General features: G+C 34.7%; 7 protein-coding genes across 12 annotated transcripts in view; 3 read left to right on the forward strand and 4 right to left on the reverse strand.

Annotated features, from left to right (window-relative positions):
- Positions 1-450: 450 nt before the first annotated feature.
- On the forward strand, positions 451-3,669 carry LOC132163207 (serine carboxypeptidase-like). 2 transcript variants are annotated; one of them, XM_059573411.1, is made up of 9 exons: positions 451-931; positions 1,579-1,747; positions 1,925-2,044; positions 2,195-2,338; positions 2,429-2,576; positions 2,657-2,745; positions 2,852-3,110; positions 3,238-3,371; positions 3,455-3,669. In XM_059573411.1, the coding sequence occupies exons 1-9, from the start codon at positions 573-575 to the stop codon at positions 3,575-3,577; spliced, it is 1,545 nt and encodes a 514-aa protein (XP_059429394.1). In that variant the 5' UTR covers positions 451-572; the 3' UTR covers positions 3,578-3,669. The 2 variants fall into 2 exon arrangements, with proteins under 2 accessions (XP_059429394.1, XP_059429392.1); XM_059573409.1 differs by having other exon boundaries at positions 453-931; positions 2,429-2,579.
- An 86-nt stretch (positions 3,670-3,755) lies between these two features.
- On the reverse strand, positions 3,756-6,759 carry LOC132163209 (uncharacterized). The gene is made up of 3 exons (XM_059573414.1): positions 6,558-6,759; positions 6,248-6,368; positions 3,756-4,229 (listed from the first exon to the last, which is right to left on the reverse strand). The coding sequence occupies exons 1-3, from the start codon at positions 6,744-6,746 to the stop codon at positions 4,057-4,059; spliced, it is 483 nt and encodes a 160-aa protein (XP_059429397.1). The 5' UTR covers positions 6,747-6,759; the 3' UTR covers positions 3,756-4,056.
- A 43-nt stretch (positions 6,760-6,802) lies between these two features.
- LOC132163208 (uncharacterized) lies at positions 6,803-20,312 on the forward strand. 2 transcript variants are annotated; one of them, XM_059573413.1, is made up of 11 exons: positions 6,803-6,878; positions 7,041-7,092; positions 8,343-8,456; positions 11,023-11,089; positions 15,762-15,827; positions 16,864-16,957; positions 17,101-17,217; positions 17,503-17,603; positions 19,031-19,105; positions 19,196-19,288; positions 19,624-20,312. In XM_059573413.1, the coding sequence occupies exons 3-11, from the start codon at positions 8,443-8,445 to the stop codon at positions 19,921-19,923; spliced, it is 927 nt and encodes a 308-aa protein (XP_059429396.1). In that variant the 5' UTR covers positions 6,803-6,878; positions 7,041-7,092; positions 8,343-8,442; the 3' UTR covers positions 19,924-20,312. The 2 variants fall into 2 exon arrangements, with proteins under 2 accessions (XP_059429396.1, XP_059429395.1); XM_059573412.1 differs by lacking the exon at positions 6,803-6,878 and having other exon boundaries at positions 6,987-7,092.
- A 3,373-nt stretch (positions 20,313-23,685) lies between these two features.
- On the reverse strand, positions 23,686-27,201 carry LOC132164756 (alpha-L-fucosidase 1). Its single transcript, XM_059575311.1, has 3 exons — positions 26,489-27,201; positions 25,608-25,844; positions 23,686-24,644 (listed from the first exon to the last, which is right to left on the reverse strand). Exons 1-3 carry the CDS (start codon positions 27,106-27,108, stop codon positions 23,879-23,881), a joined length of 1,623 nt encoding a protein of 540 aa, XP_059431294.1. The 5' UTR covers positions 27,109-27,201; the 3' UTR covers positions 23,686-23,878.
- A 13,139-nt stretch (positions 27,202-40,340) lies between these two features.
- LOC132164494 (transcription factor RAX2-like) lies at positions 40,341-41,786 on the forward strand. The gene is made up of 3 exons (XM_059575017.1): positions 40,341-40,484; positions 40,580-40,709; positions 41,016-41,786. Exons 1-3 carry the CDS (start codon positions 40,349-40,351, stop codon positions 41,695-41,697), a joined length of 948 nt encoding a protein of 315 aa, XP_059431000.1. The 5' UTR covers positions 40,341-40,348; the 3' UTR covers positions 41,698-41,786.
- A 4,464-nt stretch (positions 41,787-46,250) lies between these two features.
- LOC132162933 (uncharacterized mitochondrial protein AtMg00810-like) lies at positions 46,251-47,006 on the reverse strand. Its single transcript, XM_059573143.1, has one exon. The coding sequence runs from the start codon at positions 47,004-47,006 to the stop codon at positions 46,251-46,253; it is 756 nt and encodes a 251-aa protein (XP_059429126.1).
- A 17,665-nt stretch (positions 47,007-64,671) lies between these two features.
- Positions 64,672-70,848, reverse strand: part of LOC132164529 (lactoylglutathione lyase) — a 10,193-nt gene continuing 4,016 nt past the window's right edge. For 2 of the 4 annotated variants that reach the window (XM_059575054.1, XM_059575051.1), the window contains exons 8-9: positions 70,071-70,193; positions 65,449-65,726 (exon numbers count right to left, since the gene is read on the reverse strand). In XM_059575054.1, coding sequence (XP_059431037.1) covers positions 70,093-70,193 — 101 coding nt within the window. In that variant the 3' untranslated portion in view covers positions 65,449-65,726; positions 70,071-70,092. Of the gene's footprint in view, positions 64,897-65,448; positions 65,727-70,070; positions 70,214-70,848 lie in introns of those variants that run through there. The other 2 variants (XR_009438390.1, XM_059575053.1) reach the window with 2 other exon arrangements.

The raw sequence follows: 70,848 nt of genomic DNA on the forward strand, positions 1-70,848 counted from the left end.
GTCAATAAAATTGTAGTTTCTAGCATTGCTCTAAATATATTGATATGATATTCAAATGTGATAAATTCATATATATATATATATATATATATAGTTCAAGAATTTTTATTTTAAATGGTGTAAATTTCATTATAAATATGAGTAGATTGTATTGTCCCATCATTCCAGTAACTACTTAGATTAGGTGTTTGATAAAGTGCAAAGATCGGCTTGAAAAACTAACCTTCCTTTTTGTATTCTCCTTTCAGTGTCTTTTCTTCATCTTGAGACTTTAATTCAAATTTTAACACAAACGGACAAGAGACAGAGAGAAAGGTAACGGTCGTTTCTTGCTCAAATTCAACTTCCCATTGCCGTAAACTTTTTAATCCCACTTAAACCTTTTCTTTTCTCTTTCCTAATCTCTCTCTCACAGTCTCTCTCTCTCTCTCTCTCTCTGCATTAGACAGTTTCTACTCCACCTTTCTTCCAGCCTTATCAGCCAAGTCTGTTGGCAGCAATCACCATAAATTTATTCATCCAAAAAGAAAAGCAAAAAAAAAAAAAAAAAAGTCAGTATAAATCCCCGGCCAATGGAGACTAATTTTGGATACAGAGCAATGGCATTATCATCATCATCATTCTCTCCCTCTATTTTCTTGCTTCTTCTCAGCAGTTTGCCATTAATCTTCTCTGCAACATATCCCAACAACCACCTTCACCTATCTTCAACTGCCTCTTTCCCCAAGCTGCAAGCAGAAAAGCTTATCAGAGACCTCAACTTGTTCCCCAAGGAACCCTTCAACTCTGCGGCCCCTGACCCTTCATTTCTGGCCCCCAAGATTGTTGAGAAGCGTTTTAATTTCCCTCATCTCGATTACTCTGGCCCTTCATCTGAAGAACTTGGCCACCATGCTGGTTACTATCGTCTTCCTCATTCTAAAGCCGCAAGGTATGCCTGTAATTGTTCACCATATTCCATATGTACTATTTAGATGATGGTTCCTTGGAAGAGCTTCTTAATTAAAGAAGTTCATCTGTTTTTTTTTTTTTTTTTTAATGGAAAAATATATTTTACCCTCAAACTAGCATAATGGAGGGGAACCGATTAGGTTACCCACTTTTTATAATAATGAGGACAATTTTGTCCCACTTTTAAAATTATTGGCCTAACTAGATCCGTGAGAGGATCCTATTCACATTTTCATTTACACCTTAAATTGTTGACCATGCATCAAATTAGAATAATTTTCTCCCGAAATTACCCTTGAAGTTATTAAAAAAGCCATTTTCTAAAAATAAAAATAAAAAAATCGAAGAGGCGAATATGAAAAGGGTCACCTTATTATAGGATTTTCAGTTTTTTATTTTATTTTATTTTATTTTTTTTAATAACTTTAAGGCTATTTTGGAGAGAAAAATTTAAAAGTATCTAATTTGACATGCCCGATGTCGGTTTTTAAAGTTTGGAAGAATAAAATATGAAATGTGATAGTAGTTTTTTGGGACTAAACTATATATATATATATATATATATGGTTTTAAGCTATTGTTTTTGGGAAAAGTTGTAAAATTATCTCCCTCGATGATTATTTGCAGAATGTTCTACTTGTTCTTTGAATCAAGGAACAGAAAGAACGACCCAGTTGTGATATGGCTGACTGGAGGGCCAGGGTGTAGCAGCGAGCTGGCGGTGTTCTATGAAAATGGTCCTTTTCAAATTGCAAAAAACTTGTCTCTTGTATGGAACAACTATGGCTGGGACAAGGTAGTAATAATAATAAATAGTAATTATTTAATTCATAAATACTCTCCTTTGCTTGTGACAAGAACCTCGTACCATGAAATTAATGTTTCATTGATAGATTTACTGAAGTAAACTGCTACCTTTTTAATGCAAACTCTAATAGATTATTTATTCTACTATTTTACCGTGGTTTGGCAGACATCGAACCTTATCTTTGTTGATCAGCCTGTTGGAACCGGTTTTAGCTATACTAGTGATGACGAAGATCTTCGGCATGATGAAGGGGGCGTGAGCAATGACTTGTATGACTTTTTGCAGGTCTCTTTGCTTCTGCAGCTAATCTTCTTCAAATTTCTATACACAAGAAAAAAAAAAAAAAAACAAAACAGAACAAAAAACCAAAATCATGCTTAATATGATTGAGAGGATTCTGACTTCTGAGCTTAATTTTGTTCATAATTCTGTCAGGCATTTTTCGCAGAGCATCCTCAGTTTGCCAAAAATGATTTCTACATAACTGGAGAATCATACGCTGGACACTACATTCCAGCATTTGCTTCTCGGGTTCATCAGGGAAACAAAGCAAAGGAAGGAATTCATATCAATCTAAAGGTATCCATATCCATCTCTCAGATTTAACCTGACCCGAATAAATTTGTTGGTTTGTTCTTGATTTTTGCCTTATAATTGGATGTTTAACAGGGATTTGCCATTGGTAATGGGCTGACGAATCCTGAAATCCAGTACCAAGCATACACTGATTATGCATTGGATATGGGGATAATTAAGAAATCTGATTACGATAAGATTAACAAGTTGCTTCCACAGTGTGCTCAGGCGATTAAAAAATGTGGTAATTCTTCTAATTCGTATATTCTTTGTATATTATTTGTATATTCAAACATCATATGACTCTGCTAGCATTGTCAGGTAGTGAAGGTGGAGGTGATTGTGTGGATTCGTACGTTGTTTGCAATAACATATTCAACCAGATCATGAACATCGCGGGTGATATAAATGTAAGAGAGCACAAAACACCAAATGTCATTTCATAATTCATGAGAGAGCAAAAACGCAATTTCAACTTTGATGAGAAATTTTGTTTAATCTTTGATCTGCCTGCAGTACTATGATATTAGAAAGAAATGCGAGGGAGATTTGTGTTATGACTTCTCCAACATGGAGACATTCCTGAACCAGAAGACGGTGAGGGACTCTCTAGGAGTTGGGGACATAGAATTTGTTTCATGCAGTAGCCAGGTATATGAAGCCATGCTTGTGGATTGGATGAAGAATCTTGAAGTGGGTATTCCTGCTCTTCTGGAGGATGGAATCAAGCTTCTTGTGTATGCTGGGGAGTATGATCTCATTTGCAACTGGCTCGGTAAGCCTCTACATAACTTATTTACTTGACGATATAACTTTTCTGTAAACTGGGTAGTAGAAATTCCTCCGACCCCGTCTCTAAAAATGATGAGCTTGTACTCTTGGTTTGTCTCTCTTTTTGGCAGGGAATTCAAGGTGGGTTCATGCCATGGAATGGTCTGGACAGAAACAGTTCGGGGCATCTGCAACCGTTCCATTTTTAGTTGACGGTGCAGAAGCAGGATTGCTAAACAGCCATGGTCCTCTCAGTTTCCTCAAGGTCTCTCTCTCTCACTCTCTCTCTCTCTCTTTCTGTCTCTATTGTATTCTAACGTAAGCAACTCTGGTCCTAACAATATGCAGGTCCATGATGCTGGTCATATGGTTCCAATGGATCAGCCGAAAGCTTCATTAGAGATGCTCATGAGCTGGATGCAAGGGAAACTTGCCATGACTGAGACAAAAGAAAGGGTTGCTCCACAGTGATGGCCTCTGTGAAGCCAACATCCTCTTCTTTAGCAAATGTCTAAATTATTTCAAATTTATGGATTTCAGAAATAATTACAATATGTTTGTCCTCCAGTGATCTCAAAGGGCTTGTTTTCAAATACTCCTGAAAGATTTTCTCCCTCAAATGGAGTCCAATGAACGATGGTTCCACAAATATAAATATACAGTGAATACATGTTTACCATCATATGATATTCAATTCTTCTACCATAACCATCATACACTGTAATATGACAAACTGCATAATAGGCCTGGATATAAAATGAGAGCTTGGAAATTCCAGCATCATTAGAAAATTTTAGTAATAATTGATCTAATTATTAGGAAACAGTGGATGATGTTAGGAGATGGAACCTGAATTTGGAAGATCTGCTTCCACAAACTATTCCATTGGGAAATTACAGGAGCCTTCTGGGTAGAGTACTGAAAGTTGGATACATAACTGAAGAGAACTGTTAAGAACCAACTCGTTCACCATACAATTCCCTTAAAGACTGAATTGCAGGGAGAAATCCAGATCTCAAAGGAACCACCGATGCAACTCGCAGATGTTGTGCATTGCCACCCTTTGATTTGGACAGTGTCATTCTGAACATCTCTCCCTCCAGAACTCTATTAGCAGAAACCGCTGCACAAAAGTCCAAAAGATCAGGACATTGGGTCATATACAGAGCACCCCAATTACCAAATTTTCTGAGACACAAGAATTAATATTTCACAACTAAAACTTTAGTTGCCATATTCTAAGCATTAAGTAGGTTAAGATGTAAGGAAAAACACTCTCCCCCAAAACAGACTCCTCCCTTTGAAACCCCCATCAAGAAGATGGGAGGGAGGGAGAGAGAGGCTTCTCTCTCCCTCCCTCCCTGCCCCTCTCTTCCTCTTCTACCTTCTCTTCTCTCTTTTCTTCTTTTCATGTGGACTATGAGATTACTCCGCTTATTGGCTTATTATTTAAGTCACATCCCCACCTTCTTTCTCAATAAAGCGGGAACAGTTCTCTCTTTTGTCTGAAGTTGCCGCAAAGAATGCTCTTTTGTCCAAAGATGCGAAAAAAGTGATCTTCATGAACCATTTCATCACAATCATTGTCAGTACACCCTGTTTTTGGTGGTCCATTCATTGGACTACATTACATACCACCGCCATCAAGGTGACCCGAATCTGTTTGGATCCCTTAGTTTTATTTGTACTCTTAATTTCATGCATTATAATGACTGTTTTTGAGGTGTTTGTTGGGGTTCCCTCCCCATTCTTTTGTAGTGTTATTTTGTTTTAATGTAATGGTTATATCGCTAAAAAAAAAAATCTTCTAAGACAGGAATATGCTAACGAGGTTAAAGTCATTGGAACTATCATGCAAGACTTCTGCGACTGATGCCTCACGGAGCAATTTGCTTGAATATGAATGTAAACTATGATGAATGGGGAAACAACAAAATTGTCCCAGACATCACAACTAAGTAGAATAGTGATATATCTAAGCACTAAGCTTCAAAAGCATAAATATCTTTTCTTTCACCGCATCTCCTCACCAGTCAAACAGAGGGTAAAAAGTTCCATTAGATTGACAAAAAACAAAAAAAGAAGGAAACGGAATACCGAATATGGAAAGCTCAAACAAGAAAACAGAATAAAGGACTTATGTTTCAGCATGATTTCCTATCATCAAATCAACCATATATCAGACAAAACCATTCAAGCGGCTACTTGTTAGTATGACTGTAAAGACGGGCAGTTATTAACCATTAATCATCCGTAACCGCTAACCGCTTAGAGCAATGCAGTGCAGTTAGCACTTAGCAATGGTAGGGTAGGCGGAACCACCTATCCTTATATATATAATCACAAAATGACGTCATTTTGGTATAGGGTTTCATACCAAAATATTAAAACAGGCCCAAAACAATCGAAAAACAGTGCCCCAAACACCCATACTTGACAAGCAGTTACCATGTTGCCGCTAACCGTTTAGGCGGTGTGGTTAATGGTTACTCAAAACGGCTAATTGCCTAAGAGCATTTTCAATGGAAGAGCCAAATGTTACTTTTATCTAAAATGACTCTTCAAATGTTTAAAAAACCTCTTACATTAGATTAGCCAAAAGAAAATATAAAATAGATATTTGATTGCAAGAGCTAAAAAAAAAGCTAAATGTAGCAGCATTATTAAAGGGAGCCATTTTATTTTTTATTGTTTCTTTCACCTGTTTTCTCTTTTTTTCAAATATTTTCCTACTTTTTCTCTGCATATTCTCTTTTTCCCGAAACTTTTCCTATTTTTTCTCTTACATGTCCTCTTTTTTCCAAAATTTTTCTCACTTTTAATAATATTTAAATGATATAATAAAAATATAGCTAATCGGATGTGAATGCATTTAAAAATTCATTAGCTAAACTAGATAAAAGTGAGTTTTAAAAAGTCATTTTGCATAAAAATTTGGCTCCTCTATTGAGAATGCTCTAAGGCGGGGCAATTAGCGGTTAAAGACAAGAACAGCTAACCTCCGCCGCCTGTACAGCCCTACTTCCTAGAGAAATTATTTCACTTCACCTTAAAAATGCTTCCTTACACACAATAACCCAAAATCTTAATCAAAATGATTAATGCGTTGATGATAAAAGTTTCATTAGGAATGGAGGTTACCAGCAAAAGGATGAAGCTTGGCGAAGTCAAAGAACTCATCAGCAGAGCACCCAAAGAGAACTTTAGCTGCCCTATCAAAGCATATCACCGTGAATACCTTTGTATCTGATGCTATTGATATCTACCAAACCAAACCAACAAAACCCAGATATTAAAAAAGGCAAAATAGGAAGCCCATTTCCCCATTTCCAGTTCCAGAGGCCCCCATTCCTACTAACTGAAATCTTCCCCCAAATTTTCTCTGGAAAATACTTTCTCTGGAACAAACTGGAATTTCTTTCGGTGGGAGGGGAGGGGCGGGGTTACTTACCAAGACGCGGAAGAGGCGTTTGGAACCGGTGGAGGCTGAGTTGAAAGCGTTGAAATTGCAGAATTTGCAGAAAGAAGTGGGATTGTCAGGGAGAGTCCTCTCGCAGACCGAGCAGACCCTGTAGCAGAAGCTGGTGTGGTCTATCGCTAGCACTGTACACATTAGTGCTGTGGGTTTGTCACCTTCCATTGCTTCTTTAAGTGTTTCTTGACCAGCGCCCCAGGCGTTTGTCAAAGTTCTCAGTCTCACTCAACAGCGTGCAAGCAGTCCCTCCGTCTCTATAAATGCTGCATGGAAACCCGAAAAAGGCCCGGCGAAAAAGTGTCTTTTTATTTTATTTATTTTTATTTATTTAAAAAAAATTATAAAAATGTTTTCGAAAAGTTTAAGAAACATATCCTATATTTTTTCCTTTCACAAAAAAAAAAAAAAAAAAAAAATCTATATTTTCGAGAGTTTTGACCATTCAAAGCTTATTTGCAGATTAGCTCAAAAAAATGGAGTTCAGAGGGTTTGCCCATAAGCAGATTAGCTGGTAAAGCTGTTCGTCGTCAATCGTATTCCCTTTATGTGCATCTCTTTTTTCTTGTACATTATGTTTTCGTTGTTAATTTGGTTTCTAAAAGTTTGTTTTTACCGTATGGGTAATATTTCTGGAGGAGACGGGGTATGATGCACTGGTGCGAGCCTTGGGTTGGATCATGAATAAAAATTGCAGCATATTCTGTGATCCCTAACACTGTGTGTGCCGCACTTGTTTTTTTTCTAAATGATCGACGAATGCAATTTTTTACTTTTATGTGGTTTTATAGTATTCTTAGATGTTTGAATTTAATAAATTATAGAACAAGAATGATGCAAAGCGATCCCTTGCCTTATTTTCACTGTAAGGATAAGGATCGGTTCTTTAAATTTTTTCTTGAAGATAGAAGTAGAGGCTCTGTAGAATGTGAAAGGAAAAAATCACTGTTGTTGGAAATTGATGTGTTGGGCTGTGTTAGTTTAGTAATTAGCTCAAGGGTCAAAAAAGAATCGCGCAAGTAAAGTACAACTTGTAATGCGAGTAAAGTGCCTGCTTCTTCTTTACTCTGAAAAAGCTGTAGAGAATGTTGTATGCCAGATTCTTTTAGCTCCTGTAAGCTTCTCTTTATGTGGGTATGCATCTTTTTGTGTGATTGTGCATGCATGATCATGTGTATGGGATGTTAGCGAAAATGGTGCAAATCTCGAGTGCTAAATATCGTGCCAAGCTGGAAGTGATTTTGCAATGCATTGAATTTTCAAGTTTCTACTCCATTTTGTGGTATCTGTGGAGCAGTAGCTTTTTATTCTCATGTTATGTTTAGTCTTCTATGTTAAGGTTGTAGCATTCTTTATTGTTTTGACATGAGTATTTGTGTTGTACACACTTGCACATGCATATACATTTGTTTTGAGGGTTAGTTTTCTTAGGAAAACAAATTTATCGCTAGCAAATAGAGGCCTAGAAGGCTAAAGCCAAAGGTTAGCATAACATATATACTCAAAGCAAAAATCCTGACAACAATTGAAATAAGATGAGCACAAAATCTTAATATTGCATCTCTATACTCCATGCATGAGCACTATCACTGAGTACAGAACTTCTACTCACAACATTATAACTTGCAACTTTAATCTAACACCTCTACTTACGCAATAGATGTACATTTGAAATAATAATTTGTCAGCGGTCTGCATTTCTCTACCTTAATTAACCTGCCCCCAACCTCTCTCTCTGTCTCTCTCTCTGTCCTCATATTGCAGTAAATGAGCTCAAATCAAGCTGTTACTTTAGCTGGGATTTAAGGCTTCTTGAATCAAGTCCGATATAAAGCTTTCACTTCGCTTCAGGAACTGCAATCAAATGGAGCCTGACAGGTGCTTTACATCCTTAGTTTTTAGAATATTTTCAACTTTCTCATGGTCAAGGTTTAACTAATTCTATTATTACATTGCAATTAGTAATTTATGTGCTTTAGAAGATGATCTACTTTGTCATTGCCCCCCCCCCCCACAAAAAAAAAAAAAAAAAAAGTGGGGCAGCAGTCCTTTAGATATAAATTAAAGTCTTATCCAACCATTTCCTCCAATTTTCTGCCTCAGATTAAACTTTATATATTCCAGAGAAGTCTTAAATCTGATTTTGTTAAGAATAGAGTGTTGTTTAAAGTTCTTCAGCAATTGAACTGTTAGATTCTTACTTTGTCTTTGTGTTAAATATTTATGTTAAAAATTACATGTACTAGAGCTTTTTGGTTCTAACATGTAGGACGTATGATGAAAAACTGCTTCTCAAATTTGAAGGATGAATTACTTGGACATTTTCTCCTATATTGCTTTCTCTAAAACCATTAATCATACATTTAAGGCTGACCTGTGAGTAATCGTTGGTATTGGTTGGGCAGGGTGGGGGGGCAATTTTTTAACCTTCAACTTTGGCTTGGTTTATATTTGGTCCTTAAGGAATTATGAGCCTTTAACATTGCAATAGTTTGTAAACCAACCTCGCTTTGAACATTTAGTGTGACCTTTTTCATTTAAATGGATGTGGAAAATGCTTTATTTCTCAGTATCAATATGTCCGGTCAAGATCCTATATATACACTTACTAGAGGCTCTTGAATTTTTTTCCTTCACGGTTGAGATGATTCATTAAACTTTGACTTTTTTCTAATTTTGACATGTCAGATGTATTTCCATGACTTATATTCTAAAAAGAGATGTATTTGCATGAGTTAACTTGGTTCTTTAATAATTTATTACTAAAAGGATCTGTTGTACTTAGAAAATCAAATTCAACATGTATTGTTCTGCATCTTTTGTCTATATTATGGGTGAGTGGCTCACCTCCAATTTAAATATGTTTTAATGGAGTGCCAAGTCCAAAAAATTTGTTAAGCAATGCTGTCAGTGTAAGTAGCATCTTCTTCCATCTCTCATTGATGCAAAAACTTCATATAGCTATCTAGATTTACACAAATCAATAATCTGAATAGGAGAAAATAATCTAATTTATGCTCAAAACAATGGGACAAAACTCGATGAATTTTAAGAGAGTATAACTGTATAACAGAACAAATGGGTAGATAATGCAGTCCTGCTGCCTCAAGTAATAAAGTGAAGAAAATAATTGAAAGAACAAAGAACAGTTTCTTGGCTATTTTTTTGGCTTCCAAACACAAATGTAAAACCCAAAAGTATACAGATGAGTAGTTTCCATTTTATTTCATATTTTAATGTTCAACAGAGGAAAGTTATCCATGGAGAGAGGAAACAGAGGAAAAAATTTATGATGCCTAGAAGGAAAAATATGCAAATCAAGATCACATGACAATTGATTTGACTGATTATGGTGTATTGGATAAACAACCGAGCAAAGCAAAACTAATAGTACCTTGTTCTTCCAGAAAGCGTAAATTAGTAAGCAAATAGGAGTTTCGAGGTTTCTCATAAGCATCATTTGGTGCTCGTGAGAAAATAGAGGAAATTTGAAAGGGAACTAGAGAGTGAGAGAGAGAAAGAGACTGAGCACCAAAGAAACATTTTAACAAACATCTTATACACAACATTTCTAAAAATTATTTAATTTCTTTTCTACCACAAACTGGCAAACATCACTTGGATTGAGTGGATCCAATCTTTCACATACAAACTCAAATTAGAAAATCTCAGAAAAGAAGAAAAAAAAAAGTACAGGTTAGTAGATCCAGCTTCTTCTTGGCCTTTATCATCTCCATCATAGCATGTTTGGCCAAGATCTGCATTTTGCTCAAAACATTTCTCAAAATCTCTTTTACAAACTAAACAAAGAGTGTTTGAGAAATATTTTGAGAAAAACCCAGTATAAACGGGAAGGACGGCCAGCCTCTGCTTTGCTGTCAAGGATTTGGAAGTGGTTTTTGTTTGATTGAAGGAGGTGAGCATGGGAGGAAGGAGATGGTGTCATAGGAGAAGATGCTACATAGCGTTAACAGGCATTGTTTAATAGAATTTGATGGTTATTAATATATTATAAATGTCCTTTTATGTATCGTTAGATTTCGCATGTGTTGAGGTGTCTTAAATCCATGGTCAAATGGGAGCAAATGGGAGATATTTAGATTGGCAGTGAGCTGCTCCCTTATTATAGGGCCTTCTTGGGTTTGAATCCCATTCTCCATGTTGGATCGCAACAATTCTTTCCATATCTTTAGACCATATTTTAGTTAATTTTGGATTGAATTTTATATTGCACTTTTAACATGATGAGATACTGCAACATGTACTACTTCTAAGTGATAGTCTAGTGATAATTGATACTATGTTTACACACGTAACTTTTCTTGTGGATTGTTATGAACTCATGTGACAATACGAGGTTGATGTTGTATTCCTTATTTTTGTTTAATGTCTCATCAAAAAATGGTTTTTTTTTTTTTATATATTATACCATTTTCTTTATCAGGTTAAATTCTCCAACTACTTTCTCAATGAATCTCGAGATTTTAGGCCATGAATTGCAATTTTATCAGGTATGCCTTGTTTTATGCAGTTATTTGATGTGTAGACTTTTTTCATTTTCTTTTCATTTTTTATTTTTTTAATTACTGCAATTGTTTGCCTGTTGAAAATTGAATAATACATCTTTAAAGAAATGGTACCAATTCACCACATGATGGATGACTTGTCTTGGTAGAGAGAATAATCCACCTTTGTTAATTTGCCTTGCAAGGGAAGATTCTAACGTAGTGATGTAATCCAAATTACACGTGGCTTCATGGAGGACCTTGAGCGAAGAGGAGAGTGGTTAAGTATGAACATGTGATTATGCATGTGGTAGAAACCGCATGTGCCTCTCGCTTGATGATCGCTCGAGCGAGATAGCAGTAGGAATTTTGCACGATCTTTGCCCGAAGGTTGCTTGAGCGAGATGTTATAGATGACAGAAAGTTTGCGCAATTTTTGCCCGATCCTGGGTTGAGTGAGAATGCGACTAATCGTGGGACAAAAATCTTGCGTGACACTCGTGGCTCAAGCAAGATGCATTTACTTTTAATAAAGGATAATTTGGCCAACTATTAATCTTGTTACTCCGTTTTTATCAATAAAAATACTCTTGAAAGAGTTTTCTCTATTTTCCTATAATCCTAGAAGATATCTAGGCTTTTATAGAAAAGTTGTAAGTCTAGTGTTCGTAGATTCAGCTTCCCACACACTATGTTGCATCAGTTTGTAACAAAGCCTAGCTATTTTCCTAACATGGCGCTAAAAGAAGGACGTGGAGGAAGGCCTGCAACTATTGGCAATGTGTATGAACGCAATGTGGTGGCACGTGATGAGAAACTAGAGGCACTTTTGGTGCGAATGAATTGGCGATTTGAGCAGTTTGGTGATCAATTTAATGCATTGGCTGATCAGCTTGCCACCTTAGCCATTGCTAACGGACATCACTGTCAACCATTTGCAGAGGAGCATGACAAGGATAGCGTCGGTAGTGAGCCCATCAATCATTTGTGCAGCGTGGAGCGAGGAGGGAGCATCCCTTGATGCCAAACAACGCTAGCAGGTGGGAGGCGGGTTTCAAGCTTGACATACTGGAGTTCCAAGGTTGTTTACAGGCCAAAGATTTCCTAGATAGGGTTGCCACTGTGGAGATCTTGGATTTGAAGGAGATACCTGATGATAGGCGAGTGCTGGTAGCTACCAAGTTTAGAGGGCAAGAAACTGGGTGGTGGAAGTAGTTGAAGCAAAGCAGAGTCAATCAAGGCAAGTCGAAGATCAAAAGTTGGGAGAAACTGTTGAAGCACGTGAGAGCAGCATTCTTGCCCCATAACTACATGAGGACAATGTACTAGTAATTCCAGAAACTTTGACAGGGGACACACTTTGTGGATGACTACACTGGAGTTCTATAGGCTAGTGGCACAGGTTGATCTTGCTAAATCAGATGATGATTTGGTTTCAAGGTACATTGGAGGTATGAGACAACAGTTTCAAGATTTTTTTAATTTCTTTAATCCTGTTAACGTATCTGAAGCCCATCAAAGGGCTTTGCACTTAGAGAAGACCTTAGCCAAGAAGTCGTTGGGTATAGTATGAGACAACAGTTTCAAGATTTTTTTAATTTCTTTAATCCTGTTAATGTATCTGAAGCCCATCAAAGGGCTTTGCACTTAGAGAAGACCTTAGCCAAGAAGTCGTTGGGTATAGTAGGAGGAAACAATGGGGGTAGTAGTCACACAAACCCCATACCCCCAATCATGATGTGGTTCTGCCACCTGCACAAATTAGAGGGCAAATGTGTAGCCTAGTAAGGCTGATTCAACAAGCGCTTCACCACGGTGTTTCAAATGTGGTGAAGTGGGTCATAAGATGGCTAGTTGTAGGAAGGGTGACAACTATGGTAAGGAGTTATTTATTGACTCCGCAGAACTTGTAGATGATAATCTGGTTGACATTCAACAAGGGCTTACATATGATGTTGGGAAAGAATGTGAGGAGTATGTCCAGGGTAATGTGTGTCCTTTGTTAGTAGTGAGGGCAGTGTGCTTTACACCCCGTATATCTGAGGGGGAGGACTGGTGTCGCAATAATACTTTTTAGTCCAATTGTATTATAAGGGGTAAGGTATGTAGACTTTGTGTTGGATTTAGGGAGTTGTGAGAATATAATTGCTGAATAGATTCAAAAATTGGGGTTGGAGACAGAGAAATACCCTAGTCCCTACAAGTTGGCTAGGATCACGAAAGGAAACCAAGTAACTGTTTCTAAACATTGCTCGGTGTCCTTTCTTGGGTCTAAATATAGGGATAACATGTGTGATGTGCTCACTATGGATGCTTGTCACCTTCTATTGAGTAGGCCATGACAGTATGATAGAGCTACTCAACATGATGGGAAGAATAACACTTAACAGTTTTTATTTGATAAGGTTAATATAGTACTCCTACCGAAGGAGGTTGAGCCCAATCCCTCTAAAAGTGAAGGAAAAAATATCTTAGCAAGAAGAGAGTTCATCAATGAGATGTTGAAGTCAGTAGAGAAGCTGGAGAGGGAGCAGCATGAAGCAAATGAATTAAATGACCATACATGGAATCAAATTTCCATTGGAAAGGATTTTCTAGTACAGAGGATATAGAGCTTTTAGAAACAAACATTAGCTTGAGAACACAGAGAACTTGAGTGTTGAATTGTGCAAACTCTTGATGAATTGAAGATGGAATGTAAAGAATCAAAACTGATCAGAGACAATTCTGAGAAGGGAAAGGAAAGGCAGAGGGTCTAGTTATTTCAGATTCAGATGTCACATAAAGCTACAAGAGATCTGATCCCTTTCCATGGCGATTCATCAAATGACAATGCGAATTCAAGGGTGAACTCTCTCCAACCGAGAGAGGATGTAGTCCAAATTACATGTGGCTTCATGGAGGACCTTGAGCGAAGAGGATAGCTTTTGATGTGTGGACATGCGATTATGCAGAAGGCAAAAACCACGCGTGACTCTCACTTGAATGAGGTGGCCACAAGACTTTTCCGTGATCTTCGCTCGAGAGTTGCTCGAGCAAGATGTTACAAATGGCAAACATAAAGTTAGCGTGATGTTCGCTCGATCCTAGCTGGAGCGAGAATGTGACTAATGACTAGACAGAAATCTTGCACAACACTCGTGCAACATTGGCTCGAGCAAGATGCCTTTATTTTTAAGAAAGGATAATTTGGCAATTTACTTTTAGGGTTGAAATCCTAAACCTATTTAAGCATAACAAGGCTGGTTTGGCTGACCATTAGTGTTGTTATTCAGTTTTTATCAATGAATACTCTTGATAAGAGTTTCCTCTATATTCCTAGTGTTAAATCACTAGTTATCTCAAAAGCTTAAGCTAATAGGAAGATGTAATTTTAATCATTTAATCAATACTTTAACACTCCCCCTCACGTGTGGCTTAAACTTTCTTTTAATAAGTGAGGCCCAACACGTCGAATATTTAATTTAAATGGGGGTGATTTGACGAAGTCAAGGTTCGATTCTAGGACTTTTGACTCTGATACCATGAAGAAATTTGTAGGCCAAACTCATCTCATAAAACTAGTTCTATAGGGGAGGGGCTGCCTATTCCTTATAAACATGCCCAAAGTGTTGTTCACATGAAATGTGAGATTATTCCTCAACTCCTTCCTCACGTGCATGCAGTACTTTTCTTGGTCCTTATCATGGGGTAAGTAGTGTGGGCCTTATTCGTTCTATGGTAGGCTTTGATACTAGTGTTAGGTGGTTTTGGGTCTCTCTCAACCCCAAAAGTTAGCTCAAGATATGAGGCTTTCTCTCACACTTATAAACTGACCACCAGCCACCTTCCACAACTGATGTGAGATAACTCCAACAATCTCTCACTCACACATTGGGCCCTGAGTCGGAACAGAGACAACACGTTTCTCCCGTAGACTGTTGGGCCAAGACTTGTTGGTTGAACCTAGTCGTTGATTCCATATTAAACCACCACTTGTTCTAAAAGCTTAAGCTGATAGGAAGAGGTAAATTTCATCACTTAATCAATACTTTAACACTCCCCCTCACATGTGGGCTCAAACTCCCTTTTAATAGGTGAGATCCAGCACGTGGAATATTTAATTTAAATGGGGAGTAATTTAACGGAGTCAAAGTTCAATTCCAAGATCTTTGGCTCTGATACCATGTTAAATCACCAGTTGTCCCAAAAGCTTAAGCTAATAGAAAGATGCAATTTTAATCATTTAATCAATATTTTAACACCTATAATCCCAGAAGATTTCTAAGCTTTTGTAGCAGAGTTGTTAGTTTAATGTTCGCAGATTCTACTTCCCCCATGCTATGCTGCATCAAGTAGGCATTTTCCTTCTATTTGCAAGCATGGAGAACTAGTCAATTCAGTATATGTGAACAATAGTGAAGAATTTTCATTTTGCTGAATCCATTTTTGCTAGAGAGAAAAACTGTTACTTATTTGGAATTCTGGTTGAAAGCATGTTTTACCTGCATGTTTATCAATAATAATTACTACAGGCCTTTTCCAATTTTTGTTGCTTCAGTTACTAAATATAAAAGTCAAGGTCACTTTAGGAATATCAATTTTTGTACACGCATGTTAGTATTTCTTTATGTTGACTCTCTTGTATATCTCTTAATAACTTCTGTAACACTGACATAGCTTGTTATCATTGTGGTAGGATCCCAATTCCAAGCATTTAGGAACTACAGTTTGGGATGCATCACTTGTGTTTGTCAAATATCTGGTACAGTTTATTATCCCTTTTCATGATCTTGAAAAGTTGCTGCTACTTTTTTTTTCACATGTTTCTAGCTCTTTATAAGTTCATATATGATCTCTTTCTTAAATTTATATGAGCTACTTTACATGGGTGGGATTAAACTTTGCCAAGTTAATCAAGTTGTATGCAGTATAGGAAACTTCAATCATTCATCATCTTTAATTTTTTATTTTCATTTTTCCTTAATCTAGGGAAAAGACAAGGAGACAAGGTCGCTGAAAGATTAGAAAGCCTTAAAGTGATTATTACATGAGCTCCTGCTTAATGATTTCAAGCAAATTGCTATAGAATCTGATGACAATTGTACTGATCTGTCTAATGGAACATACTTTTGTGGTGGTTACTTCATTAAAAAGTTTTCAATAGTGTTTGGTCCTTGATACTGTACTCCATCCAGTCATATTCTTTGCTTCCTAAGGATTAACTACAATTAAATATTATATTTATTTAAAAGGGAAAGCCCATTCCCCCTGAAGCAGCCTCGTGTGGCTGATAGAGCAAACTCTTTTTATGTGGAGATGTGGTTCTATGGTAGAGTATTCTCATCTGGTTCTCCAAACTAGGGGTCTACTTTTACTCTTCCATTTAAATATATTTTTTTAAGGATTTATTTATTCTTTTGAGGAGAGAGAGCCAAACTTGTGAGGAGAGAGAATGTCAAACTTTTAATATTTTTGTATGATTTGAGTGGAGAGTGCACTCTACTAGTGGGAAGTACTATTCATGCTCCCTAAATTTTTTCCCAAAATAGGGAGCCCGTTGGAGAGTTAAAAATGAACATTTTAGCATTTTGGCTCCCTAAAGTAAGGATTTCCTCAAAATGGGGCGCCGAATGAGAATGCTCTTAGGCCTCTTTTCAAGCTGAGTGGGAGTTGGGATTTAATTTTTAGTTTTTCTGTTGGATTCAGTTTCTTCAAAGACATGCATTATAATCCTACTTTTCGTTTGTATGCGCATTTGTATGTTTGAATCTCTAAAGACCTTTTTTTTGTTTTTTCAGGAGAAAAATTGTAGAAAGGGAAGATTTTGCCCATCTAAACTTAAAGGAAAACGTGTTATTGAACTTGGAGCAGGTTGTGGAGTAGCTGGTTTTGGTGAGTTTCTATTTTTCTCTTGATTTTTATGTAGAATTAATCTATACAGTGGTTGTGCACTTTTTTCTGCTTGGACAGGATCTAGGTCATCCTGCTTTATAATGTAGGGTGCTGCTTTGCCTGATCTGGACTGGTCTTTTCAGGCATGGCTTTGCTGGGATGTGATGTAGTGGCAACGGACCAAGTTGAAGTTTTGCCATTGTTGATGAGGAATGTTGAACGTAATACTTCAAGGATCTTGCAGATGAATCCTGGTTCTGGTGTGCTCTGCAACATTTAAGCAAATAAATTGCTTATGCATATTGCAGTTTCAGTATAATGTCCTTTTGATGCTCATTGGAAGTGCCAACTTCTGTGCTAAGCTTTTACATTGAGTTTGACTATATTTTGCACTATGAATGGAGCAGTGATAACTATAACCACTTTTAGAATTGTTTGGCTGTCAATAGAGGATTAGAGGACTTCACTTAGAGCTACCTATGATTATCTTAGAGAGTTCTAATCGTACTACTTGTAACATAACTGAAACTTTATGTTCTTTGCAGATTCATTTGGTTCGATTCAGGTTGCAGAGTTAGACTGGGGAAACAAGGATCATATTAAGGCTGTTGATCCACCGTTTGACTATATCATTGGCACTGATGTTGTAAGTTTATGAAATGTTAGACATTTTTTGCATGGATAAAAAAGGAAGAACCATGTCATCTCCCTTATCCGTGGTCCCATATTAGGAAATGAATAAATTTTTAATTATTGTTTCATGTGTTTCATAACGATATGTTGGTAACACAAACATGTCTGTGAAATTGGGACTTTTCATGATCAAACTTGGTGTTGCGAGTGCTGTTTAATCCTTGTAATTCTTCGAGTGGAATGAACTGCGTGCTTTCTTCTGTACTTGAGTCCATTACCAAGTTTTAGTCCTACAAAAGTAAAATTCTGAGAGCAGGGATCAGATTACGCTCTTAACCTTTAACCTTTTTGCATGAACAGACAACTCCTGGATTAGACCCATGCACTTGTGTTATGACAGTTGGAGACCTTAGCTTTGCACCGCACTGTTGCCTCTTTTACCGGCCAAAAAAAAAAAAAAGAAAAAAAACAAAGTGCTGCTAGCTTGTGTAGTGGCTCTCTGTCCTCCTGCATCAAATGCAATAGTACTCTGATCTTTTGGGAAAAGCTCAATGTTAGATGAGACATTACCGAGGGATGACAATAATGTTTGTGGCCTCTAGGATGCAAGTTCTTTTCATCTAGATTAAGTTTTCTGGTGCCTCGATCATTCCCTTAGAAAATTGGAGGTCTCAGAGAATGAGGAGGGTAAAATATTCCACTCTTTTTTTCTTTTTTTTTCTCTTCTTTTGGCCAAAGAGACATAGTTAGTAGGGTTGGAAAATCAGTTTTATGTACAATTTTGTTTGCAGTTTGGGATGTGAAGCATTTTAATTAGTATAACAGAAATTAAGCAATATGATATTCACAAGTTTAAAGGATGTTTTCCGACAAGAAAAATATAATATTCACAAGTTTATCCAGCTTGACAGTTGGAGTAACTTTTCTGTCATATTTATGTAAGGTTGAACTAGACAAGAGATATGGAAAGGTTTTGAAGAGAAAGGATTTATTTACACATTTGACCAAATGCTTCTGTTTTACAGTTCTATGAGCTGTGGACATATATATTTTCGTGGAGAAGGATCTCTCCAGCATAGCACCCTGCTGCCATTTAAAATATTCCTTCGTTGCAGTCCGAATTTTGAGGCATACTAGTTATTTGTGTTAACTTTGCAATTTAGGTAACTTTAAAAGAATCAATTGTCACCCAAACTAAATTGATTTGTTACTTCTTCTAAGTTTTACTTGGTATGGGCCATGTAAGGCTTCCAACCTGCTACACTAAAGCAATTAAATCTTGGATGTGCTTGCTAATTGATCGAATTGCCTGTTTCTTAGCATTTCCTTTTTGTTGAATTGGACTCATTCATATACCATCTCTCTTATTGTTTTATGATGTGACTCTAATTAAAATTATTTCATTTGAGACAGTAAATTTCTAACTTCTTTGGATTTAAGGTTTACGCAGAGCACCTATTGGAACCGCTATTGCAAACAATATCTGCATTATCAGGACCTAAAACTACACTAATGGTATTGTATTTGGTAGTTATTTTAATTTGTTCCTCAAAAACATTATCAAAATTGATGCACTTATTTTAATTTCTAATTATTTTCATGAAGCTGGGTTATGAGATCCGTTCTATGAGCGTCCATGAGCAAATGCTTCAGATGTGGAAAAGAAACTTTAATGTAAAAGTTGTTCCACAATCTAAGGTATGTGTGATGTTTTGTGCAAACTTCTACTGTAAATGGTTTGGTCCATAGTCTATAGTTTATACCTTTTACATTTAATTTACAAGTGCCGGACATGATATCGGTCTCATACCTTAATAGATTTGGACCGCATAATGTTAGCCGTTACTTTTTGCTGTAGGAAATATTTTGAGAACATGCTATATCAGATGGTCATCATCTGATTATGGATTTTACTTCTTGCATTATCTGACCATGCACCATACGTCAGATATGATGCTTCAAAAACCATGCATCCGGTTTGAGTCCTGCGATAAGAAATGCTACCACTTCACTCATTGACTCATTTCTTGCAGATGGACCAGACATTCCAACATCCAAGTATTCAAATCTACATTATGGGATCAAAGCCTCCGGAAGGGAATATAGAGAACGCGGATCAGGGGAGTGGTCAGAAAATCGACAAGACCGAAATAAGTGAGAAGGGTGAGAACGTTGGGACAAGTAATGAGGAAAAGGTGGCTGATTCTGTTGCTGTGGCCAGCGAAGACTCCGAGCTATTGACAAAATCCCAGAACGAGAAACTCGATGATTTTGAAGTTCGACGATGTGGCTCGATGGCTGCTCGACTTCTGCGAGATGTCAAGATAGCCTAAATTTGCAGGGCCAGCCTTTTGTGATTTGTCTTTGGTACTGTCAAGAGAGCCTATATGGGGTGGGACATATGTGCAACAAGGATTTTTAGACATTTTTGTTGTGTCTTATTCTCAATGGCTTCCATGGAAGTTGGATGCGTCTTTCTGAAAATGCAGAATAGGCTGGATATACATGCCTCATCTCTCATCAATGAGGTGGCATCCCATGAAGAGACCTTCATTGATTTGCATTGATGAAGTTGTCCTGGTTACAGTTTTAGGCAAAGGTATGGAGTCTAAGGTTCCAGTTGATTAATGGAGGAAGAGATTGTGAAATGTTTTGGAGGTATTTTCAGTATGAGTTGCATGTGATGTGAATAGTATGGGGAATATGGTGAATCCTTTTTTTCTTTCTGAGCAACAACCTAATCTTTATCTGAGAATGCCACCTAGATTAAGGTTGTTTCCTTTCCAAAGAAATGCCCTAAAAACTTGATCAGCATGTTTAATCACTCAAACCTTTGGATAGAATTCAGCAGTTTCAATTTGCCTGCATGGGACTAACTTTTGGTTGCCCACTTCGAGTTCTGGCAACATCAATCTTTTGCATCGAGATCTTACAATCCAACTTCTTAAGCCAAGAAGCAATCGGAGAACACCCACGTAATAGGGAGGGACCCTATATTGAAACTAGAGATTTTCAAAAGCTCATCCTTAAAAATATGAAAAATGTTAAATAAACTTCAAGTTTACACTTTTTGACATGACAGTAAAAATTACTGTTAAATTTTTTTTATCACATCACACCAAGGTGAAAAAGTTACTATTAGCGCTTCCTGACTGGACGTTGTAGAGCGGTGCGGGTTTTAGTTTTGGAGTTCCTCATTATTTTCTTGTTTTCCTAACGTGGTAGTTTGGAGTGTACAAATGGAGTGATTCGCCAATAACCACAAATAATTGTTAACCGGATAACCACATAATCAGAAATATCAGCAATCGGATAACTACCTAGGATGGTTACGGTTATGAATTATAGACATTTAAAAATTTAGCAAATAACTGAGTAACGGGGGTAACTGGTTTTTTTAATATATATAATCATTTAAGTTCTTTAATGGTTTTTTTAATATATATAATCATTTAAGTTCTTTAATTATTTTTCCTTATCAACGATCAAAAACACTTTTAAAGACTATCATCAATGGATGCAAGTCTGCATTCTTGGTAGAAGAAAACTGGTTCAAGACCGATTACCACACTATTCTTCCGATTTACTTTCCTATGATGTTGGAACGGTGGATTCCATCTGCATCATTCATCACAAGGTGGAACGCAACTTTTACATGTTCTTGCAATACCGGCTTTGGAGGAAATCCCTATGTTCTTGGAGAATGTCATGGTAAGTTTTCGTAGCACTACTCTATTTATCTTTAATTCATCTTTTCTATTTCGTTTGTGTTAATTAAATAGTTCTATGAATTAACACAATTTTGATAAATTTGATGACATAATAAAATGTCATTTTGGTAGATCTCATTTTGAAATTTAGTTTGACAAAGGGATGCTTTGTATACTTAATTTCTCTTTTGTATTTGTTTTTCTTTTCTATTTTATATTTATCAAGTGTCTTACAAGTATTTTCTTCTTTTGGAATAAACAAATTTGAAGTTTTAGGGGTAATTACATTTTCCCCCATAAACTACAACGTTCTGTCAATTATACCTCCCCCATGAACTACCAAACTTACCTTCCGTCAGTCAACCTCATTAAATCGGATGGAATATTCTCTTTTAAACGTTAAATCTCATTAAAAGATAGAAATACCCTTAAATTAAAAAAAAAAAATTAAAACACAAAAAATATAAAACTCATAAATTAAAAAAAAAATTAAAAAAAAAAAGTTGGGGGCCACCACCCTTGGGGGAGGGGGTGCCCAACGAGCCACCCCTCAATTTTTTTTTTTAATTTATATATTTATATATTTAATATGTTTATTTATTTTTAATTAAGAATGACACGTATCATCATTCTATTGGTGATAACGTGATATACTAATGGAATCCGTCAATTATTTTAACGGAATTTGATTACATGGACTAAATTGTTATTTTGGTCTATCCCGATAATCTCTAAATTATTATTATTATTTGTTTGTATATATCACATAGATGGATTTTTAATTTAAAACAACTACATGGACAGATTTTGTATTTATATTTTTTTTTTTTAGTTTAAGTCTTTTTTAACTGTTTTTTAGTTTTTTATATTGACTTTTTTATTTTTATAAATTAATTTATAAATGTTTTTTTAATTTTAATATATTTCTATTTTTTGTTTAATTTTGATTTTTGATTTTTTTTTTATTGAAAATGGTATATATATATATATATATATATATATATATATATATATTTGTTAAAATTCAAGGGTATTATATGTAATTTTTGTTTATAAACTTACGGAATTTTGGTCATTTCAAATTTTTTAACGAGGTTGACAGACATAAGGGGTTTTTGAGAAGTAAATGATAGTCTAATGTGGTCGGACGGTAAGTTTGGCAGTTCATGGGGGTATATTGATTCATAGGGAAAAATGTAATTATCCCGAAATTTTATATTAAAGAAAGAAATAATAAAATTATTCATAAAAACCGATTAATAACCTATATATAACCAGTTTTCATTAACCACATAACTGCCAGTTTCAGTTAACTACAACCAACCTAATAATTAGGATTATTTAAAACTGAATAACCACCTAAATTGATTGCAATTGTAGTTACGAGGAAATAATCGCAACAGGTATACAACCCCTAGTGGCAGCATGTTGTGGGAGTAGTTGAGAGTACCCTAGCATGTCTTGTCCTAGTAACATTTTCTGCGTCTAGGCTCTGGCGATATTCTTGAGGTTTTTGTTTAATTCCATTTCTCTTCCTAAGCATTCGTGATAGAAATATATATATATATATCGGAAAACCAGCCCTCACTCTCTGTGTCTAAAGGGCTACATCCTAGTAGCAAGGCTTTAACAAAAAAAAAACAAAGACAAAGAAGAAAGTTTATGGTGATGGTCATTAAAGTCAATAATTTATCACATTTTAGCTCCAAAAATTGAAAAATTACGTATATATTCAAACATGAAACATTCTGCACCTACTCCAAGTCTGAAGTCTCCATATCTCTGATTCTGTGATTGGATTTAAACCTTCTCAACTGGGATCCAAATCATTCTCTTCCCTCAACCCAAATCCCATCATACATTTTTCTTAATGTTGGTTTATCTATTTGTCCACTCAATTTGCATGAGAGAGAGAGAGAGAGCCAAGCAGGTGCTTTTCAAAGAAGTGTGACATAACTCTATCAAACTTTATTCAACATCCCTCTAGGTACTAAAAAGTTTCATTAGTTAACCACATGGAATGCGAGAGAATTAGAAAAGCACAAGTTATTTTTTGCTTTGACTTGGACAGACCAAAGCCCGGTTGGATGCAGTCGGACATGCCAAATGCAGATGGAGTTGAATCAAACATATTAGAAGCATCGAGGTAGATTTACTAGTGAGGTGCATGGGGCACATTAGCTGTTGAGGTGAAGCAAATGAGATACACAAGTAAAAAATGGACATATAAAATTGATGGGAGCAATTAATCTGAAGCAAGCCTGTCTTACTGACTTCCCTCCTTAAACAACGCTAAGGTCTGATTGAAAGGAACAAAAGAAGAAACAAGGAAAACTGCACAACAGAGACCACAATACACAAGTGACATGGGGTTGCTATGAAAAATGGAAATTGAACCACATAAGCTATAATTTCAGATTCAAGCGCGCACCTTTTCACATTTGAATATATATGTGCTTTAAAAGAATCCTCAGTAACCACAGCTTGTAATTTTGCTTATTAACAAATCTTTCAAGAATCAATATTCGAATAATTGGACAATCACATGTACACGGCTGAGCCCAGAAATTTTCAAACTCTATAAGCTGACAATCTGGGAATGGTTGTATGTGATTTGCTGAAGAACCTGTGTGCCATTGAAATATGTTCTTGAGCTTGTATCAGATATGTTACTCAGAATAGAAAAGTGATCCATATAAATTCCAAAATAAGAGATAAGAGGATCTGCACGCGACTTGTTGACGACAAACCTCAAGTACTGAGATTTTATTGTCGGGAATTGCAGCAGCCTCTGATATCCCACAGTACTGCCATTGGTCACTTTCTTCCATTGCCCATCTTCATTCAAGATCTCAAGGTGAAACTCAATAATCCGCTGTCCCATGTGAATTGGTTCTTGAACTTGCAGAACATTGAAAGATAATATTTGTTGAAGGTTCAAATATAACACCCAATGAGTTTGATTCTCCTTTGGGGCCCAATAGGTGTAAATACATTCTTTGAAGACATTCTTGGGGTTGAAACGAGAATTGCTAATGCCTCCTCGTGTACTGCTGGCACTAACAAGAGCATTAATAGCCAGATTATCTGAGAATATCGACCTCCGGAGCTCACTGAATTCTTGAAGCACTTGTATGTCTTCAGCTGATATAAGACCTGAAGAGTTTGGAGGCACATTTAGTAACAAGAGACAGTTTCGGCCAATTGATTTGTAGTATATGTCAAGAAGCGTTCTCGCAGATTTCGGAACTTCTGATGCATGCCAAAACCAACCAGGCCTGATTGAGACATCACACTCAGCAGGTACCCACTCAACACCGTGTCGGTCTCCTTCCCTTGAGTATCTGTTAGATGTATAAAAAGATAGTGCTTAATAAAAACAGCCGTTCTCAATCTATCCAGAAAGCCAATGTTTCATATATCAATGTGATAATGAATAGATCAAAACAACATAAATCAAAGGCTGCAACAATTGTGCTTTGGGAACCAGGACTTTCCTAAATGAGACCAATATCTCAAAGGGATATGACCTCTAGCCAATCAACAATACAATGTACAGTTCCCACTACATTATATCAAGCAATTGACTCTAACGGTACATTTGCCCACCAGAATCACCTCCATGTGCTGTTCTGTAGTATTATATCAAGATTTTCACTTAAGCAGGAAAAAAAGAATTATGATTAAGGATTGGAAATTCCGTTAAAGAGCCTTTATCTGCCAAGTGCATCAATACATACCATACGTTCTATAAACAACATGGAAAATGATGGCAAAGCAATTACGATTGAATGGTAATGGTGTTTTAACTTAATAAGGTAACTTGAACAAACAGAAACTTGAAAGACTTGAGCGAATACATTGGGCTCAGTAAATGTTTAGCTAAAATTTAGCTAAAGAATACTTTTTTTATATTTTACCTACCAGTACATCCAAGTTAGCATTTTAGCCATCGACTTTCACTATTCCATTCCATTGTTTCTTTATATCTATTTTCACTATTCCCAAAGTGTAGAGAGAATCATGTTGACTTTTTTATTAATTTGCATTGTAGCAACAAGTCAAATCTTTAGCCAAAGTGACTAGCCGGATGGAGAACTTTTTCGGTATTTTTTGCCACAGGGCTAACCAAAATAACCTTTTGGCTATTTTAGCTAGCCCAATGTGAATGCTCAAGCTATATGCAACTTAAGAAGTTGCACAACTTTCCATTCCAAATGCTAGAAAACCTCAACCTATACTGTCTTTAAGCAATCAATGTTACCAAATGGAAGTGAAGGTAGGAAGCTAAGGAAAGTGAAACTCACTGAGGGTCAGTGTCACCAATCTTGGCAGCACTCCGATTGAAAAGCGACCAGCAAGTAGACCCAGCAACACCAGCCTCATCCCCAATCCACCTGGTATCTGGACCAGCATCAGAAAAAATGACAGCCCCGGGCTGGAGTTGATGAATGAGACTAAACCAACTATCAAAGAAATACTCCATGTTCTTCTCTCCCTCCCCTTTCGCCCCATCCAACCATACCTCCTTGATGTCACCATACCTGTTTCAATTATGAAAGATCACCTGCTATAATTCTCTGATTCTCTAACCATGGAACTCAACAAAAAGTAGCAAATTACTTAAAAAGTTCAATTTTCCAAAAAGAAACAGAATCCGTCTTTTGAACCAATAGAATCGAACTAAAACCAATCTTCAACAACTTATTAAACTTAAACAAGTAGAAAGCAAACATAAAGCCGATAATGCTAAAATGCAACTCAACTAAACTCCACAAGGCATGCAAACGATTCATAAGAACAAGAATTTTATATAATCAATTGGGCAGAACCCCGAAGCTCAATAACTGCCTAAATCAAACAATCAAAGTCAACAAAAATTTTAGATTTTTTTTTCCTTCTTTCCTCATGGGTCAGAAGTAGTAAGTAATTCAAAAGTAAAAGAAAATAACAATGCATAGAATTCTCCGATAACAGAAGAGATCAAATGCAACAAGAAAGAAAGAACCACAAACGGCTCAAAATGACAATCCGATTAACAAAATTTCACAGAGCATAAAAGACCCAATTCAAAGTCAACACAATTTGATCAGACATCAACCCAGAACTCTGGAAAATAAATCAAGAGACCCCAATTCACAAAAAAAAAAAAAATCACATGCAAGCTAAAAAAATCAGTGTCAATCACCTCGTGAGCAACTCAGTCATCTGCCCAATGTAGAACTCATTATACTCTAAAGTCTTCCCATATGACACTTCGTGCCGATCCCACGGCGAAAGATAAAGACCGAATCCAATGCCTGCGTCCCTAGCAGCCTCAGCCAGCTCCGCAACAACATCACCACTCCCATTTCTCCAGGGGCTCGAGCGCACCGAGTAGTTGGTGTACTCGGAGGGCCATAGGCAGAACCCATCGTGGTGCTTGGCGGTGAGAATCACGCGAGAAAATCCCGATTCCTTGGCCACGCGTACCCATTGCGTTGCGTCGAAGTTGGAGGGGTTGAACAGGTGGGGGTCGGCGTGGCCGGTGCCCCACTCGGAGTCCGTGAAGGTGTTTGGGCCGAAGTGGAGGAAGAGGGCCATGTGGCCGAGCTGCCATTGGAGCTGGGAAGCAGAAGGGATGGGCAAAATGAGAAGAGGTGGAGGTTTGACTAATGTGTTTGAAGAAGAAGAAGAAGATGCAGATGAAGACGAAGAAAGGAGTGAGAGGAGGATTAGAAGGGTGATCTGGGACATGTGTTTTGCGGGCTTCTGGGTTTGGCGAGTTCGAGGGATGGTTGTGGTGGTCTGCTTCTTCTTCTCCTCCATGTTGGAGAATGGAGGGGGGCCTTGGGAGAGATATGGGACCAAGTCGGATGGAGTGAAAGTGAGGGGCTTTTTACAAAGGATGTTGGTGTTGACTGTTTTGATTGATCAATATGCATATGGAACTACTTGTTAATTCGAAAAATTACATATATCCTCTCAAAATATTTATTTTATTGTCAATTTTTTAAAAAAAAAAATTACCAAATTCTAATTATCAAAATATCCTTAATTGTTCTCTTCTCTCTACGAAGAAAATACTGTTGTCCATGCCTGAGAAGGGTCTCCTCCCCCCTTCTTTACTGCTTGCTTTCTGTTGTTTCCTTTACTCGGTTTTTAACTCCCCCTTCTCTCTAGGGTTTTCTTTATATATGCTAGTCTCTTACAAGGCTCTATCTATTGTCTTTGACGATCTATCCTCGATCCTCATAAAACTACAACCTAAGTCCCCTCATTGACAGTCACATCATGCTCCTTAACATTCATCTTCCCCACCACATTGTTAGTTGGATTTGTGAAGTTTTGAAGATTGATTTTGTTAAAGTCAAATCTTCCTTTTTCCGCTAGCTTTAGCCTGCAACACGTCGCACCACTGCTCTCTCCAACGTCCTAGCTTCCTAGCACCATCAACCGCTTCTCCCCTTGACGGACTTTACGCACTGACGCGTGGACATCAAGCACCGGACAACTTCCTCATGTCACCCTCCTTTGCCTCGTCCTCCCCAAAGATGATGTTTTATGGGGTTTTTTTTTTATATATGTTATTTATTATGTTTTTATGTTCTTTACAACTTAACCCAAATTATTTGGGCTTTAGACTCTTTGTTTGTATTGTAGATCCATTTTTTGTTGTTCTTTCTCTTTTAGTCTGTTCGGTTTCCTTGGATGCCGGACTAGATCTAAGTTATAATTTCTTATTATATTTATTTTCTTTCGAATTTGGACTTAGATCTAAGTTTATAAGGATTATTTTACTCCGAATGGTTTTATCCATCTTAGTGGGCTACAATTTTCACAAGCTGCATTCCCAAGTGAGTTTTAGCTTCCTGGATTTCTTTTCGGGCTCTGAGGTGCTTGGATGCCGAACTAGATCTAAGTTATCATTTCTCTTAGTATGTTTAGTTTCTTTCGAAGCTGGACTTAGATCTAAGTTTATAGGGGTTATTTTACTCTTGATGGTTTTATCCATCTTAGTGGGCCGCAGTTTTCACAGGCTGCATTCCCAAGTGAGTTCTAGCTTTTTGGATTTCTTATCGGGGGCTCTGAGGTGCTTGTAGTCTATCTTGGTTGGGTTATTGAGTTGTTCTTTTATTTTCATTTTGTCTTTCCCTGTATCTTGTTTCTGTGATTAGTTTATGAAATATTTATAAAAAAATATAAATATATCCTTAATAATTTTAAAAAAAAAATCATAAAAATCCTATTAATTGTTTTACTTTTTATTTAAAAAAAAAAATTATATGGACATTTTTTCTTATTAAAAAAATATTATTATTATTATTATTATTATTATTAGTTTGCTAGTCTTATTAGAGACATTGACACAAATAATAATTTGGGAAGATATTGAGAATAAAGTGGTAGTTTGAGGAGATATGTACAATTTTCCTTAGTTCTTAAGTGGTAAGCAAAATGTAACAACACATCTTCTGTTAAACTAACGAATAATGATCCAAATTTAACAAAAACAACATGGTACTGCTACTTCTTAAGCAAATAAAAAATGTGCAAGATCTGTTATGGATAAGTGATTATTACATGAAAAATTACTGAAGAATAAGTGATTATAGGAAGTTTAATTACAATTTAATTTAATTAATCTTTTCGAAATGATAAGGTAAAAAAAAAAAAAAAAATTAACGCTTTTTTTTTTTTTGAATAGTTACAATAGGTCATCAACCAACATACAAGCTAGCAAAATCATCATTTTTTTGCCCCTTGTTTCCTTAAAAATGGTCCCTATTATAACTTTTAAGTTATTTAAAACTGCCAAATACACTTGAGTTTGTTCTAGCTTTTGGGTACACCAGAAATTATTTGGGTTGTCTCTCTGGACTTTGGAGGCCAAGAAACTGTACAGCATTATATTGCTTGTTCATTTCGCGCATACAACATAATCCATAACAAAATGGTAGTGATAATATAGAATATCACTACAAAATAATAATAATTTATGAAGAAGAAGGATTTTCTTTTGGATTACTTAGCTTATACACAAACATTCTTCTTCATCATTATTTGACACCACTTGTTTGATAGTGAAGAACGCAGAGAGCAAGATTTTTTTTTTTTTGGATTTGGATGGTTTGGGATAGAAAAAAATGATATTTAGTAGACTCTCATACGAATGTCGTACAATTATGATGATATAGCAGGGAATATCAATAATTGATTTTTACTGCAAAATCATAATAATTGTATAACAGTCGTATGAGAGTTTACTAAATAACATTAATCGTAGGATAAAGTTTACTTTCATGTTGCTTTCATCAATGGAATAGATTTGGAAAAAGTTTACATACTTGCTCAAACTATCACCTAATCGATAATGTCCTCCCTTCCAAACTTTCAATTGCGATAATGTCTCTCTTAAACTATTGAAAATTTGACAACGTTCATTCCAAGCCTAGCAAAAAGACAAAAATGACCCAAATATTTTTCTAATAAGACAAAAATACTCTAATAAATTGGAAAAAAAAAATTAAGGAAAAAACGATTTTTTTTTTTTTCAAATTTCCATGCCCTAGTTTTTGTTTTTAAATAATTTAGTTTTAGTTTTTTTTTTTTTTTTGTTCTATAATTTAGTTTTAGTGGAGTCAAATGATGAAGAAGAAGAATGTTTGTGTATACGCTAAGTAATCCAAAGGAAAACTGTGAAGTTACAGAATATAGAATCATAGAAAAGGAGCAGCACTTGAAATTGGGTTGATTACATTACAATAATTTTGAAGCACTTGACTCAAAATTCACGCAACTAAGGAATGATTATTGATACACCAAACAGCACATCCGACAACTCATGCAAACCTCAATTATCATTATATTTTTGTATTGGTTTGCGATTCAAAAAAGTGTGATTTTAAAATGTATGATTTGGAAATGTGATTTTTAAAAATGCAGTTAAGTATTGTCAAAATTGCTGTTTGACCTTTAAAATTATACTTTAGCCTTTAAAATTGTGTGTTTTTTTTTTTTTTTTAAAAAAAAAAAAAAAATGTAATTCCAAACTATCAATTTTCTACAATTTGGTTTAAAATCGAACTTTTTGTCTATAAAATCACAATACCAAACACACATTTACTAAAATTTCCTGTACTGAAAATGAATGATTGTCATTAAACCAAAAACCCTTCATCCGACAATATAGATCCCAACTATGCCATAAAAATTCAATATCTAAGAGCATGTTTGAGATTGCATTGAAAGTAGAACTTTTAAAGTCAAAAAGAGCTTTTTAGAAAAAACTTCAAGTTTAAGCTTTTTCCAAGTGCGTTTTGGCCATTTTTAAAACCTGTTTGAGATTGTGTTTGAAAATAGAGCTTTTAAAGTCAAAACGAGGTTTAGGAAAAGCTTCATTTTTAAGCTTTTGCCAAAAGTACGTTTTGATTATTTTTAGAGTAAAAAGTCAAATAAGTACTCTTGAAATTTTTTACAAAACATGCCATCTTTTTGTTTGCCACAACCTTTTAGGTACTAAAAATACTTTTTGAGCTCTCTAACGGCATTTCAAACATGCGCTCCTCCAAAAAGTTATTTAATTTCAGAAAAATGGGTTTCTTGTACAGAAGGCTTTGTTCAATGGCCCAAATCTGCGTAGACTGGAGCCCATAGAATGTGTCCATGGCCCAAGCCTGGTTAGTAAAATTGAAACTTTTTAGGGCCCAAAAGCCTTCACAACAACAGAGTGTTGGAAGTTGGTCCCAAAATCAACACTTTTTGAGAGCCCATTCACAATTTCAATGTTGTGAATTGAATAATGACTGTGAACAGAAATTTTATTCAAATCGGTTTGGATGAAATATTTAGTAACCCATGTAAAATAATACCAAGTGTCTATAAATATTTAAAAATGACATTAAATTTGGTCTGAGTTTGTAAATTGCTATTAATGAGGTTAAAAATTTAATGTGTATTGTAAATGTTTATAAACATTTGACACTATTTTACATGGGTTTGAGGATATTTCCTCTAGGTTTTGAGGAAATTTCTGTCTAATGTTTATATAACAAATGATATCATGGACTAATTGTTACCTTTTAATTTTTCTACGAAAGAACAATTTTTTCCTCATTTCTCTAACTAACATTCTTATATTTGATTATACAATTCTCCTCATTAATATTTAAATATGAAAATTAATTAAAATATTAGAAAAGTACACGCACATACTCTTCAAACTATCACACAATTTATACCTAAACTATCAAAAAATTAATAAAAATACTTTTATAAAAATTTAGAAAAGATGAAAAAAATAGACAAAAAATAAATAAAAATTGGGGACCCACCCACAGCAGGCAATCTTGTTTTATTTTTTTTATTTTTATCTTTTTGTGTGACAAAAAAAATCTTTACAAAAAAGGGAGGGAGATTTGAACTAGTGACCTCTGCTGAACTACTTCTTAAAGACAATAAATATAGCATTATATAGTAAAGGCTAAGATTTTGTCTAATTTAAATAAAAAAATTTTAAAAAAATAATAATAATAATTGACATTAAGATCAAAATTCAAAGGTCCTAAAACAGACTTTCACCAACCGAGATTGAAGCCGCCCCGGGAGTGGGGACCACTTTATAGAATAGTCTTAGGAAAATGAAAAATGGTCGCGAAGGTCGAGGCGGCTTAGGACACGTTTCGACCGCCCACGATGGCCACAATCTTCAAATTGATACTTTTTTTGGTCCAATACGCAACTTCTGACGTCATTCAAACACACTTGTCCTCGCGAATCTCACTTGGGACTTGTTTGACTTTTCCTTCCCCTCTTTGAGTTTCAGTGAGAACCCCTTTGATTTCCTTTATTTTTTCACAACTACAAAGATTTCTTTGGGAAAGAAACTTTTACAAATTAGAATGCAAAAAATTCTTATAAATCGGTCATTAAAAGTGACAAGTGTTTTTTAAACTATTTAAAAAAATATGTAAAAAATACATGCTATTAAAAAAATATAGACAAAAATTTGCTACAAACTAGTATGTAATTAATACATACAAATTCATCTAATAAAGTGACATATGTCTCTTAACATGTGAGAAACATATGTTTTTTTAATAGTTATGAGACACTTGTCACTTTATTAGATGATCAGTTTGTCCAAAAAATATGCACATATTTTTTTAATAGTAGAGACAAAGTTAGAATAAATTTTATTAAAAACGCATGTGTATCTTACATGTTATTAAAAAAAAGGACACATGTCACTTTTATAAATTAGGTTAAAGAAAATTCGTCCAACCCAATTTAGAGGAAAACTTTGTCCTTGTTTTTTTTTTTTTTTTTTTTAGAATTATATTCTCACTTTACAAAAATGGTAGAAAATATGTAGAAAATGATTTGAAGTGTTATTAAAAAGATAGGTTGAAATGCAGGGCAGCAGGGGTATAAATGCAAAAAGGAAAAGTTAGCAAATTATGACATGTTATTGATACTTTTTTTTTAATGATTATAATAATAAAAGATTAGAAGCTGCAAAAAATTCTAGCTTAGTTTGCCAACCGTTGAGAAAGTGAAAATAACACCTTGCCATGAGAGTCAATGCGAATAACGACAGTTGTCTATTTTGTTCTTTAGTTGTATATAAAACCCCTTTTTTCTATAATCATTTTTATTAATTATTTGCTTTTAATTGTCCATTCGAAGGCCCTTTATATGTTTTTTTAATTTCAAGATTCCATAAGCAAGAAAGGAGATTTAACATATAATATTATATTAGCGTGCAAAAAATCATGGCCTTTTCTGTTAAATGTGGAGCAAATTAATAATTTTTCTTCTATATAATTAATTATGATATCTTCTTCAATATATTCTTCGCAAAAGGAGATTCAACTTTAGGTTTTCAATATGCATGCCTATCTATCTACAGAATCTATTTGCACGCGCATATGCATGTACAATATATATATATATATAAACCAAACATTTTGGGGCCCAAATTAATAAAATAATATTATATTTCTCTCATGCATGCAGGCTATGCAGCCCATATAATTGTCAGAGATTTGTGTACAAGTTAAAAAAAAAAGTCCCTAGGGGGCAGTAGTGTTATTTTATATTGGGGGTGCCGCTAAAATTTGTTTTACATCCTAAAAATTTTCTTCACCCTAAAAATTTGGTAATTCACACAATATATGTATCACACAAAATATCTATAAAAGTTCATAAAGATGTGCTGAAATTGATATATTAGAAATATAACATGTCGACACTATATCAAAAAAATAGAAATACAAAAAAAAAAATTGTCTAGAACTGCACTTTACGGCCGCTGGCCATAATCACTCCAAGAAAAACAAGGAAAATTTGACCAACTACACATCATTGAGATATTACATCAAACATGTGATGTGTGTTAAGTTTGAGGGTGCTGTTGGTTTTTTTTTAAAAAAAAATTTAAATCCTTGGGGGTGCCACGTGGCTCCGTCACTGTTAAGGGGTAGTTCAATCGGTTGTAGATAACGCCTAATAAAGCGAAAGTCACTAGTTCAATTCGAATCCCCCTTCCCTTTGTGTGGACATGTCAAAAAAAAAAAAAAATTGATGTCAAATTTGTTTATTTCTTCACTATGGGTATTTATATAGTGTTCAATTAACCCATACTATTGAACGTATGGTTGTGGTTAACCTCATTAATGTCCCTAGGTTTCAAGGGAAATTGAACACTATGGGTTTGTGTAGAATTGAAGTATAGTTGTCACTTGAGTTTAATGGTATCTTGCAATGTGATAACTACAATTTTGTATTGTAAGGCTTGAGTTGGGAATCCTCCACAAGCGTTGTCAATGATATGTAAACATATTACTTATGGGGAATAATACTTTGATTTAAGATTTTAATGTTTTGTAAGTATTTAATTTACTTAATTATTGAGTAAACGACCAAATTTTGAATTGTTTTCAAAGCATGATATGGATGATAGATGTTTTCATGATGATTTCAATGGTGTCTTATATGCTTTATGAATTGTGTTGAAGAAATGATGTTGATTGTTGCATGAGCATGAAAGTAAAGGAAAGATAGTTTTGTTTGCGTAAATCATGAACATATATACATGGATATGAAGTGTAAGTAAAAGGATAATGGATTAAGAGTAACAAAGTACAAAGAAATAACGAACATGGAGAAAGTTCCCGGTGAGAGAAAGTCTCATCCGTTGGTATAAACAATGGAAATTAAAATGAATGAAATAAATGAAAACATGCATATATAACATAGTGTTTTATAGATATTTATGTAATGTGATTTACCAGGAATTTCATACTAGATGTTTTCGTAGGCATATGTTCCTGAATTGGGACATAGAATGTATGTATATGGATGATTTTCGTAGGCATATTGTTATAGGTGGTTGCATATGATGATTTTGTACACTCTCCTTGATTAGATATGCCCATAATTAAGCATGTGTTTCGTTTGAGGCAGTGGAATGAAGGTATTATGTTTAAAGGTTTTCTTCTATAGAATATTTACTTCGTCAGCAATGAACTGATTTAAATGTATTGCAATACCGAATGTAGCTATTATTGTAAACTCATGGTAGCTAGAAACTAAAAATCAGCTCATTATGAAAAGTTAGTAATTTCTATACTTATTGAAACAATAAACTCGCATATTTGCCTATATTATTTGTTAATTAACCCTACAATCGTATAGATCTTGTTGTTAGATGATGAGAGTGTCGAAGAGGATCCAATTATACTTGGGCTACTATAATATATTGAAGTCAAAGGATGCCAGATGCGTTTTGAATGAGACTAATGCTTTAGTCTTTTTTTTTTTTCTTTTTTTTTTTTTGTGTAAATCATTTTTGTTATGTATATAGACAAAGCAAGCCAATATTCTATGTTTCTTTAGCGAAGACTTTTGTAACTAAATTTGTGTTAGTTCATCTCTTTACAACAGTTCTGGTTATAAACTTTAGCAGTGTTTTTATCGCTTCAACCTCCTTCCGACGGTTGTTGTTGGTTACAAGTGGAGGTTCAGATACGTTCGCCTTAATCTGTGCCCATTTTGCTTCTGAAACCGCCTTGCTCGGCCCCTTGAGAGGACCGGGTCAGTTGTTTGTCCAATTTCCTATGTTTTATAATTATTTCCACATTACTTTAGTTTGTTTTGGGTCTATTGTTGGGAAGCTCATCCCTTTTTCGTTTTTCGGATCGTCTCCTCCTTCCTTTCGGATCAGGAGTGGAAATGATATTTTCCTATAACCATTTCCTTATTCAATTAAAAAAAAAAAAAACCCCAATATTCTATGCTTTATGTAATTGCATAATTGAATAATAAGTGTATGTTATAGGTGATCACAAATATTCCTTGCTTGAATTTCCGGCATAAATAAATTAGATGACTACACACAGCATGTACATGGTTGTTGGCATGCATACAGCTTAGTAGTAACACGTTAGCAATGACGACCCAATGAAGCTCATTAATTAATAAAATAAAGTAAAAGTGGAACCCAATCATGTCGATTATGTAATGCAATTAACTGTTGACTTGTGATAATGGTCCATTGTGGGACGTAAGATACCAACATTAATTTTATAGGGTGGCAACTATTTGTTCTTTGAATTTATATTTTCTATCATAATCACTCACTCTCTCGAGCATGCATGAGTTACAATATTCTTCCTTTACATTGTGAATCACATGGTTCGTGGCATCAAATTGACGTTAATTTATGAATGTGAATTGAATTAAAAAAAATGATATTTAGTAAACTGTTATACGACCGAAAAAACGTAACAATAATGAAAATTATCCATTGATTTTATTTTTGGGAAAAGTCCATTTTTTTTTCTCAAATTACCATCCAATTGACAATATTCTTTTCCTCCTCCCCTGCCGACCTCCAAACTACTAAAAATTGTCAATGTCACCCCCTAATGACAAAAATAGATATATATACCCTAAAAAAAATTCAAAAAAAAAAACTAAACTAATTTTTTAAAAAAAAAAAATTCAAAAATAGGGAGTGAAAATTTAAAATTTTTTCCTTTTTTTGTTAAAAAAATATTAATTTTTTTTTCTCGAATTTATATTGGTATTTTTATCTTATTGACTTAAATTTAGAGTCATTTTTGTCTTTTTTGCTGTCCATGTGGGGACGTTGGCAATTTGTTGATAGTTTGGGAGGGGTGACACTGTCTCAATTGAAAGTTTGGAAAAATATTGTGAATTGGATAGTAGTTTGAGGAAAATATATGAACTTTTCTCTTTATTTTTTTTATTTTTTACAAATTCTTACTAATTTAAATGTTAATTTTTACTGTTACGTCATTCCAGTTATACTACAATCACATAACAACCCAGTAAATAACATTACTCAAATTGAATACATCATGGTAAAATACTAAAATGGCGTAGAACTCTAGAGGAGTCAAACCAAATGGTAGTTGGGAGGAGAGGTAAGTATGAGCCGCATGTGGTCAACTCTTGTATGGTGTATATTATATTAGTATTAATGCAAGTATACTCAAAATAGAGAAAGCACTTAATTATAGCAAGAGAGTGATGGAAGTTTATCCTCAAGGCTCTATCCTATCCAAATCTTTCTTTAATTAATCAATTAATTAAATAATTAAATAATTAAATTTTCAATACTTGAACTACTGTTGGGAAACTACGTACGTAGCTTCTACGTAATTTCAACAAGATTGACTTGTATCATGAGTTACGACGATCGATGATGTTTTACGAGGATGATGTTACTTCACGCAAACTCTGATGATTTATTCTAAATTAATTAAGCTCTTTAATTTGGGCCTTCTGTATATAGAGCTTTTAATACAGCCGGCATGCACCGCGAAGTTATGTCCCTTTCTGTTTGAGGATAATATTGTTCATTTTGGTAATTTTATCGTTTTATCGTAAGGGCATGTTTGTAATTTTATTATATCACGCATGCCAAGTCTATATAATTTTATTTTTTATTTTAAAAAAAGGCCTAAATTTTCATAGGGTTTTGGCTTCCATTTAGTAATGGTCACTTCGGGTTCATCTGGGTAGTACCAAAGGTTGTGGTAATGTTCATTGAAAGAGAAAAGGATAATAACTAATAAAAATAGAGGAATGTTTGTTTTCATTCTCTTATATAATTTTTGTTTATTTTCATATCAGATATGTGCAAATTCACCATTAAATCTGTGTAACTTACATGTGGGTCTCACATATTCAATATTGGGGTTTAAAAAAAAAAAAGGACAATAGATATGTACGAGAATGACACCAAACATATCTCATAAAAACAAAATTCCTATTAGTTATGCTAATTGAAATATCTTTACTTTTTTTTTCCTAGCACATAATGGAATTGTTGAATTATTTCATGAAAAATAAGTTTCTCCGCGGCCTCTGATTTAAAAATTTCAACTTTCTCGCTATTTAAGTCTTTAAATTTCTCCAACATTGAAGAATTAGAAATTTTTGTGTGGAAAATACATTTTACCCACATGAACTATCCACTCATTTACACTTTTAACCTCAATGTTTAAAATGTGACACTTTACTCTCTCAAACTTTCAAATTGTTGCAATTCGACAATCATGACTTTTTTTTTTTTTCCCCAAAATGCCCCAATCCCAAGTTAAAAAAAAAAAAATTAAGGGGTGGCCAGCCGCCCTAGTTGGGCCTGAGGGTGGCTTTGGCCACTCAGACCTGCCACCCCTTAATTTTTTAATTTTTGTTAACTTGGAATGAAGGCATTTTGGGGGAAATAAAAAAAAAATCAGAATGGTCGAATTGCAACAATTTGGAAGTTTGGGATGGGGGTGGAAGTGTCACTTTTTAAACATTGAAATTAAAAGTGCAAATTTGTGGATAGTTCAGGAGAGTAAAGTGTATTTTTCCCAATTTTTTTAATGCTTTATAAGGAATTAATTTTTGGGTAGATACTTGCACTAGCCACCACGCCTGATGCTTGGAGCAGCTTATTATTTGTTTGAATTTTAATAAATAATCATTTTTCAACTGTTATAAACTGATGTAATTAGTTCTGTAAAAGGCTAATTTTAGAAATTCAATTTACACAAAAAAAATAAAAAATTAAAATCATCTTCTGCTATAGATTTTCTTCTTCAGAATAGTGTTTAGAGTTTGCAATTGCAATATTGTATCCTGAACACAAAATTAATGCATTCTCTTTGCAAAACTTATTATTTTACTGGGAGCCAATTTCAATTTGTCTAACAAATAATATTCACATAGGACAAAAAAACACACAACACTTTCTTAACTTCCAAAATTCTATTACCTTCTATATACATTGCTAAAATTTCCTCAAACTCTTAAAGAATATGGTAGAAATTAGTAAAAAAAAGTCCTGTACGTGTGACACTATTTAGCTTGGTAGAAAGGCAAGAGGCTCAGAATAGGAGTACATGAGTACTGTTGAGAGGAACCTTTCTTTTTATAGATAAACACATTATAATCCTTATGAAGTAAAATTATAGGGCCCTAGCTAGGAGAAAATAGCAGTCACAGGATGCCCATCTCTTTGTCTTTTGCTAGGGTTATAAGTCATAGATAGGATGATGAGAGCCCTAGAAAAGCAAAGCTTGATTTTATGGCCTACAAAATCCTCATTGCTTCTTCTTAGGCCTCTCTATCCTACCTTTGTTTCAGAATTACCAACAGAAAGGCAAGGCCGCCAGTAAAATATTGTACCTGCAGCCAGGACCCCTCTTTTGAAATTGCTTCACCATTTTTACAAGCTGTGACAATGCCTATATATGATACCTCAACAGTAGTACTTCTTCTAAACTTGCCATTGATTAGTCTGTTCCAAACACCTGATGATCAGATGAATTTAGGGCGCCATGAATCGATCTGATTGATGGGGCCATATATATGATCATCATTTTGTGCTAAAATGTACAAACAGAATGTCCAAACAGCAGACATTCTATACACAAATATGGTCCCTAGCTATATATATATATATATATATATATATATGAGGCTTAATATATAGTATTTATCTTGTGAAATCAAAAGAGGCCCTGATCAGATGAGATATCTCTTAATAGGTTCATAAATTTTAGCACTTTTACATGAAGTATGTAACTTCTTTCTTTCTCCCAATATATACACATGTTGAACATCGATCTCCGGCAGATGTACGTTCAAAAAAACTGATAATCAACCCTTTTTCATCCCCAACATAGTAGTCATTTTAATTTTAAAAATTTTGCTACACTGAACTTCACATACTCTACAATTAGTTTAATCATTTCTCCTTAACAAACCAAAAAAATAATATTTCAAGAAAGTAAAGAGTTGTAATAGATATATAATCCGTACGTTGGAGTTAAAATATGTGTATTTTGAGTAGCTAAAATATTCATTATTACTAAAGATGCTCTAAAAGCAGTTATATATTGTGATGCTCTGAACCCTTCTTTACCAGTTAATTTTACTGGAGAAATTGCTAATAACCCTATAAAGATAGGTGAAATTAATCTACCTATTTTTTTTTTGGGGGGTATTATATATATATATAACTGGTTATTGAAATATTGCAGTAATTAAATATGAATTAGTTGGAGGCACTAAGTAATATTTTATGTGGTGGACGTCATGCATGCTTGGTGTGTGGTTAATTTAGAAAAGGTCACAAAATGATAGCTGTAGCTATCAATTCAGTTGCCTGTTGTGTTTCCACATAACAAGACTTTGGATGCTTTGAGAGGAGGAAGAAACTGAGGTTCATATGAGACGGAAAGTTCTATTAGCTGAGCTAATTAGCAGACTTATCTAACGTTTTGACTTATGTATCTGAGAATTAATTAATATAATAATCATTATTTTCTTGTACAATCTCCAAAACCAGGGTTCTTATTAATTATAATGCCATAAGCATTCATCCAAGCCAAAGCTCATTTAGTTATAGTGAGGTACCTTTGGTTCCAAAAGGAAGGCTGGGGGATCATATATATCCAAAAGAGATCAAAACTTCTCACAAGAGAGACACAACCTTAACAAATAATACCCAAAGAGAGAGAGAGAGAGAGAGAGAGAGAGAGAGATGGGGAGGGCTCCTTGCTGTGACAAGGCAAATGTGAAGAAGGGGCCATGGTCACCAGAAGAAGACTCAAAGCTTAAGGAATACATAGAGAAATATGGAACTGGAGGGAATTGGATTGCACTCCCACAGAAAGCTGGTAAGATTGACCTAAACAATCATCAACCCATTTCATTATATAACCATGTTTCTCTCTCTGTCTCTCTCATATTTTCGTCTTTGGCTCTGGATCAGGTCTGAAGAGATGTGGGAAAAGTTGCAGATTGAGATGGCTTAACTATCTGAGGCCTAACATCAAACATGGGGAGTTCTCTGACGAGGAGGACAGAATAATCTGCACTCTATTTGCAAGCATTGGAAGCAGGTATATATACACTCCAATTTTCCACGCTAGTTTTGCTGGATATTTGACCACATCTGGAAAATTTGCCTAAACTGTCTTAATTTGGGTGTAATAACTGTTCTCCTCTTTCGAAATCTATCCAGTGGGTAAGACGGACAAATATTTAGGTTTTCTCCATTTCTACCATAAAAGAAAAAGTTGCATATTTTTGGATAATTCTTGTGCATGCATGCCAAGTTTAGATCTAACATCAACACCCACAAACAGCTGTTAAGAGAAAGCAGAGAGTTTTCTTGTTATGGAAGTTAATATGTAAAACAATTACAGGTGGTCAATTATAGCTGCTCAGTTGCCAGGCAGGACTGACAATGATATTAAGAATTACTGGAACACGAAGCTCAAGAAGAAGCTCATGGGGATGATGCTTCCTCCATCTCAGAGAAAACCACCAGCATTCCCCCAATCCTCTCACCAAACGCCACCGTTTCAATCCCAACAACTGTCATCTTCACCCTACAAAGAATGCAGCTCTTTCTCAGGCCTCCTCGAACTCGAACCCACCAATAATAATATTTCAGTCCCATTGAGTTTTTCCAACTCCACCACTCCTTTTTTCCAGACCCAGGAGAGCTGGGTGAGCTCCATGAAGTATTATCCTGTTAAAGAGAACCTCCTCATGTTCGGATGCGAAGGAAGCTGCAGCTCATCTGATATTGGGAGCTGTACCCAGATCAGCTATGGCGGCAGAGACATCATCAAACAAGAGGAAATGGGTTTCCAGAGCTTTATCTCCCATGGGTTGGAAGAAAATCACAAGTTCATGCTCAATGGAGGTGAAAAAGTGAACCAATTACAAAGCGCGTATTTTGGAGAAATCCCATTAGAATACGCCATGGAAGATGATGATGTTAAGCAGGTGATTAGCACTAGTAATAATAACATGATCAGCAGCTTGTTCAATCATATTGATGATAGCAAGACACAAGAGAAGGTCATGTACCTGTACTGAAGAACTGATGTCTGACTGTAAGTAATATCAGAAAGATTTGATGGGGTAAGGGCGTGGTGGTAGGGGAGATTCAGAAAAGACTTTTGGAGTTTCTGGGGGTTCGTGTGTGTTTTTTTTTTTTTTTTTTTTCTGATGAAATGAAATATGAAATGAAATGAAAACATTTCTTCCTTCCTTCCTTTTTCTTTGACAGTACATGGTAAAAGCTTCTTTTTATTTTGTGCATTTCTTTTTGGGATTTGTTGACGATGATGTAATATTGTTGTATACGGCCCTGCTCTCTCACTGAAACCCCTCTCCCTCCTCCCAATCACAAATAAATGTTTATGAAATCTAGACAAGTGGCTGGCACTGTTTCCTTTTTTTTTTTTTTCCAAAATTATTGGCTGAGACGTGCTCAGAAGTCAATTATACCCTTTGGGCATAGTCGGCAAAAGCCATATGACTTTTTTATTGTAGTAAAAATTAATTGATGTTAAAAATAAAAATAAAAATATTTGGTATAAAAAAATAAAAAAATAAAAATATTTGGAAGTTGAATTTTTTAGGAATAGTACGAGGTGGGTTTGGCAAAAGACATAAACTCTTCATGAAAAGAATTTTTTTTGGTGTCAATGAATTTCTGTTACAGTGAAAAGGTACACTTGCCAAACATGTCCTTAAAATTTTTCTTTACAATATAAAGGGTAAATTGGACCTTTAGAGGAATTGCACTGCTTGCGAGGAATATCAAAATCCCAGAATCTTTTCTATGAACGAGGCTCAAGGGAAAAAAAGAAAAAGAAATAATAAAATAAAAAAGAAGTAGGCCTGGGACAAGAAATTAAATGGAGAACCTTCTTTGACGCTGGAAATTTTGGAATGTTGTGGAGGCTCAGACTTATTTTTCAACTTTAAAATGACTTAAAAGTAAGGGATAGTCCAAGTCTTTTTTATTTATTAATCCTGGAATTAATTAGTAAATTAAGTGTGTAAATCCATAAACACTTAACCAAGAGAAACTCTCTGTTCTTCATTCAAACACTTGAATTATTTGTCAGTCAAGCATTTGGTGAACCTGAAAATTGGAATATTGGAATGAGTCATTGGCTTTAGCATTTATATTGGGAGGAAGGTGGTTCATTATATTAGGTCTCAAGCATACTCAAGAGAAATGCTATACAAACTTCAAAGGCATGTGCAACCTTGGTACAGTACTATCTGACACGGCATCCAAAATCAACGTTGGCTTTTGAATGGATTATTATTGGATTTCATATCTAATGGTAATTTTGGATGCCACGTCAAGGAGTACGAGTGTGTAACATTTTTCAAATAATAATGCTCTACCCTTTATGTAGTGGAATGAACCAGAGATGATTAGTTAGTTATATTTGAGATGTATTTTTGTCTTTTTAATTTTTTGAGATGACAAAAATATTCTTATAATATAACTAATTGGATTCATTTGAACTGGAGAGAATCTTAATTTTTATGTAGTAGGTAGTGAATAAAACTTATGCATGCACCCAGCCTCGTCAATGCGCCTCACTGGCTTCCCATTACTACTAAACAATGTTAGCATATAGCGGAATTAATGATTCTTAATTACCTCTATTTATGTTTACTCAAGCAAATAAAAGAATCTCATAACTTGAAATAAATGAGAAAGAGGTATCTTCTAACATATACCTAAACACAATTGTGCTTCGCTCATATCGATGAAATGCATAGCCTTTTAGTTGTAGGCTAGATTAGGAACCCTCAATCAAAATTCTAATTTATTCATCTCATCAAAGGAATAAGAATAGAATAAAAATTAATTACGATTTAGATTTTCACAAATAATTTCTTATTCCGAATATATTAATGGGAGCTCTTAATATGTTATTAATTAAACCACACTAAAGGTTTGTTTTTCAAGAAGTGTGATTAAAAAATAGTGATTTTAAAACATATGATTTGAAAATGCAATTTTTAAAAATACAATATTATCCCAGTTTGACATTTAAAATCGCAAAAATGCACTTCATAAAAAACGCTTTCAAACCGTAATTTTTTTTTTTTTTTTTTTAAAAAAAGGGTACTTTCAAACCATACACTTTCTAAAATATATTTTAAAATCGCCCTTTTGAACTATGAAATCAAACTTTGAAACATACACTAAATATCATAAGTAAATGGGCTGCACTTATTGAAAAATTTCTTACAAAAAAAGTCTTGTTTTTCTCACTGTCCCTACTTGTATGTCTAAACTAATTGTTATTTGTTGGTACGTGATATATATATATATTTAAGAGATGAAATGCATTCGAAAGCATGCATGCCTTCATCAAAAATAAAAATAAAAAAATAATTAATTTTTTTTTTTAAAAAGCATGCATGCTGAAAAACCATTAAAATTAGTACAAGTCGTAAAAGAGATTCTAAAGATTCAGTGTTTATGCTTGTGGTGGTAAGATATATATATTATTTTGAAAAATGTTAGGTGTTTTTCTAGTGTTTTTTTGGTGTCCTCCTAACTGTAATGTGGCTTTTAAAATTATCGTTAAATTTGAGATTATCATTATTAACTTTTAATCTATTAGTGATTTTAAAAACTACATCACAGTTAAAAAAATATCAAGAAAACATTAGAAGAATATTTAACATTTTTTTAATATTTTTAATTTCTAATTTTATCTACCTTTGTTAATTATGCGTTACTGCACATTGAATGACGTTGATTGTATTTGTAGGGTATGTGCCTACTTTCTTTTAGCTTCCAAATTCTTTATTTAAGGTATTTTGGTTGCATAAAAATTAAAAATTAAAAAAGAAAAAGAAAAAAAAGATGATTGAGCAAATTAATTTGAAAATGACCAATAGACAGGGAATCCCCATGGGGAAGCAGTCTAAACTATAAAGGGTCCAAAAATACATGATGTACAAAGATCTCTGTCAGGGTATGGCACTTTTCCTTGTTGTCTGGTAAAGGCGTTTGATTAGGAATTAATTATACGATAATTTTCAATAATTAAGTGAAAAATCTGTAATCCTGACACCTTATTACATGCAAATCTGCATCTCCAATGGATTCGGATTAAAATAAGTGAGTTGCCAGCTAAGTTTATTGTATTTCTTTAATCTTTTTCTGTTTAATTCGAGTACTATATATATTTTAAATAATGGGGAAAGCTTTTTCTAGGAATGTCTTTTCTGGTGAAGTGTAGAGGTCAAACGGTGTGGAACCGACTGACACTCTGACACTTGAAATATTTTAAGTTAAACCTTTTTAAATTAAATAAATAAAATTATCAAGAAGATGATCTGTTGTAAAAATAAATAAATTTTTTTAAAAAATTGAATAAAATAAACAAGATTAATTCATATGGTCGTATAGAGATGGGACATAATAAAGTATTTTTCCCCCGTAGGCGTAGGTGCCATTGTACCAATCAGGGCATATACTTATCTTGACATTTTGGACCTCTTTAGATCACAGCCATCTGATTTGTGGACTTTGATTGACCGTTGTCTGTGACCTCAATTAGCTAGTTATTGACCTGGCAGCTGGTTATAATAACAGCGCATTAAACTAGTTGATCCAGATTTCATGGCGAAGATCAAGCTTCAGAATAGTGAATTAGTGATGCTTCCTTTTCTTTCCTTTTTTTTTTTTTTTTGAAAGAAACTTCCTTTTCTTTCTAAGGTTAAGAGGATTGAGGTTTAACCTTTCATGTATGAGATTTTAAGAAGGGATAAAAAATAAATAAAAAAAAAAATTTCCTAGAGTAGAAAAAGAGTTTAGCACATTTCCAAGAGAGTAGTCAAAAGCCTCATAATTTGACTATTATGAGGCTTTTTTCCTTTTTAGTAGAAGAATAGACAAAGTTTAGATTTTTCTTATAGAAAAGAGTATATTTACTGTTCACATTATAAATAATAACAATTGAACGAAAATCGATGTGTTCCTTTGTTTATTGATAATTTTTGTCAAGCTTTGCAATATGCGATAAGAATGCAAAGAAGAAGGAAGAAGAAAGAGATGATCACAGGAATAAGATGAACTACAGAGTTGAAAACAGAGAGATTGGAAAGAACTTTATGTATATTCAACTTAACTTTACAAAGAAAATGAAGTTCACTATTTATACACTTAGAACATAAGCTTAACAAGCTTCTAACTACTAACTGTAGCTAACAACTAACTCCAATTAATCTTCAACTAACTGCAACTATAATAACTAACTTCCAAACTGAAAAATATACATGTACATATGTAGACAACTCTCAACTGATTAGTCTAATACTCCCCCTCAAGGAGGATGGCAAATGTCCTTGGCAGACAACTTGGAGAGCAAACAACTGAAGTCCTTAAAACCAAGTTCCTTGGTGAAAATGTTGCTAACTGATGTTGGGAAGGAACATGTAATGTTTTAATAAGACCAAGCTGAATCTTTTCTCTAATAAGATGACAATTAATTCTATATGCTTGGTTCTCTCATGGAAACACAGTATTTGCTGCAATATGAAGAGCAGATTGACTGTTAGAGAAGAGTAATGCAGCATTTGGATGAGGAACCTGAAAATCTTTAAGCAAAGAACAGCCACATTAGTTCACAGCAAGTAGAGGCCATGGCACGGTATTCTGCCTCAGCAGAGGATCTGGAAACTGTTTGTTGCTTCTTAGATTTCCAAGAAATTAATGGACCACCAATGAAGATGCAAAATCCAGTAATAGACCTTCGAGTATCCGCACACCCTACCCGATCAGAGTCTGAAAAAGCCTTCAACTGAAAGTCTGAAATTGCTGGAAAGAAGAGACCTTGTGCAGGAGAACTCTTAACATACCTTAAGACCCTTGTGGTAGCATCTAAATGTGATTGTCTTGGTTTATCCCTAAACTGGCTTAGGATTTGCACCGAGTATGTTATATCAGGTCTAGTAATGGTGAGGTAGAGAAGTCTGCCAACCAACCTCCTATAAGAGGTAGAATTTGATAAAAGAATACCTTCATCTTTTGACAATTTCAAATTTTGCTCAATTAGAAAACTAATTGGCTTAGAAGCAAGTAATCCTGAATCTTCAAGAATCTCTAAGGCATATTTTCTTCGGCATACATAAATGCCTTCTGTGGACCTAGCAATCTCTAGACCTAGAAAATATTTCAAAGGTCCTAAGTCCTTCAAACGAAACCTATCATTCAAAAGAATGATGAAATCCGAAACTGCTTTGGGATCATTGCTAGCTATGGCTACATCATCAACATAGACTAAAAGAGCAATGTAAGAAGAACCTTTGAGCCTTGTGAATAGAGAATAATCAGTGTTAAGTGCCAAAATATTCATATTTTAGCCTTTAAACTTATATGTGTTAATTCCTTAGTGTTGTTAGTTTATGCCATTTTATTTCTTTTCTGTATTTTCGGTGTCTTTGTAGGCCTTTGCAAGAAAAGGAAGAAAACATGAAAGTATTGAGATTAAAGAGAAAATTTAGGAAAAGCTGAAGGCTCTGGTAATGCGATCGATCGCAGGAGACATGCGGTCGAACGCACAGAGGTTGTGATCGATCGCACCCGTGTGTTGGAGAACAATGAGCTGCGGCCAGAATGCCCTTTCCTTCCATATTAGGGTATTCCAAGTCCCACTTGTAATAGGACTAAACCCTACGAATTTTCTAGGTCTAGTAGTGTAACAAGGATTTCTAAAGCCCTATAAATAGGCCTCTAAACCTTGAGAATAAGGATCCTTGAATAGACACAACTTTGGGGGAGGAATTTGGAGGCTACTTCTAGGAGCGGTTTTCGGTTCTTTCTTTCCCTTTTCCTTTTAGTTTTATTTTCATTATGTGTAACTAACTCTTTAGGAGGGCTAGATTGAAACCCTAATTATGCTCATTTAATATTTCAATATTGGAGCCTTTGTGATAATCATATTGTGTTACTTAACTTGATTAATTCCTGTTTTCTTGAATTCTTCATATGTGTTTGTCTGATCAATATATGAATGTGGTATGGATTAGTTAATTAAATTAATTTGGATAATCGAGTCCTGGGTTTAATAAGAATAACAAAAGAAATCCACATCGGATTCTTGGGTTAATCAATATGGGGAACCGGGAATAGACACCCATGCCCTAGGCCTCATGTGTTTGTCGATTTCCACAGATTTATGCTTTCTTAAAGAACAACTTAGTAGACACCCATACTAAATCCTTTAAGAAAGAAAAGAATTAGAGTAGACACCCATACCTAATTCGTTGTTTAGAAAAATTAATAGCTTAAGGAGTAGACACTCATACCCTTAGGTTGACAAACATTAAGTATTCATAATATGATTGGATCATTGGCATATTGTTATATTATCTAAGTATGATTAGTGGTAGATATCAAAGCCCTATCTTTAGCTTTTCATTTATCTTTATATCTTTTTATTTCTTTTTCACAATATCAATTTAGTGACAATTTGATATTTTTATCAATTCTAAAACAAAATCAACAATCTCTGTGTGATCGATCTCGTACTTGTTGTACTATACTATCGTTTAATCTTGTGTACTTGCGAGTAAAACGTACCAAGTATTTGCCTATTAATTTAGGTGGGCATTTGGCACAACAAGTTTTTGGCACCGTTGCCGAGAACTGTTTGATTTTGTTTGGAATTTTTTCCCTAAGTTTATTTCTGTTTTTAATTTTTCTAAAGTTTTTCCTCAGTTACTATTCTACCTCTGGAGATGCGCTCGAGTGCCCATCCAGGGCAATTGAGCGCACCTCACGGTGCGATCAATCCCACATCCAGACAGCAGCACAGTTACTGTACTACTTACAGATCTGACTTTTTTTTGTTGTTGTTTCATACAGGGTCATTTGAGTTTGCATATTAGTAAGTTTTCTTTTAAATTTCGTTTTTATTTTCCTTTTTATTTAAACTTTTTGTTATTTTATTTCATACATGTGCGAGGTATTCCGACACCCCATGGACTATGTTCATTATGCCATGACCCTTATCTCCATGTTAGAGAATGTCTTATAATGAGACAAATTTCTAACAAAATTAATGAGCATAAGAACACATCATTCTCTAGACTGGGGAACGACAACTATCTTGATTCTTGCAACCTAACCTGGTGCCAATAATCAAGTTTCCTGTGGCAAGCTCAAGCTCCTAGAATTCATGCTCCACAATTTAATGAACTGCATTATCAATCATATCTGCAGTTTTATGATCAAATGGCTGCCATGCAGAAGTCATTAAATATGATTGTAAACTCCATGACTACTCAGAACATCGCTCCCATTCAGCTAGCCATCCAACTCCAGGTATGTACCACATGTTCTCATTCTGATCATTCTACTGAAACTTGTCATTTGTATTCATCTACAAATCAGGAGCAAGAGTCAAAGCTGGATAACCTGGCAAGTATGCTATGCTCCCTAGTAACTTTGCAACAGTAATTTACGATTGATAAAAAACAAATCAATACAAGGATCGATCAAGCTATTCGAAGACTGAAAGTACAAATGAGGCAATGGCGAGGGAGCTGAAGGCATCTCCCATCAATTGGCCTCAACAATACCAAGAAGAAGAGTGTCAAAGGCAGTTGATGGAAAACCCCAATGGACAATACAAGGAGGAAGAATGTACCTACTATCATGCGCAAGCTGTCACACTGAAGAGTGAAGAGGTGGTTGAAAATCCAGTGGAAGAGGGGAAGGAGGAGCAAATTGAAGTTCCACAGGAGCCACATTAGGAAAAAGGAGAGAGCACTAAGATTTTTTCAACATTAGCTCTTATTCCTGAAACACTAAGAGGCCAGGAGAGAAGTCTGTTAGAGTTACCACATGAGCAAATTGAGGATATCAAGATAGAGAAGCTCCTTAAGTTTTCTTCCTACTTTATTCTAGTTCATGATTCCCTATCGGATGAGAAACTGTTTGTGAAAACTTAAAGTGGTCCTCCCTGATCTATAGACATTTGGAAGCATCTTGCAATAGGAAGAATTCATTCCTTTTGGTGCAAGAGAAGAAAAGACTGGTGCTTCAAGTTTAAAGTGTCATAGTCTGGCTGAAGACGTTAAACTTAACGCTCATGAGAGGCACCCCATAGTTTATCCTATTATCTTTCTATTTTTTTATTTTTATGTTTGTCTTTAGTTTTGTTTTTGTTTTTGTTTTTGTTTTGTTTTTTTTTTTTTTTTGTTTCCTTTTTATTTATTTTAGTGTTTTATTTTGCAGGGACAAGTGTGCTTCAGTTCAAGTTTGGGGGCGTGCTATGAGTCATGCTATTCTAGACAATTTCGTCCATATCCCGGGTAAATTCTTTCCATGAAATAGACACATTGGGGACAATGTGTAATTTAAGTTTGGGGGTATGGGAGACACTTTACACACACTTTGTTCCAGTTTTAGTTTATTTTTATTTTTGTTGTTTATGAAAAAAAAAAAAAAAATTGCCCCAGTATTTTTTTTTTTTGTTGTGAAAAAAAAAAATATATATATACATGTTCATGTTTGTCTTAAAATTTTGGTTGATCTTAAAAATTGTGATTTGATTTTATTGGTGAGCTTAAAATTTTGAGCACATGATCTGATAATTGAATTTTTCAGTTTGGTTACTTGCTTAGGATAGTTGAGAATTCACATGTTTGATCTGATCTTACACAAGCACATTAGCACATAATTTGTGGGGTATGACATGAAGTCTGATGTGTGTGCGTCTATGTCTTGGGTGAAACTGAATGATTTATTAGATGGATACTTTGGCATATATATATATGTGTGTGTGTGTGTGTGTGTGTGTGTGTGATAAAAAGATTAAAAAAACAAAAAACAAAAAGAATTATGATCATTGGTAAGCTTTTCACTAAGTAACTGAATCTCTTGCCTCAAAGCATTGAGTGTTCATATCAAAAGGTGAAGAATTTTGATTTGGTTAATGTCATGGTTAGTTAGGTTTCGTAGCCTTTTTGACTCGAGTTAGTAAGTCCTAGGGGTGTCTCTACACCTAATGTCCTAAAACCATCTGGTTTGGGAGTCAATGACTTAACACTTGATACATGGGTGAATTAGAAAGCTTAAGGAAACCAAACATTGCACAACCTGATGAAAAAGAAAAAAAAAAAAAAATGCCATTGTTGTTCATTCTAATAGGGATTTCAATGAACTTTGAGATATGGAGACATTGCACATTGGAAATACTTGGAAGCTTCATATTTATGTGCTAATTCACTTTACATTGTTTCGAACTTATGATGCCTTAGCATGTTTTTTGTAAGCGATTAAATTTTAAAATTCCAATTCATTGTGAAGATGAAGTTTATTTTTTTTTTAAGCTTGCTAATGAATGAGAATCATGGTTTTGAGTGATACTTTAATTTTTGGATGACATGAACTCTTGCATGATGTTTATGGGTAACATTCCTGAAAAACCCTCACGAGACTTAACTCGTTCTCTATGGAATTCCTAGGAGTTTAAAAGGCTTGTTGCATATGCTAAATGCAATCGTACATCCCACGAAAGATGGATTTATCTTTTTGTTTTCTGTTTTTCATTTTGTTTTTAGTTTTGTATTGCTAAGGGACTAGCAATATGTAAATTTGAGGGTGTATTAAGTGCCAAAATATTCATATTTTAGCCCTTAAACTTACATGTGTTAATTCCTTAGTGTTGTTAGTTTATGCAATTTTATTCATTTTCTGTATTTTCTGTGTTTTTGTAGGCCTTTGGAAGAAAAAGAAGAAAACCTTGAAGTATTGAGCTTAAAGAGCAAATTTGGGAAAGCTGAAAGCTCTAGTAGTGCGATCGGTCGCAGGACACCTTCGATCGAGAGCACATGGGCTGCGATCGATCGCACCCGTGCGCTGGAGAACAATGAGCTGCAGCTAGAATGCTCTTTCCTTCATATTAGGTTATTCCAAGTCCCACTTGCAATAGGACTAAACCCTACAAATTTTTTTGGTTTACTAGTGTAACAAGGACTTCTAAAGCCCATTAAATAGACCTCTAAACCTTGAGAATAAGGATCCTTGAATAGACACAACTTTGGGGGAGGAATTTGGAAGCTACTTCTAAGAGCAGTTTTCGGTTCTTTCTTTCCCTTTTCATTTTAGTTTTATTTTCATTATATGTAACTAACTCTTTAGGAGGGCTAGATTGAAGCCCTAATTATGCTTATTTATTATTTCAATATTGGCACATTTGTGATAGTCATATTATGTTGCTTAACTTGATTAATTCCTGTTTTCTTGAATTCCTCACATGTGTTTGTTTGATCAACATATGCATGTAGTATGAACTAGTTAATTAAATCAATTTGGATGATCGAGTCCTGGGTTTAATAAGAGTAACAAAAGAAATCCACATCAGGTTCTTGGGTTAATCAACATGGGGAACCGGGAGTAGACACCCATGCCCTAGGCCCTTATGTGTTTGTCGATTTCCATAGATATTTGCTTTCTTAAAAAACAACTTAGTAGATACCCATGCTAAATCCTTTAAGAAAGAAAAGAATTAGAGTAGACACACGTACCTAATTCATTGCTTAGGGAAATTATTAGCTTAAGGAGTAGACACCCATACCCTTAGGTTGGCAAACATTAAGTATTCATAATATGATTGGATCATTGGCGTATTGTTATATTATCTAAGTATGATTAGTGGTGGATAATCAAAGCCCTACCTTTAGCTTTTCATTTATCTTTATATCTTTTTATTTCTTTTTCACAATATCAATTTAGTAACAATTTGATATTTTTATCAATTCTAAAACAAAATCAACAATCTCCGTGGGATCGATCTCGTACTTGTTGTATTATACTATCGTTTGATCTTGTGTACTTGTGAGTAAAACATACAAAGTATTTGCCTATTAATTTAGGTGAGTATTTAGCACAACAGTCAGCCTTGGACTGAGTAAAACCAAGATCAATTAATGTTGCAGAGAATTTGGAGAATGATTGTCGGGAAGCCTGCTTCAAACCATACAATGATTTAGTTAGTCTGCAAACCTTGCTCCCCCCCTTTGCTGCCAAAACCGGAAGGCATAGTTATATAGACTTTTTCATCTAAGTCCCCATGCAAAAATGCATGATTCACATCCAATTGATGTAATATTCAAGCTTTAGCTGCTGCAAGAGCTAAGAAACATCTCACTGTTGTCATCTTGGCTATAGGAGAGAAGGTTTCATGATAATCCAACCCTTCACATTGAGTGTACCCTTTGGCTACCAACCTAGCCTTGTACCTCTCAATACTGCCATCAGATTTCTGTTTTATCTTATACACCCATTGGCAGCCAATGGCCTTCTTTTCTGGAGGTAATACAGTAACTATCCAAGTCTTGTTTGCTTCAAGTGCTGAGATTTCAGCATGCATAGCCTCACGCCAATGTACATCCTTGACAGCTTGATGATAGAACTTAGGTTCAACGTTGAGTGAAATGTTAAGGCAAAAATGTTTATGAGAATGAGACAGGTTATCATAGGAAACAAAAGAAGACAATGGATACGATTTACCTGAATGAGTAGACATTGTAGTAGATGGGGGTGGAGAAGATGAAACCAATTGACAATGATAATCCTGCAAGTAACTAGTTCTGGTTTTGATCCTAGTGGATTTTCTAATGGATGGACATGACAATTGGCTAGGAATAGAAGAGGGAACAGAAGAGGAAACATAATTAGATGGAGGATTTGGTTCAACAGAGGGCGTTGAATCTGATAAGGTATCAGGTTCAGAAGTAGGTGAAATGAATGGCTGTGAGTTAGGGTTTGTTATGACTGGCTGTGGTTGAGGAATAGGAGATGAAATTGACACTGCTGGATTAGAAGGAAAATCTGAGATATCAAATGTATTAGAATTTTGAAAATGGATGGATGAAGGAATGGTGTCACCATGAGCTGTAGATGATGAATGGTCTTAGTGAGAAGCAAAAGGAAAAATGGTTTCATGGAAGATAGCATGTCTGGAAATGATGAGAGAATGATCATGAAGACTAAAAAATTTATAACCTTTCATGCCATATGGATATCCTATGAAAATACATGGAATAGCTCTTGGATCAAACTTGGTTCTATTTCTAGATAGAGTTGACACATAAGCTAAGCAGCCAAAAACTTTGAGATTAGAATATGATGGGATTGCAGAGTATAGCAGCTCATTAGGGGATTTGTTTGAAAGAAGGGGTGTAGGTATTTTGTTTATAATGTGAGTGGTTGTGAGTATGCAATCTCCCCAAAATTTTAAAGGAAGATGAGATTGAAATCTTAAGGCTCTTGCAACATTTAGTAGGTGTTGGTGCTTTCTCTCAACTATGGCATTCTGTTGTGGGTTTCAACACAACTAAGTTGATAAATGATGCCTTGACCAGAAAAATAATCTTTCATTTTAAATTCAGCACCATTATCTGATCTATGACACTTGACTTTAGTTTGAAATTGAGTTTGAACAAGTTGAAAGAAAGATTTGATAATGAAAATGGCTTGAGATCTGTGTTGCATCAAATGAACCAAAGTAAACTATGAATAGTCATCCACAATTGTAAGAAAGAAAACAAAACAATTTATTGACTTGGTGGCTAGAGGACCTCAAATATCACAATGAATGAGATCAAATGGTGACAAAGATACATAAGTGCTAACTGAAAAAGGAAGCTTATGTTGTTTGGCCATTGGACAAATGCTATCAGATTTACATAGAATTGCAGGAACATGCTTTTGTAACAACCTTATTCTAGAAATGGAAGGGTGCCCTAGTCTATAGTGCCAAACATCATGTGAGGGCTGTTTGATGAAATTAAAAGATGCATGTTGTTGAATGGAAGGAAAGGATGCAGCTTGAACTTGGGCAGAGACCTTGTTCTCTTCCAGCAAGACAAATAAACCAGCTTCTTCCTTACCCACCCCAATCGTTCTCCAATGGTACAAATTCTATATAAAGCAATATCCAGCAAGAAAGATGAGACAACATCTTAGATTTTTAATGAGTTTGCTAGCTGAAATTAGATTGAAGGAAAAAGATGGAACACACAAAACTTTAGTCAATGTAAGATTGTCTGAAAGTTTGACAGTGCCTATGTGTGTGACAGATGCTATAGATCCATTAGGTTACTTCACATGTGTTGAGACTATAGCTATAATTGAAGTGAAAACGGATGAGTGGATGATCATGTGATCAGTTGCACCAGTGTCTATAATCCAAGGATTTTTTTTTTTTTTTTTGTTTTGTTTTAAGTGTGGCACAATGTTAACAAAAGAAGCCAAAAAAAAAAAAGAGTATTTAGGATTGAGAGTTTGGAGATAACCTGATGTGCTAGCAATTGAATTTGCAGGAATTCCATGTCATTGGAAAACAAACATGAAAACAGAGAATCACAGTTGTGATTAAGGCTTTGATACCATGTCAAGCTTTGCAATTTGTGATAAGAATGCAAAGAAGGAGGAAGAAGAAAGAGATGATCACAGGAACAAGATGAACTGCAGAGTTGAAAATAGAGAGATTGGAAAGAACTTTCTGTATATTCAACTTAACTTTACAAAGAAAATGAAGTTCACTATTTATACACTTGAACATAAGCTTAGCAAGTTTCTAACTACTAACTGCAGCTAACAACTAACTCCAACTAATCTTCAACTAACTGCAATTAATTACAACTATAATAACAGACTCACAAACTGAAAAATATACACGTGTATATGTAGACAACTCTCAACTGAGTTGTCTAATAATTTTCTTTCTCCGGTATCCCCTGAAACAGCCAATAAAAACAAATTGATAGAAGGTGAGTGAGAGAGATGTTGTGCCTAAGTACTACCTAAATTAATAGATAATATTTAGTACATTTTAACTCGCAAGTGCTCAAGATCAAAACAAATGGGGAGTAATTAAAAAGAGTAGAAATAAGTTTTGTGGATACTTAGCTCAAATTGAGTTAACGAATCAATGTGGGACCACTCAACAAGACAATGTATAATTTCTATTAACTATTGTGTCAATGAATAAATCCACCAATACCAATAGGGAACTATGTTCCTATTTCTTAATTACTCGAAAAAGAATACAAACTTTAATGAAAATTGAGTGAGACACGTTTTACTATGATCATTCAAAGTATGTTTCAAGTCATATTCTAAAGAAATTGAATGAGACATATTTTATTGAAACTGACTTCATTAAGTAAATGCAATTTGGTAGGTTGAGTAAATGCAGTAGGAAAATGATAAATTGAGTAGGAAAGCTAGTGAGTAAATGCAGTTGAGGTAATTGAGTAAATGTGGTATGATGGTTTAATGCCTCCAAGACTATATGGCCTTGACAATTTCTAAATTTAAATGAACCTTCCAAGAACTAGTCTTTCGAATATTTTTGAATTTCTATACACTTACACTTCAGTGTCAACACAAGTGTAACTATTAAACACAATGGCTGTCAATCTCGTAGGAAAAATGCTCTTGGAAGACTCAGACTCAGATTCTGAGAATGAGTTGAAACTACTTACTACAATTTTTTTTTGGCATGTAGACATTTTAATAAAGTAAGGATCCATCTCACGTTATGGTTCTGTTCCATGATGTAAATTCATCAATTGTGATTCTTTGCAAAGTCCACCAAAGGCTTTCTCTTGATTATTTTTGTGATTCTTTGACCATCTCATCTAAAAACCAATTGGTGTTCAATGAGGGAAGGCATTCAAAAAACCAATTGCTTTCGTCTTCATTTAGAACCTGAAAACACTAAAACAACAAGATCAAAAAGATAACAACACTAAGGAATTAACATATGCGAGGTACGAGGCTTGACTGTGCAACATTCGACACTTATCACCATGTTCTAAGAGTCGTCCAAGTAAGTAGAGATGCATTGTTGCACCTTAACAATCACTCCCTCAACATGACACTCCTGCTACTCGAACCAATGACCTAGGCTCTGATACCATTTGAAAATATAAATTGACTCTAAAAACACACTTAGAAGGGGGTGAATAGGTGTTTATCAAAAATAATGTGGAATTAAACATATAAGCAAGCAACAATCAATCACCAAAATATGTAAAGCAATAAGGTAGATAAACACGGATATTTTGGTAAAAAGTGAAAACCTTTAAAGAACTCTTTAAAAGGAAAAACCACTCTGGGGTAACCAAACCTAGGGAATCATGCACTATAGAAGAAGGAGAAATTAGAAGTTATTCACGCTTACAAAAACTTTGTAGTTGATACTAACTTATCTAGACAAGTGACGATTCTTGCCTTCTACTATAGTGGTTCCCCCAAAACCTCTGGAAACTTATTCTATTGATTCTCCATGCCAGAACCTCTAACATGCTAATTGATTGTCGTTGAAGAACAACTTCTCAAATATCAGCAACACTTTAAGAGAGATTTAACACTCATGCTTTGAATCTCTAAAAACGCTCTCTTAGCACAATATAGTATTTGCCCCTTAGTTGCTTAGAAAAATCGTGCTCAGAATAGCCATATATATAGGCAACTAAGAATTAGGTTTCCCTGCTGAAAAAATGAATCATAATATGGAAAAACCGAGGCGACATTCTAGGGTTATATAGAAGTCCAAGCTGAAGTTGGAAAACCCTAAAACAACAACTGATAGCTTACGTTCAAACGGACTAAAACCCTGTTCGGACAGGGCTAGGTTAAACATCTTCTCTAACACCTCTTGTTTAACCCCTCAGCGAATGGCCTTACTAACAGAGCTCTCTGCTTTTTGCACTGGATGCTGCACATTTGAACGAATTATGAACAATCATGCAAACGGAGCTCTCGGCTTTTAGTACTGGCTGCTACACATTTGAATGGGCTACTAACAGTCTTGCAAACGGGTAGCATTGGAAGTGTTACAAAGCCAAAAAGCAAGAGGAAAAATTCTTACAAGGTTTTGATCACTGAATTTAGTCAACAAAAATATCTTTAACAATTTTGTTGATTTACCATTTTATCTTCCAATGATATTTCAAAGGAGGTTTCGTATGCATCATCCTCTTTTTCGTCGTATCTTGTTTAAAGTAAAAAATTTATAATTTGTACTTTGACCAGACAAGAAATTGTGCTAGAATACTTAGTTTGTCTTCCCTTTAAAAGGTGACTGCAACATTTTGAATGCTTGATTATGGAGCACCAACTGACTATGTCGATGAGTATGTGTGGATTGGAGAAAGCACAACAATAGAATTGTAGAAAAATGTGTTAATGCGATCATTTCAATCAATTCTAGCGATTACTTATGGTCTCCAAACATTAGTGATGTTGCTAGATTGCTAGAAGTTGGCGAAAGCCATGGTTTTTCAGAAATGCTAATGCTGAGTAGTATTGATTGCATGCACTAGACATGGAAGAATTGCCCAACTTAGTGGAAATGTATGTTTTGTGGTCATTGCCATGAACCAACAATCATTTTGAAAGCACTGGCTTCACAAGATTTATGGATATGGCATGCATTTTTTGGGTTATCGAGTTCTCACAATGACATTAATGTTCTAGAACAATCTTTTGTGTTTTTCGAGCATGCTAAAGGGCATGCTCCTCCAACCAATTACTCAATCAATGGCCACAACTATACAATATGATATGATCTTGCTAGCAATCCACTGCATCTTTGGCAGAGGCCATAACTATACAATATGATACTATCTTGCTCATGGTATATATCCACAATGGTCAACCTTTGTAAAGACAATTTTATGTCCACAAGGAAAAAAGGAAAAGCCATTTGTTGCAATCCAAGAGTCAACAAGAAAGGACATGGAGCGCACATTTGGCGTGCTATAAGCACGATTCGCAATTGTTCGTGGACCTGCACGTAGTTGGAGCCGTGAAATACTTATTAACATTATGAAAGCGTGCATAATATTGCATATCATGATCAGTAAAAATGAGTAAAATACTAACGATGTTAGTGACTTTGAATATGAACAAATTGATGATACTCTCCTCATACAAATTTCTCACGAGCATGCCCCTGGATTTATGGAGTTTATTCAAAGGCATTTGAGCATCAGAGACAGTCAAAGTCATTTTCAACTGCAATCCGACCTTATCGAGCACTTGTGGCAATTGCATGGTCAATGTTAAAAATTATTTAGTCTTATTGTATTTTTTAGCTCCTTTTTTTTAATTATTTTTTAATTTTTTATTTTTAAGATATTTCCATTTAGTTTCCATTTTATGTTGCTTTCGTGAATTGCATTATTGTATGTTGAGCGATTGTTTTTTATGATACAATTCATTGTTGAATTACACTTATGGCTTTGTATTTGTTGGTTTAATGAGGTTGTTTGTTTGTATGATCCTCCAATTATCACATGTAATAACTTAATGATTTGAATGCCAAGCAAGGGCGGACTTACTAGTTGTCTTGTCCCCGTCCTCCCAAAGTTTTTAAAATTCATCCCAGAGTATGTGGTTTTCTAACGCTTGTTCCCCCCTCCCCCCAAAATATTATTTTCACCCCCCCAAATAATATTTTTGTTCCATTTTGCTCCACTCTCCCAACAGAGAAACCGAAATAAGAATTATAATTTACAAAGCTCCTAGTCTTTTTTGAAGTCAAGGACTAGTAGAAAGGATAGCATAGCATAGCAGCCTTTGTTGCAATTTGCAGTGCTGAACGTGACAGCTCTTCTTAAGCTATAGGAGAGAAGTATTACACGAAACCTTAAAAAAATATTCACAAAAAATCCAGCTTTGCAACTAGTTTTCAAAAGTTGAAGCTTTTAGATAGAAATGTTCTATAAAAAAGTTACAGCTTTGTCAAAAAATGTCTCCATACAGAACCATACTCGTTGGCTTCTAACAGAATCTTTAATTTTGTTTGAGATTTTGAAGCAACTTGGGCTTTGAACTCTGTCTAGCCATCAAACTCATCACCTGATATTGCTAATGTCTCTACTCCTATTATCATCCTCTGCTCAGATTATAACGAAAGGAAAGTTTTTTTTTTTGGATTCAGCCTCTATTTTTCGAGATTCAGATTGTTCATTGCTCAAAAACTAACAAGGATCGACTTTGTTCTCTTTACACTGGGGTTGCCCACTGCATCTCCTGTCATCAAGTTACTGTCAAGAATTTACTCAATAATAGGTGTTGTTTTGCTACATTCATGGTTTCATCTATTTACTGGCTTTAGAAAATTAGAATGCACCCTGTTTTTGGGATACATTAGTAGTGAATTTGGTGTTTTTAGTTATACAACTTCTACCTAGTTAGATATCAATGTGGTCTACCCTTTTTTTTTTTTTTTTTTTTTTTTTTCCCTTTTTTCTTTTTTCCTACAAGGCTATCTAACTATAGCAAATTTTATTTTTTTCTTAGAAGGTTATCTTTTATATATATATTTTTTCCATAAAATGACTAGAATGTTACCCACATGATTTGCTTTAGTTTTGTAAGTTGCCCTTGTGTGTTAGGATTAATAGAATATTCAGCCAATGATTAATAGAATTAAATTATTCAAATTTAAACTTAAGAAACCAAATTGATATCTAACTAGGCAGAAGCTGTATGACTAAAATTTGAGTTTTGAGAAGATTAAAACTAAAAAAGTAGTGACTATAGTTCTATCAACTTAATATTACTTATCTAATTTATTTATGATTGCAACATAATTTTGGCTTGTCTTTCAACATTGTTGTTGTTGGAGGCTTTGGGGGATTTTGTTAGGAGAAACAAAAAAGAGTCCACGCTCAAAGGTTCCGTTTTTTGGACCCTATAGACTATGCTTAGTTTATTTTGCTAATAATTTATGTTATGGTGTGTTTGTGATGCCATGAGATTAAGATTTTGATGTAGATAAATTATACAAGTTTTGATTTTAGTTGTCATTGTTGGATTTTGTTGGTTAATTTGATGGGCTTGAATACATTAAGTTATGGATAAATATATTATAAGTCTCTGAGTCAACACGCCAAAACTGTAAAATGAATAAGTTTTTTTTTACTCCCTTGGTCAATTAAAACTGCAATAAAATTCCTACTGTTAGATTTTTTTTTTCCAAAGGGTTAACGGGGGTTAGTCTCATTAAATGCATCATTTTTCCATGTCAACATACTAATTTTTTATTAATTAAATTTAAAAATTAAATCTAAAAAAAAAAAAAAAAATTGAAGGGATGGCCAGCGGTGGGGCTGCCACCCCCCAACCCCTAGGGGCGGGCAAGGGATGGTTGCCCACCCTTGGGGTGGCTTGCGGCCAGCCCATAAGGGTTGGGGGTAGCCAGGGGTGGCAACCCCACCGCTGGCCACCCCTTGAAAAAAAAAATTAGATTTAATTTTTAAATTTAATTAATAAAAAATTAATATGATAACGTGGCAAAATAATGCGTCTCAATGAGACTGACACCCGTTAACCCTTTGGGAAAAAATCTAACGGTAGGAATTTTATTCCAGTTTCGATTGACCAAGGGAGTAACAATTAAAAAAAAAAAAAAATTAGGCATTTTACAGTTTTGGCGCGTTGACTGAGAGACTTATAATATATTTACCCTTAATTGATTTGGCATTTTTTTCACTTGTTAGTGGTAGTAAGAATTATAGTAAAATTATAACAAAAATATGTACTTTTAGATATTTTTCAGGTTAGTTTTTGATCCATAAAATTTTCTTAATGTTAAGAGAAATATGGGTAAGCCAAAAATATTTGATTCATTCTTTAAGAAAAAAAATGCGAGTCAACCAAAGGTCAATACACATTTAGATAGGCCTTTAGCAACAAATCTTGATGTTCCAGTGACTGATGAGCATCCTTCCAAATGTCAAAGAATCCAACCTGAAGAAATGGATGCTACATTTTTGGAATGTGATCTAGGATTACGTTCACAAATATGGGAATTTCTTGTTAACTTACAAGTTGAAATCCAATGTGCTTATATTAAAGCTCGTCCATGTCAACCCAAGCTTTCAGAATTTCCATTTTCAGGAGCAGGTAATAATCATCGCCGATTTCAAACTTCTTGGTTGAAACATACTCAAGTTGGTTGAAATACTCAGAATCAAAGGATGCCATATTTTGTCTTTCATGCTATGTTTTTGCTAAGAAATCAATAGGTCGTCCAGGATAAGATGCATTTATAGCGATAGGTTTTGATAATTGGAAAAAGGTTAGCGACGGAATGAATAGTTTTTTAATGGGACATGTGGGGAAAGATCCAAATTCTTCACATAAAATTATTGTGAAATGTTGCGAGGATCTAATGAATCATTTGCAGCCTATTGACAAGTTAGTCGAAAAGCAAGCATCCCAAGAAATTGAGAATAATCGGTTGCAGCTCAAAACCTCAATAGATAGTGTTCAATGGCTAGTATTCCAAGCATATGCCTTTAGAGGTCATGATGAAAGCTCTAACTCAAAAAATCAAGGTAATTTCATTAAATTGGTAAAGTTCTTAGCAACTTATAATGACGATGTTTTTGGAATTGTCTTAGAAAATGCTCCAGAGAATGCCAAATATACATCACCCAAAATTCATAAGAAAATTCTGCATATCATTGCAAATAAAGTGCAAGATGTGATTCGCAAAGAAATTGAGGATGCCAGATTTTGCTTTCTCATCGATGAAGCTCGAGATGAGTCAAAAATGAAGCAAATGGCTATTATTTTGAGGTTTGTTGACAAAGATGGATTTATTAGGGAGCGATTCTTTCATATTGTACATGTCAAAGATACTATTGCATCAATTTTGAAAAAGGAGATTTGTGTTGTTCTTTCTAGGTACAACCACCAAATTGAAAATATTCGAGGCCAAGGATATGATGGAGGTAGTAATATGTGTGGTGAATGGAATGAGTTACAAGCCTTATTTCTTAGAGATTATCCCTATGCATATTATTTGCATTGTTTGGCTCATAAACTACAATTAGCTTTAGTTGCAGCATCTAGAGAAGCCAAACATATTCATCAGTTCTTTACCCAGTTAGATTCTATTGTCAATATTGTTGATAGTTCTTCTAAATGTCATGATCAATTGTAATTTATTCATGTTGCTGAAATTGAAAGTTTGATTGCTTTTAATGAAATTGAGACAAGAAGGGGGGCAAATTAAATTGGTACTTTACAACGGGCTGGAGATACTCGATGATCATCTCATTTTCACTCTATATGTAGCTTAATAAGAATGTTTAAGGCAAGTTGTTCAGTTATCAACACTGTCTCAATGGTGGGAGCTAATTATTCTCAACGTGGTGATGCTGAAGCGGCTTACATGATATTAACATCATTTTAATTTATTTTGATATTGCATTTGATGAAAGACATCATGGGAATCACTAATATGCTTTGCAAAATTTTGCAACAAAAATTCATAAACATTTTTAATGCCATGAGTCAAGTTTCAACTACACAATCACTCATTCAAAAGAGAAGAGAAGATGGATGGGAGCCTCTGCTTGCTACTATTAAATCATTTTGTGAACAACATGAAATTGATATTCCTGATATGAATGCTCATTATACTAGAGCTTGAGGTAGATCTCGTCGTCAAGATGAAGAGTCTACAACAACAATTGAGCATCATTTTAGAGTTGATATATTTATTGTTGCAATAGACTACCAATTGCAAGAACTAAAACATAGATTTAATGAGCAAGCTGTGAAACTCCTTATTCTTAGCAATGCTTTAAACCCTAAAGATGCGTACAAATCATTTAAAATTGATGATATATGCAACTTAGCTGAGAAGTTTTATCCTCGAGATTTCACCAAGCAAGAAAAACATGCACATTTTCAAAACATGTCTACATTATCTGAGTTATGCAGAAGATTAACAATTTATGAAAAGTCAAAGATCTATCATTTGATTGATAGGTTGATTCATCTAGTGTTGACTCTCCCTGTTTCTACTGCGATTACAGAATGAGCTTGTTTTGCCATGAAGCTTGTAAACACTAGATTATGTACTAGAATGGAAGATGACTTTCTTGCATACCATTTGATAGTTTACATTGAGAAAGAAATTGTTAGAATTTTACACCAGAGATGATAATGGATGAACTTTATTCCATTAAAAAGCAACGCTAAGTTATTTTTTCGAGTCTTTTCTTTGTACATGTCTAGCAAAATAGGAAACTTGTGTATTCCGAAAGGAAAGTTCTCCTGATCTCTTCTAAAATGATTTTATGGACATGTAATTTTTATATACATTAATGACTTATGATTTACTACGAAATTAAATTTGAGACTTCTTTGTTTTTATTTTACATAAATTCGCACAAACATACATATATAGAGAAATTATATGTATCTATATACCTTCGTCCCCCATTCAAAAAGTCTTGATTCCGCCCCTAATGCCAAGTGAATACTTGAAAAGAATTTGCAACTGGTGCAACACTTGGATGGGCAGCGAAAAGAATGTGAAATTTAATATTTTTCTTTTCATCTTGTGTTGGCAAGAATATAGTTTAAAAATAAAAATAAAAATAATATTTAAATACAAATAGAGAAGAGAATAGAAAATCGGTTAGAGAGAATATAGAAAAAGTAGTAATTAAAGTAGATAATTGTACTTTTTCAGTAACTATTCTGGCTATTACTACTGGAGATGCTCTTACTGCAAACTGAACCAAATATTTCAAGAATGAGAAATACAACTAAGCATTCTCAAGTACCCATCTTCCAACATCCTTATCTATGTAACACATTCACATCCGCTTATTTACTATTATTATTTTTAAAATAAAAATAAAAATAAAAGAACAAAAGGAATACTGCACAGACAGACATTTGAGAATGTTGAGTGACATTTCTCAAATAAATCCAAGCAGCGCAGTGGTGCAATAGACAAAAAATCTAGAGCAGAATCTTCAAGAAATTGTACATTTTCGTAAAATTTTTGGATCAGACAAGCAACCATCACAAGCCCCTAATTTTGTAGGTGTCAAGCCTAAAAGGGCAGTTTATTAAATCTCTCAAAGACCCTAAAGATGCGACTTTTTTTAGGGAAGTAGAGATGAGACTTTTTGAGGTGACTAGAGTTGGTCGAATCTTCTCAATATAGTAGTTTTTGTGTCTCCATATAAAATTTTCACATTATATTTATTTAATGCAGTAAAATTATTTAAAGTATTATAAGTAAGGCTGTCCAGCGTCAACGACTGAATTCAGCCCAAATAAAATTGGGTTACAATATTCAACCCGTCTCAATGATTCAAATTAAAAAATAATTATTAGGATCCATTCGTATCCAAAATCAACATAGTGCCCACTCCTGATCCTCATCTTATCCAAATCTCAACCTAATAAACAGAAAAATAAGGGGAATAGAGAACCCTGATCAATTTAAAAGGCCATGCCATTAAATTTGAGCAACGAAATATAAATTATGATGCTTGAGAAAGCTTTATTCTCAGAATGTCCATTAATCTCAATAAGGCGATATAATTAAATAAGATAGACCACCTTAAACATCTTAAAATAAAAACCTATTGAAACTAGAATTCAAAAGAAAGTCACTTCTGACGACTTCCAACAGGGGTTGGCAAGACATTCATCCACCTTAACTTACCCTAAGTTTTCGACCCGAGACTACCCAAGTTTTCGAATTCCAACAGATGTCATATATATATATATATCTTACAGACAACCCTCTCTTTGTGAATATACATCTCTGACTCTTCGCATGGAATCCCTCATTTCAGATCCACCATTTATTTCTTTAAATGGTGGAGGATCTGAAAGGAGGGAGGACCAGATATAGCTTCCTAATTTCCACTCAATACCATTCCCATGCTGATTAGAATTCTTTACTTGCCCAAAAATAATAGTACTGGGGTAATTAAGCATTGCAATTGATTCATCAAACACCCCTTCCACATTATGGGACCAAAAAAATCCAATTCGTACTCAACGTAAGTAGATAAGGCAAATCATGGAAGAACAGAAAACAACGATACTTCTTTCCTTGTTTCCAGCTAAACTTACATGATAGTCCCCCAAAAGAGTCTCCAATGGCAAATAGTTACAAGGAACCGAGTTCTTCCAAGAAATGTCATTATTGAAGCGTACCTCCAGAGTGCATCAAGGGAAAACAGATGATTACATAAGGCGTCTGAAGCCTTCCACTTTCCTGCATTAGAACCAATAACATTTAGTTGGTGGAGTCTAAAAATCCTATTAACCTTGCTTTAACTCAAATCAAATACATGTATAAAGAAAAATAAAGCATCCACCACTATAACTGCAACAAATCAAATCAGATGTGAACCGCCCTAAAGAAAGATAATATAAAGTAACAGCAAACTAGGCACCCAATAATGTAGATAATTAAAGCAATCAAGTTTAACATGAGCAGAATGAAGCACATCTGGAGATCCCGAAGCACACAGATGCAGGTGGCCCAGCTGGATCGAGTGAAACTTTACAAGCAATGCTTGGGATATTAACCAATCAAGAGATTTGCCACCATAAAGGACTTGTGATATAACACTCCGATCCCATATTAAGAAGATGAGAAGAAGCCCACATAGAGTATGTGGTTTATAAAGATAATCATGGATGCTAAGTTCTACATTGCCTAGTTACTAGATGAAACTGGGCTTTATAATAAATTTAAAAAAAAATTCAAATTGACTAGTCCTTTCGGGAGTAATAGTGCATATGTAATTAGCAGATGTAGGACGATATTTACTTATATATTCGATAAAAATGAAAATAAAGAAAATATCAAAAATAATATTGGAGCCTGCTTGATCAGAATTTTACCACCTTTCAGACAATAGAAGTACAAAAGGAAGGATTATCATGGTTCCCGCTGATTGTCAATTATATATTAGGATTTTATTTTATTTTATTAGTACTTTATTTCCTTTCCTTATTAGGATTATGTTCACTTTCCCTACTAGGATTATGTTTACTTTCCTACTAGGATTAGATTTACTTTCTCTACTAGAAATAGGTTTACTTTCTCTACAAGTATTTCTCTTCTATAAATAAGCCAGCTTATTATGTAAAAAACTCATTGAATTATTATCAAATCAGAGAATTATCTCTCAAGTACTCAGCGGAGTTTTATCTTTCTTTCAGCCTGCAAGGGCTTGTTTTTATCTTTTTGGGTAGAAGACAAAGACGCTTCTTGCAAAATCAAAGACGCTGCTCTTTGGTTAGTTACCTTAGTCTTCCGCTGCGTCAGTTAATATCAGAGCAGGCTTTATCCTGATCATGGCCAATCAGCGCAACAGTGACAAACTTCTCCAACAACGCCGCTTGTAGATGTGGGGCTCTTTCAAGAGCCAAATTCATGGGGTATCCGAGCCGGCATTATCCGGATTCGATGGCCAACTTATACTACAACAACAACTTCTATAACGACGCTGTTCCTGAGAGAGATGTTTCAAGATCCAATTACTAGCGATACATCAAGTGATCAAAGGCTCCTTGGAGAACTGAATTCCAAGAGTTCAAGTAAGCTATGCACACTATGCAACAGGAGATGCACCAGATGCGGGAGACGTTGGAACGCATGCATATGGGTTCCCTTTGGAATTATAGGGACAGTGATGCCAAAGATGACTATGGGATCCAAGTGAAACCCGTTCAGTTTCCTTATGTTGACAAGTTCATTGACGATGACGCAAGTTTGATTCGACCTATCCGTAACCATATTCATAAATCTCCAAATAGTAACTGTCTATGAAGAGAATATTAATTATGGTGAAAGAGATGTGGAAGATGTTAATTTGGTTAAAAAAGTGGAGTTGCCATCAGAGAAAAACTATGTGCAGCCACAATCATTGGTTCCGATGACTACATCAATGCAAGAAGAACCACTATCTCCTCCGTCACAGGTGCAACTCATCACAATCAACCCAAAAATTGGTGATTCCTTTGAAGAAAACGGTGAAGTTGAAGATAACATCCATGAAGAAATCGTTGGAGGAATTTTTCCAAAAGTAGACGAAAAGGAAAAATCAAGTCTTGATGCTATCTATGTAGATTTCTCCAAGTACCTTTCTTCAGAGAAGCCGCTCGTGTTATGCCCAGAAGAAAACTCGATGACGAGTTTTTTTCAAGTGGGGGTGTCTGATGTAGGACAATATTTACCTATATTTTCGATAAAAACGAAAATAAAAAAAAATATCAAAAATAATATTGGAGTAGTGCCACTTGATTAGAATTTTAACAGAAGAAAAGATTGTCACGATTCCCGCTGATTGTCAATTTTATATTAGGATTTGATTTGATTTTATTAGTATTTTATTTCCTTTCCTTATTAGGATTATGTTTACTTTCCTACTAGGATTAGATTTACTTTCTCTACTAGAAGTAGGTTTACTTTCTCTACAAGTATTTATCTTCTATAAATAGGCTAGCTTATTATGTAAAAAACTCATTGAATTATTATCAAATCAGAGAATTATCTCTCAAACACTCTGCGTAGTTTTATCTTTCTTTTAGCATACAGACTTGTTTTTATCTTTTTGGGTAAAAGACGAAGACGCTTCTCCTTACAAAATCAAAGATGCTAGTCTTTGATTAGTTACCTTAGTCTTTTGCTACGTCACTAGCGCTTTTCCCTGGGTCATTACAAGTGGTATCAGAGCCACCTAGTAACGCTAGGTCATGTGGTAGCACTGCATGACGTGGCCCTGACAAGAATGTCAGGAATTTAAGAGGAGTTTGTAACACCCTAGTCCCATATTGGGAAGATGAGAAGAAACCTACATAGAGTGGGTGGTTTATAAAGATAGTCATAGGTGCTAAGTCCCACATCGCCTGGTTACTAGGTGAAATTGAATTTTATAATGAATTTTATGGAAACTCCAAATTGACTAGTCTTTTTGGAATAATAGCGCAGATGTGGTTAGCGTTTTTCTCTGAGTCGTTACAAGAAGCCTATCCACCCACTTCCACCCCCTTAAAACGCCACTTATTCATGATATTAGAGAATGGCTAAGCAGCATTGTCATCAATGCTGTGAATGTCAACGAAGACTTAAAGAGTGCATGTGATAAGTAAAATGGCAGACTAGGTCTATGATGCCAAATTCAAATCCCCAAGTAGCATATGATATTTTATATATTATCTCAGAAAATTATACCACTATGCAAGTCCCTAATGTATCTATTGGGTGTAAGAGATTCATCAATCATTGATCTGGTCATTGGGGACAATATTAAATGCAAACACAAAATCTTGATTCCAAAATTCCGTGACTAGCAGTTGAGAAACAATTTCTGTCATCCATATGCATACACCAATATTATCATATAGACACCTATATTATCATATAATTTCCCTTCAACATGATACAAGCTGCAGATGTTGCAGCTCTACGCTTTTTATACTAAGATTGGAACTCAAAGATCTTTGATGGAAACCAACCTAGATGGCAAAAAATAAGTTCAAAGCTTGTCTTTCAAGTAAGGTCTTAAAAGCAGTAAGTTTCTACCCCACCTTAATTGTCTTCCGTACACCGAGACTATCAATTTAAGTATTATTATTCTCCAACTTTTTCTCTTCCTATTTCCCTTTTGTGTACATAAGTTGCTTCAGAAGCAAGCTGGCATGTATACACACACACCACAACATCATCTTGAGAGAGAGTGGGAGACAATACGGGACTAGGGCAGGAACACCTGTGTAGCGAACAACTTGCTTAGCTTCAAAATGCAAGCAAGGACAGGGGGATTGGACAGTCAATTTGTTCAGTCAGCAGTGTCATTGATTGGCAGGAAATATCATGTGTCACCTTCGTTAGAAAAATTTATCTAGGGCTTTGCTTATTCTGTAATCCTATATAGAGCATCTTGAACCACTATTCATAAAGACTCTTACCTAATAGAAAACATTTCACATTCTGGAGTCTTAACTCAAGTTGGCTCAATTTACTAACAGGTGCAAACACAAGATGAAATGCAAGAAAGAATATAATGATATTAGACAAATCTAATCAGAGAAATTCACAGGGCAATCAACAAGGCCTATTGACGACTTCCATGAATGAAGAAAGATATTTCATAAACTTCACAATATAGTTTAAGCATCGAGTAATCAAAACCATTTATCATATCATTTTGTTTCAACATCATACTAATTAGGTGGTGGACTAGTATTTCTATTTGACCCATGTGCCCGGGCATATTTAGTCCCCATGTATAATAGTTCTGCATGCAAATGTCATTGCCTAAACCATATCCTCCAAGGGAAAAACATGTTTCTAACTTTCTTGCAATCTGACAAATTAAATTTCTCAACAGGTACCAGCATTTTAAACCCATATCAGCCACATATTTGGACTTTGAAGATAAAAGGAATCTACACCATCATCCATTATAGGTTCCCATCCACATATTGTCATTTGTGGACTACAAACCTCACGCTAATATTTTGGAATACTGGTGTATAAGGTTAGTTCAACAGGAAATCAACAATTTAATCAAATGTAGTTAACAAGAAAATCCCAAAAAAATACCTGAAGTCATGGTGGCATTATCTTAAGAAGCACCGGCAGTAATGGTGCCAATAGTTTTAAGGTCAAAGATCTCAATCCAATAGCCATCAGGATCCTTAATAAATGCTATCCCTTTCATTTTTCCTGCATTCAGTTCCACATACCTTAAGAAGCAACAAACGGTTTGATAACTATATCTCTCATTAGGAATAAAAAAAAAACTGTATCTCATTAGATATAGCGTGTATATGCATAATCAAAGCAAGAAGCTTTAGGATAAAAAATCATGAATTTTAATTGGAAAATTCCTTCCACACTTTTTATAACAATTAATACTGCCTACAGTAGAATTGAACTAATTATATGCATAATGATTACTAGATTTGAACAAATATTTACTACTGAAACATATAATTATAAAAACAAAATATCCATAAATTAAATGAGTTGATGTCATTGATTCAAGATCTTTAATTTCCTATATGCTCACATCAGCAGTAGGGTCTTTCTCCTAACCAAGGAATTATAAACCTTTCCTGATCTTAACCAAGTGTCTCTTTTTATTTTATTTATTTATTTATCCTAAATTTTTGTTTTTGCAGACAGAACATTTAAATACACAAATTGCCCTCTAGAAATATAAACCCTCTCAAAGGTTTTCCCTCAGATATCCCAAGAAATTGTTTTTCATTTTGTTTTTATTATTTTTTTTTTTATAGGTAATGCATATCATTAATAAACACAAAGGGGTGCAACCCTAATACATAAGATGCATACAAAAGATAACCCCCTTTTAAGT

The sequence above is a fragment of the Corylus avellana genome, chromosome ca10 (assembly GCF_901000735.1).
Source record: "Corylus avellana chromosome ca10, CavTom2PMs-1.0".
In the NCBI taxonomy this organism is placed as follows: Eukaryota; Viridiplantae; Streptophyta; class Magnoliopsida; order Fagales; family Betulaceae; genus Corylus; species Corylus avellana.

Excerpts from the sequence above, each read along its gene's own strand:
- LOC132163207 (XM_059573409.1), top strand. The coding sequence starts at position 573 with ATGGAGACTAATTTTGGATACAGAGCAATGGCATTATCATCATCATCA. Across the intron at positions 2,045-2,194 it reads ACTTGTATGACTTTTTGCAG|GCATTTTTCGCAGAGCATCC; the intron begins GTCTCTTTGCTT and ends TAATTCTGTCAG. Across the intron at positions 2,339-2,428 it reads GAATTCATATCAATCTAAAG|GGATTTGCCATTGGTAATGG; the intron begins GTATCCATATCC and ends GATGTTTAACAG.
- LOC132163209 (XM_059573414.1), bottom strand. The coding sequence starts at position 6,746 with ATGGAAGGTGACAAACCCACAGCACTAATGTGTACAGTGCTAGCGATA. Across the intron at positions 6,369-6,557 it reads AACGCCTCTTCCGCGTCTTG|ATATCAATAGCATCAGATAC; the intron begins GTAAGTAACCCC and ends TTGGTTTGGTAG. Across the intron at positions 4,230-6,247 it reads CAAGCTTCATCCTTTTGCTG|CGGTTTCTGCTAATAGAGTT; the intron begins GTAACCTCCATT and ends ACTTTTGTGCAG.
- LOC132163208 (XM_059573413.1), top strand. Across the intron at positions 15,828-16,863 it reads TTGTGTTTGTCAAATATCTG|GAGAAAAATTGTAGAAAGGG; the intron begins GTACAGTTTATT and ends TTGTTTTTTCAG. Across the intron at positions 16,958-17,100 it reads TTGTGGAGTAGCTGGTTTTG|GCATGGCTTTGCTGGGATGT; the intron begins GTGAGTTTCTAT and ends TGGTCTTTTCAG.
- LOC132164756 (XM_059575311.1), bottom strand. The coding sequence starts at position 27,108 with ATGGAGGAGAAGAAGAAGCAGACCACCACAACCATCCCTCGAACTCGC. Across the intron at positions 25,845-26,488 it reads ATGACTGAGTTGCTCACGAG|GTATGGTGACATCAAGGAGG; the intron begins GTGATTGACACT and ends TAATTGAAACAG. Across the intron at positions 24,645-25,607 it reads ATTGGTGACACTGACCCTCA|ATACTCAAGGGAAGGAGACC; the intron begins GTGAGTTTCACT and ends TACATCTAACAG.
- LOC132164494 (XM_059575017.1), top strand. The coding sequence starts at position 40,349 with ATGGGGAGGGCTCCTTGCTGTGACAAGGCAAATGTGAAGAAGGGGCCA. Across the intron at positions 40,485-40,579 it reads TGCACTCCCACAGAAAGCTG|GTCTGAAGAGATGTGGGAAA; the intron begins GTAAGATTGACC and ends GCTCTGGATCAG. Across the intron at positions 40,710-41,015 it reads TTTGCAAGCATTGGAAGCAG|GTGGTCAATTATAGCTGCTC; the intron begins GTATATATACAC and ends AAACAATTACAG.
- LOC132162933 (XM_059573143.1), bottom strand. The coding sequence starts at position 47,006 with ATGAATATTTTGGCACTTAACACTGATTATTCTCTATTCACAAGGCTC.